We start from the raw sequence: 60,525 nt of genomic DNA, 5'->3' as shown, positions 1-60,525 counted from the left end.
GCACTGGCCAGATAGGGACGGGATGATTTAATGAGATGCACTGGCCAGATATGGACGAGATTATTTAATGATATGCACTGGCCAGATATGGACAGGATGATTTAATGAGATGCACTGACCTGATATGGACAGGATGATTTAATGATATGCACTGGCCAGATATGGGCAGGATGATTTAATGAGATGCACTGGCTAGATATGGGCAGGATGATTTAATGAGATGCACTGGTCAGATATGGACAGGATGATTTAATGAGATGCACTGGCCAGACATGGGCAGGATGATTTAATGAGATGCACTGGCCAGATATAGACAGGATGATTTAATGAGATGCACTGGCCAGACATGGGCAGCATGATTTAATGAGATGCACTGGCCAGATATGGACAGGATGATTTAATGAGATGCACTGGCCAGACATGGGCAGCATGATTTAATGAGATGCACTGGCGAGAAACCCACAAGTCAAATGCAAGTGCAGGTGGCCAAGAAATCTTGGTTAGTGTGATGGTGATGCTGCCAAGAAATCTTGGCTAGTGTGATTCTTGCCAAGAAATCTTGGTTGATGTGATGCTTGCAAAGGTTTAAAGGTTGGTCTATTTTAAATAACAGCAGCCACATCTGATATTGAATCCTCATCACTTGTACAAATTTTAAAGACTTTCACAACAGGATTTTTACTTACTCTCTGGACCAAATTCTATTGAAAAAGTTTTGAGTTTTTTTTTTTTTAATGGAACACATTTGATAGCAATTTGCATCATTGGTACATATTTAAAAAGCCTTTATGCCATAATTGTCCTTCTCAAATTCTCTTAAGCAGTTTTTGTGAAGTTATTGTTTACAAATTTTCTATTTTTAGTGACTGCAACCATATTTGCCCATGGCATAAAATTTGTTCAAATCTTCAATACCTTCATGCCTTAATGCTTTCAAATTTGGTCAAAATCAATTGCCTCAAACACTATACAACTTTCCTGTGTTGCTGTGGCATAAAGCATCAAAGTGAACCAAACAATTAAATATTGTATTTTAAGCATTTTTTGAGAAGTCTTTTAAAGGCAGTTCTATTTTTAGCATGATCACCATATTTAAAAGGCAAAGTGGATTCATTTGCACAAATTTGATAGGGTTTCATGCCAGGATATTATTGGTTGTATTTAATTAAATTATATTCTGCATTTTTTGAGAAATCAGCTGGAAGGTTTTTCTATTTTTAGCAACAAGCTACATTTGATGGTCATTTGTCATCACTTACATAAAACTAAGAGTTATTCATTCTAGGATCATTTGAATTGTCCAAATTCTTGTTTATAGATTATGCTGGATCATATTAGCATTCTAAAGAGGTCTTTATATGGCATCATACATAACAGGTACCAACAAGATTACCTTCCAGCTGATTTCCCAAAAAATGCAGAATATAATTCGATCCTGGTTTATGATGTACATCTAATGATATTGCGTGGACCATTTCTCTTTTCAGTCAAAGTGATATATGCCTATGACCTTTTCACATGAAAATCTCTTAACTTCTTCTTTACCCCGAGGGCAACCCACTTAAATGCTTGTTCAACGACACAGAATTAAAGTCTGTATGGAAACTGCAAGCATCACATTAACCAAGATTTCTTGACAACTGACCTTTTGACCCATTTATAAGGTTCTTCCTTATCAGCAAGTGCAAGTCATCAAAGTTTGGTAACAGTGACCATGACCTTCAAGCTTTTGACCCCCAAATCAATAAGGTTATATTTTTATCCCAAGCAAAGACCATCCACAAAGTTTCGTTCTGCAGAAGCCTCATAAGAAATGCCTGTAGCATGCAGTCAACTCCGTCAATTCCTGTATTCATTCACATGTACAATACACAGTTAGCCCATCTTTGCTAGCCAAGGTTCTGATGAGATAATAGATGTTGCTAGGACAGAGCACCAATATACCTGTTCAATCTGCCACGGTGTAGATAGGATTATCGTATCAGAACCTTGGCTAGTGATGATAGAGTCAACCATGTTGTTGAAGCACAAAATATTGTTAATAGTGACCTACTATTGAAATGAGGGAGCATATGCATCCCCCATTTCCTGATTTTATATAGGATAGCATGGACTAACCTAACCTATGCCAGTGATATGTGACATATAGGTCACAGCAATCTTTTATAATATGGATGTGGTATTAAGAGAGAGATCCATAAAAACACATTATGTAGTACAGCAATAACTGTAGAAATGTCAAACTGAACCAAAGTCAATGAAATGTGATATGTGTAACAGTGACCTACTTTTAGGATATGAGTGCAGTACTTAATAAGATGACCCTCTCCTCATGTTTCATAACTCCAGGTATAGCTGCATTACAGTCATGGTCATGACCTAAACACCAAAACATAAGTTAGTAGTATACTAAATGTTGGTCACAATGAACTTTAGTATTTAGTAGTATATTAAATGTTGGTCACAATGAACTTTAGTATTTAGTAGTATACTAAATGTTGGTCACAATGAACTTTAGTATTTAGTAGTATACTAAATGTTGGTCACAATGAACTTTAGTATTTAGTAGTATACTAAATGTTGGTCACAATGAACTTTAGTATTTCGTAGTATACTAAATGTTGGTCACAATGAACTTTAGTATTTGGTAGTATACTAAATGTTGGTCACAATGAACTTTAGTATTTAGTAGTATACTAAATGTTGGTCACAATGAACTTTAGTATTTAGTAGTATACTAAATGTTGGTCACAATGAACTTTAGTATTTGGTAGTATACTAAATGTTGGTCACAATGAACTTCAGTATTTAGTAGTATACTAAATGTTGGTCACAATGAACTTTAGTATTTAGTAGTATACTAAATGTTGGTCACAATGAACTTTAGTATTTGGTAGTATACTAAATGTTGGTCACAATGAACTTTAGTATTTAGTAGTATACTAAATGTTGGTCACAATGAACTTTAGTATTTAGTAGTATACTAAATGTTGGTCACAATGAACTTCTGTTGTTGTGGTACTAGCAGGACTTCATTCAATCATCTAGTTTCATAATTCTGGTAGACTTAAACCAAGGCATTGAAGCATGAAGTATGGGTCCTAAGCTAAATAGAAAAAAGTAACCTATGAAAGTAAAATATGAAATATTGGTGTAACAACTAATGCAGATGCATACAATTATCTAATCTGACAATTCTAGCATGAACAGAGAAAAAAATCATTAAACTCAACATTTAACCAAAGTGAGTAAGTATGAAATATAGATCACAGTGTCCTACTTTTGTGATAAGAGTGTAGTACTCAACAACTTGCATTTCCCTTGTTTTACAAAACTAGGTATAACGGTCTATATGCTGGGTGCAAAATACCTAGTTAGTCACAAGCCAAATGCAAAACCTAAACCTAAGCCAGTAAAATGTAAAGTGTATGTCAGTGACCTTCCTTTTGAATACGCATGTGGAACTAATAAAGATATATACCATCATATTATCTAAAGATTCCATTTTAAAAGGTTCTTAAGAAATTGTTGTTGTTGTTGTTGTAGGGTTTAATGCCATTTTTCAGCACACGATAGGCTATACATGGCGGCCAGTATTAATGGTGGAGGAAGAACCTGGGAAAACCCTGGAAAGAACCACCGACCCACGAGAAGCTACTGGCAAGCTTTCTCACATACCCGCATTAGCTGAATCTGAGACTCGAACCCACACAGGCAGAGGTGAGATGGCAGTGATCCGTAACGGAGAGCTTCTTAAGAAATAACAGTAAATTTAATCCAAGTTAGTTAAGCATGAAATACAAGTCACAATACACTATATTTGCAATGCATCCCCTTATTAAGTTTCATGATTCCAGATATAGCAGTATTTGCACTGTATGAAAAAATACCAGAGATAAAAAAAATACTTTTAAGAGATTTTAATTTTACTAATTTAACCCCCTCCCCTGGTGCTATGTGTTATGAAGTCACTCAAAACTGTTGCCTAGGACTGAGGAAGAAATGACTCATTTAACAAAGGTGTGCCTATGAATATGCTTTTATCTGTATAGATTCAAATGCTGACACCAGGGGTAGTACAATTACTTACCTATTCTGCATACAGGTGAGCTAAAAATGACTCAGTTCAGTGACAACTCTTAAACCCAGCAACTTTCTGTGAAGGTATTCAAACTCAGAGAACTGCCCCCTGCAGATTTCCTGTTCATCTGCCTTGATATGGTATGTATGCAGTTAGTTCATTGAAATGATAGCTGTTCCATTCATGATTTAGAAAGATGGCAATTGATATCAGACTTTTGGTGTCAACAGCAACATCAATAAGGGGAAATCTATTCTTGTCTGCTTGAAATGGAACATAAAATAGGATGCCACATGTATATAATACATTTTAAAGAACTTATAGCAAGCTTTGTGCAACATATCATAAATATATGCAAAATTGAACATAAATAGGAATTTTAAACCATGTTTAAAGTTGTTTATTTTCTAATTCAAGAATGAAAATCAGATTCAACTTAAACAGTTTTGTGTAGCAGCTGATAATTAAACAAACAAGAAAATAACTAAAACATCCTGTATCTTCTATGCTTACTAAATTTGGGGTAAAATTAAAAATTTTATTTTGAGAAACAGTTCATCAACATTATTTAAAACTTGGGTGGTTGAAATTGAAACCAAAAGTTAAAAAAATTCAAAACTTTAAAATATAATTATTTTACATTTTTATGCTCAATTTATTTCCTGTTCCTACTGATCATGGTCAGAAAATAACATTTTAAAATTGTATTCTTTAATCAACTTAACTTGTGCTGTGCTTTAATTTTAAAACAATGCAAATTTTAAAATAAAATGATCATATGATGAACCTTCTGAAAATCCTGATGAGGCCCTGCACACTACTAAAACTCAAATTTTACCAGGATATTCTTAAGATTGCCTTTTATACCAAATTTGATCTTGATCCATGTATTGACATTGACGTTTATACCAATCTATCTATATCCATGTAATAATCTAAATATCCTCGTAGGAAATAATCAGCACTCTGTAGGCCTGCCACATGTTCACTAGCTCTATGTTGACAATAGCAGTGTATGCATATAGTGCTAAAAAAATCAGATAGCCCCAATGCCCGGGCATCTATAATTTTAGATCAGGCCCATCCTTTATTCTAAGTGAAGTGCCCATCAGGCTTGTCTAAAAAAATAAAAAATCCTGAGGAAACATGAAATGTGTACGCATATTTTCAAGATGTTGACAGACCTGCCATAACATGCCATAATCTAAATCAGAAATTGAGATCTGAAATTGAAGCATGGTGTGTCTTGCTAAAAATACAATTTTGTACTCCCAAACACCCAGACACAATCATGTTTCGAAAAAACACAATTTTCAGTAATCTTCAAACAAAAAAAGATTAAAAAAAGAAAAACACCACCACTTCAGTACATCCCACTTACATGTAGCATGTATAAACGGTAAACAGTCATGACTGGAACAGATGTAAAACTATCCCTTGGGCAGTTTAAATAACGGCAACTAAAGGCAATGGTGTCAGGTATAAACCACCATTTCACATATTACTTAACTGACTGACGATAGCGAGTGAGAATTGTTTTAAGGCTGCAGTGGGTGAGCCTATTTTGCTATTTACATAGGTTGGATCAGGAAGTGGAACAGCTCATTGTAGGTAATCAACAAGATCCTAGATACATGTACAAGAACAAAACTTATTACATATCATTACCTTGAATGACAATATTTAAGCCATATGTATAATATTTCTGACAAGTTCATGAACAGTAGCAACATTTCTTTTAGGTCATATTTTACTGCATATATGGAATACAAAGCATTATCATTTCAGTTGTCGGAATAGTGGTCAAGTGTAATTCATTTTTTAAGCTGATTTAGGAAGCAATCTGCTATCAGTAAATCACACAAAAATAAATTTCAGCTCTCTCGGTTGATGGAATTTTACACTGTGAAGCACGTAAGCAAAAGAATAAGAATAGGAGGGGAGTATTAATTCTTTACACATACTGCAAACTACACATCAACATACATCAACTCGGTTCTGACCAGGATTCACTCGACGTTTGAACACCAGGACCATCTAGTCCCCAGTGAGTGTAGTGATGAACACCAGGACCATCTAGTCCCCAGTGAGTGTAGTGATGAAGACTAGGACAATCCAGTCCCCAATAAGTGTAGTGATGAAGACTAGGACCATCCAGTCCCCAGTGAGTGTAGTGATGAACACCAGGACCATCTAGTCCCCAGTGAGTGTAGTGATGAACACCAGGACCATCTAGTCCCCAGTGAGTGTAGTGATGAAGACTAGGACCATCCAGTCCCCAGTGAGTGTAGTGATGAACACCAGGACCATCTAGTCCCCAGTGAGTGTAGTGATGAACACCAGGACCATCTAGTCCCCAGTGAGTGTAGTGATGAAGACTAGGACAATCCAGTCCCCAGTGAGTGTAGTGATGAAGACTAGGACCATCCAGTCCCCAGTGAGTGTAGTGATGAACACCAGGACCATCTAGTCCCCAGTGAGTGTAGTGATGAACACCAGGACCATCTAGTCCCCAGTGAGTGTAGTGATGAACACCAGGACCATGTAGTCCCCAGTGAGTATAGTGATGAAGACTAATGACACCTGCACTACTTTCAAACCACTTTGAACCCTACTGAATTTATATTCGAATTATAGCTATTGCAACGTTGTGTGACAATATTAAAAAAGGGGCAAGTTTAGGCATGTGGAAATTGGAGTCTGGGCTTGTGGAATTTCATTCAGGACTTGTGAGTTTATTCAAGTCACCAGCCCTGGGCCTGTGTCTAAAAAAAGTTTCTTGGAGCACTGACCTGCCACACGTTCACTAGTCCTCGGTGTAGACACTAGCCGTGTATGGCTGACTCTATTGATTACTGATGAACAAGTCTCAATGACCTTCACTGTGGTCAAACTATGTGGCCTTAAGCTAAACTTAATGTGCTAAAACATTATTTTCTTACCTAAATTACCATGATCATGACCTCTGACCTTTAGACTCTAACATGTTTATTACCGGAGTGCAAGCTATTGAAAAAATTTGGTCATGTTACTCAAGAAGCTATTTTGCAAAACCCATTTCTTTGATCCACAATGACCCTGACCTTTTGACCCGAAAATCAATAGGCTTCTTCCATACACTGAGTATAAACTCTTAACAGTTAAAACTTTGACCAAGGTAGATGGTCTAAAAGTTACTATGCAAGAACCATTTTTCTTCCTTCAATCTGAGTAAACTTCACCTTTGACCTCATGCTCCAAAACCAATATGCTTCTTTCTTACTTGCATTTAAGTCAAGCACAAACTTTTGTGATGGTACATAATCAAAGAGTTATATTTGTACAGAAACCATTTTTATTCTTCACGGACCTGGATCTTTTGATAGGTTTATTCCTTATACATAATTCAAACCATCCATAAGTTTGGTCCTGGTAAAATGTGATATACAGAACTGTGCAAAAGCCACTTTTATTCTTCATGGACCTGGACCCTTTGATCTCAATTTGATATGCTTACTCCTTATACATAGTCCAAGCCATCCATAAGTTTGGTCCTGGTAAAATTTGATACAGAACTGTGCAAAAGCCACTTTTATTCTTCATGGACCTGGACCCTTTGATCTCAAATTTGATAGGCTTATTCCTTATACATAGTTTGGTCCTGGTATGACGTTATATAGAACAGAAACCATTTTTCTTCTTTCTGGAAAAGTGACCTTGACAACAAACCTATCGACAACAAAATCAAAAGCCTTCATGCTTTTTCTCCAAGAAGAACTTTTCTGAAAGGTTTGGCAAAGTAGGTGCTATAGAACTGAAATTATCATGTTGAAAAGGAAAGGTTAATGGACTGATATGTGGACTGACAAACAGGCTCACATCATACAATCTTGGACTGACAAACAGGCTCATATACAATCTATCACCAAAAAGATGGGCATATAAAAAAAGGAATACAGATAAATTAAAGTAGTACTATTAATTTAATAGGCTGGACACAAACAAATACATAACATGCTATATGGCCCCATTCTACTCAATATAGTCATGGCATAAAAAACAAAGCTTGTATCCATTACTTTTATTTTTATCATATACAGAAAGAAAACATATGTTGTACCCAGCGCATTTCTCATTTCATTTCTTTTTATTGTTTATGAAACCTAAGAAGTCATAAATCATCCAACAGACTCAAGTCCTACTACTGTATATGGGATGTTACACCTGTTACAAATCATCCAAGTGACTTGAGCAATGTCACTATTAATGTGGGATGTCACACCTGTTAAAAATATCATTTTCTTGCACAAATATTACAACATGCAGTATACAGGCCAGGTAAACTTTTCCATGTAGTGACTCCATTTGATATTATGGTCATGCATCTAACATTTATTTGTTTCCAAAATGAGACAATTTCCACTTCAATACTTATCCATCAATAACTCTGTCATCACATTTATTCATGAAATTATATTCATCAAGTTCAAGAAGTTGAAACGCACAAAGGATGCAAGATTTTCAAGTGAAACAAAATGGGATTAGCTCAAATGATAGACCACAACAACACTACTGAACTGATGCTAGATAATCCTTCACTTCTGCTGGCATCAATCGGCGAAAACCATCCTTATTACAGATTCCAATTTCAATATTGTCCTCAGTCATCTGACCCTCAAAACTTTCCTTAAGAGTTAAGATGGCCGTGTGTACCGCATCTTCTAATTCCAGATTGTCACTATACCTGAATGAGAGAAGATTTGTGTGATAACATCTGACATGAAGAAAAAATTTGTTCTAAATCCATAAATAACTAATATCTGCACTCTGATGAAGAAAAATAATTACAAAGCAAGTTTGTTTCAGTTGGTTTATTACTGAAGGAAGAGGAAATAACTTGAGATGTGAACAGCACATATTTCTTCAGCAAATATTATATTAACTTCCTTGTCCGAAATGTTTCTATTTATTTATTCTAGCTCACAATCTACTCATTTTTAATGCTGCAGGTTTCTGTTGGAACACACAACCAAGCAGACCATGGTATGATGGGAAATCTTATGTTTTCCACATTTGAAAACATAAGGATTGAAATAATATGAAAATTATTTCACCAAGTAAAATTCTACATTTCACACTTAAGTATAAATTCTTTAATTTCAAGCAATGTATGTTTCTATATTCTTTAAAGACATGCTTCAATGAAGTTAAAATTTCATAATTTGCAAAATTAATAACCAAAAAAAATCTCTTCTTGAAAATCCTGGAAATTGAAAAACCCACTGCAATTATTTGCCCCATGCCTCCAAATCAGACCCCCTGTTCACCCCTTTGACATTCATCTTTGTTAATTATTTATACTGAAAACATTTATCCGTTTCAAATTTTGTGTTTTCTCCTGGAAGACTACATATCATGAAAGATAACTGTTTTGGAAGACTCTCTGCCATGAAAAATAACTGTTTTGGAAGACTGCCATGAAAGACAACTGTTTTGGAAGACCCTCTGCCATGAAAGATAACTGTTTTGGAAGACCACTTGTTATGAAAGACAACTGTTTTGGAAGGCCACTTGTTATGAAAGACAACTGTTTTGGGTCTGCGTGGGTTTGAGTCTCAGGTTGGGCCAATGTGGGTACATGAGAAAGATTGCCAGTAGCTTCTCATGGGTAGGTGGTTCTATCTGGGGTTTTCCCGGGTTCTTCCTCCACTATTTATACTGACCACCATGTATAGCCTATCTTGTGATGAAAAATGGCATTAAATCCTAAAACAACTGTTTTGGAAGGCCACGTGTCATGAATTACTGAGGTTCATGTCATGAAATGTAACTGTTTTGAAAACCCAACTGTAACAAATTAACACTGTTTTGGAAGAAGACATCTCACAAAAGACCATCTGGAAGACCACCCAACATGAAAGACCATTTGGAGGACCACTCAATATGAAAGACCATTTGGAGGACCACCCAACATGAAAGACCATCTGGAGGACCAACCAACATGAAAGACCATTTGGAGGACCACCCAACATGAAAGACCATTTGAAGGACCACCCAATATGAAAGGCCTCTTTAGGTATCAACACCAATCATGAAATATCACATTTTCATGCATGGATCAATGGTGTTATATACTGTGATGACATCTAATGAGACACCTTGCCTTTGGATGAGGTGATGGTCCTCCCAGGAAGACAGATTTCATGTAGAAATGTGCATATGCTCGCAAAATTTTGACAAATTAATCCACATCCAACATGTCGACTGAGATCAATGTCAATAATTGACAGGACAGTGCCAACAATTATTCCACATCCAACATGTCGACTGAGATCAATGCCAATAATTGACAGGACAATGCCAAATATTATTCCACATCCAACATGTTGACTGAGATAATGCCAATAACTGACAGGACAGTGCCAAAAATTATTCCACATCCAACATGTCGACTGAGATCAATGCAAATAATTGACAGGACAGTGCCAAAAATTATTCCACATCCAATATGTCGACTGTTTGCATTTTGACCATACATTTATATATTAGGCCAAGATGTGAACTCTAAAATAAATCTCAAATCTTAAGCATAGAACATTTTTATAACAGATTATCATGATCAGAATAATTACCTTTTTTCAAGAAATGTTTTCCCATTGACATAATTTTTTCCCATAGCTGTTGCCTTCCAGGCAAAGTAGGCACCCTAAATGAGAAACAGTAAATTAGCAATTTCTGAATTAATCATAAGTAATTCTATATAAAAAAAAGCATATACCCATCACCTAAAATAAAGTATATATTTCTACCTCAAGAAATGGTGAGAAAATTGCTTTAAATGGACATTAATCCTTTTAATTTACTAATATTGGCAATTGATCCTTGTAACTGACATTTATGATTGCTTCTATTGGCAATTGAACCTTGCAACTGACATTTATAATTGCTTCTATTGGCAATTCATCCTTATAACTGACATTTATGATTGCTTCTATTGGCAATTCATCCTTGTAACTGACATTTATGATTGCTTCTATTGGCAATTGATCCTTGCAACTGACATTTATAATTGCTTCTATTGGTAATTCATCCTTGTAACTTACATTTATGATTGCTTCTATTGGTAATTCATCCTTGTAACTGACATTTATGATTGCTTCTATCGGCAACTGATGCTTCTCAATGAATTTACATATACAATTACAATACTTAAATGAACTTAGTGTTGTCCTCTCTTTCTTCCATTACACTGATGATTTACATAATAATCAGTTTAATTACATCTAAGGTCAAAATATTTGTTTAGTTTCTTTATATCAAAATATAGTCAAAGTCTGTATATTTTCTGGCACTTACTTTTGACTTACCTTGAAGAGATAAGCCCAACAAAATTTCTAGATAAGACTGAAATCATGTAATAGGGTAAGGGCTATTCCATTTAAACATCCATGATACCCAGGGAAGACAATTTAAAAAAAAATATATGCCAGGGTACTAAGCTTACCCAATGAGTTCATCTGAAATCAACACAAAATTCTAAATTGTATATATGGGTCACTATTCTAATTCAAAATTGCCTTCCCTGGGTCCCATGTATATTTCACTGGAACAGTCCTAAATTAATACAATTATTTTTGACAAGGCTTTCATTATTTTAATTGTTTTTTTCAGAAGAAATGTAAGGTTGAAAAGGTTCATAACCCTGATAGTGGATAGTGTAAAACCTGAATCAACTCAACTGCATGCATTTAAATCAATAAATTATTATTTTCCCCAGAAATTATTTTATCTCATGGTAGTAGGCATGGACGACTTAGATAGCAATAACAGACTCCATACGTGATTGTGTGGGATCAGGAAAACCCACTCAAGGGGCAGAATTTGGGGACAAGAAAAAGGCTTTTCTGAGTACTGTATTCATGTGGGTCAGAATCTTTGGGTAGTAACAAGTTTTTGCTGTGCACTGTATTGGTGTGAAGGACGGAAATTCCATTCCAGGGTTAGAATGTGTGGGTAGTAACAAGTCTTTGCTGAACACTGTATTGGTGTGAAGGAAATAAATTTCATCCAAGGGTTAGATTTTGAGGGTAGGAACAAGTCCGTGCTGAGTAATGTTTTGGTGAGGAAAGAAATTCCATCCGAGTGTAAGAATTTGTGGGTAGTAACAAGTCTTTGCTGAGTACTAAATTGGTGTGTGAGAGGCATCCAAATGTTAAAGTTTTTGGACAGTGCCAAGGTTTTGCTGAGTACTATAGTGGTGTGAGATAGGAAAATCCCATTCATGGGTGATAATCTGTGGACAGTAACAAGGTTTTGCGAGTACTATTGTGGTGTGGGATAGGCAAATCCCATCCTAAAATCAAAATTTGTGGGCAGGAACACGTTTTGCTCAAGTTCCTAACACTTCTGTCTTGCACCAACAGATATCATGGATATTTTGCTCTCATTTATAACCAGAAAAGAAGTGGAAAACAGATCTTGAATCATCTGTAATTTTATGATTGCATTTAGATACTACCCCACTGCAGCACATAAATCGGGTGTTGTCTTTAAAATGGGGCTAGAATTAAAAATTGCTTTGCAAATTATCAACAAGTCTTGACATTTAAAGGGGTATATTTTTAATTCTAGGTCCAATACTGTGACAACACATCAGATTCCTGTCATTATAGTCACAAGTAAAATGTGGCATCTGGTGAGGGCAACCATTAGCAATACTTGATAGCTTATTAGATGTCATGTGTTCTGGTCCTGGTCATTTAGACTCTTAAACATGTTTTTTTTTTTACACAAAAGTAAAATGTCCTGATGACAAGAAACACAGCTGGTTATATCCTGTAATGTGAATCCGAATTTAGCTACAAATTAGGTTCTTCTTAGTTTTTTTGCCATGACTGGGCAGACCAGATTGTATTTATTTCTTTCTTGTGTTCATTTTGGTTCTTATGGACTAGTTACATTAAAAAATATAGAAGCTGCCCAACTGTTTACTATTCTGGTGACCAGGATGGCAAAAATTTGGAACTGGCACCTTGAATAATGGAGGAGGACTTGCACAGAATTAGAAATTAATGCACATATTAATGCATAGATGTGCAACATCATAGAACAGCTAGCTTTTCTTTGAGAAATGTAGGGATAATTAATGCATCAATAACGATAAGCAATGTGATGGACACAAGTAATGCTAAATGAAAGCAAGACCATATAAAGTCAATTCAAAATGAGGATGCGGTCATGTCTTACCGATGGGTCACACTGATAAAGATATGGTCTCTCTTCATCATCATCCCAACCAGCAATTAACAATGACACTCCAAAAGGTCTCACACCTCTACAATCAAGAAAAGGAGAAAGTAAGTATTTTTATGAACTGAACATTCATAGAATGGAACTGTACTAAACTGTCCTTCACTTACCCCTGGTTACAATTTGTACCTGTGAAATATATAATCTGTAGTTAACAAAAATACAATTCTCTGGCCCAACAAGCCAACTAAAAATCACTGTTAGGCAAGTAAACTGTTTTGATAAGTAGCTTAATTTTTACCTAGAAATGTGAACACTAATTCAAATTTTATGATCATTTTCCCAGCATCATCACACTGGGCTTTTAAGTGAAAATTGGAATTGATGATCCCTAAAGCATAAAATAAACCTGACCTCAAAATCTTAAAGGGTTACTCTTCTTCAAATCTTACTTGAAAATATCTGGAACAGTCATGAGGCTACAGCTGTCGATTCTGAGTACTATATCCAGGTCTGCTGTAGATTTGTTACATGAAAATTTGAATAATTTTTTTTATGATGGAGGGGGCTGGCCATTCTGCCATGAAGTTTTACTCAACATTTCCAATAACAAATGTTACTCAAGATTTGGAATTCTTACTTCAGATGTAAATAAATCCATCTTCCTGATTGGTAAAAAAATTTCTGAGCAAGTCTTGAAATCAAGTAATGCTTTATGATGGAGGGAACAGATCTAAAAGCCAAGTCAGAAGATGAAAGATGCTTTGATTTCACTCACTTTTGTCCCAAATTTATTGTGTATTAATTTAATTTCTCAAAGTAGATGTAAAAATGATCTAATATCAATGGCTTCATAATTTTATTAACATCTCAGGATCTGGTGACAGTACATGTGTTGATGTGTCATGTCATGGCAAGGGTTATTAACAACTGAGAAAATGTAGGAATGTGCTGTTTTGCTGTAAGTGCCATGTCAGAGGGATATTAGAAATGGAGAAAAGGTAGAAAGGTTCTGTCAGATGAATGATAACAGCACCTGAGAAAATGAAGGAATATTCTGCTTTGTTGCCATTGGCATGCAAGGATGAGATAAAATGTAGAAAAGAGCTGCTTTGAAAATTATTAACTGAGAAATGTAGGAATGTGCTCTTTGCTGCTTGTTGTGCCTGGGGAGGGACATAAACAACTGAGAAAATGTAAAAATGTAATGTTGTAAAAATGTAATGTTTTGCTGCCAGTGTTATGCCTGGGGGTGTGAGACATTCGCAACCCAAAATATCTAGGAATGTGTTACCTTGTTGCCTATGTCAGGGGGAGTGATATTTGCAACTGAGAAAGTGTAAGAATGTGCTGTCTCGCATGCGATTTCATGTCATGTGGATCGGAATATTAGCAACTGAGAAAATGTATGTTTTGTCTTTATGTGTCATGGGGGGTGGGGTGGAATAATAACAAACACGAAAATGGAGAAATGTGTTGCTTTGTTGCCTGTCTTATGTCTGGTAAGGGATGTTATCAGCTATGTGCTGCTTTGCTGCCGACCACTCTGGTGGCCTAAGTGGTTAGAGTGTCTGGCTTGGATGCAGGAGGTCGCAGGTTCAAACACCAGCAGAGTCATACAAAGACTTATAAAAATGGTACAAGCAGCTGCCTCACTTGGCGCTCTGCATCATGAATAGTTAGTGTTAGAACTGGTAGGTCTGGTGTCAGGATGTGACGGGGTGGGACATGATGCTACATGACTGCAGCATGATGCCCTAGTGCTTGACATCACTATAAACTACCACTGTAGACATCGTAGTGATATGACTGATTTTTAAAAAAAATCAATGTTAAAAGTCCGAATCACACACATACTTTGGTGTCTGTGTTATGGCAGGGAAGGGACATTAGCAACTATGAAAATGTATGTGTGGGTGGTTTATATTTGCCATGTTAGGGGAAGGATATTAACAACTGAAACAATATAGAAATATAATTTGCTTTGCTGCCTGTGTTATGTCAGGAGAAGGACTTTAGCAACTGAAAACATTTTATGCGTGTGCTGTCTATCTGTCTGTTGGTTGGGGAGGGACAGTAGCAAATGATAAAATATAGGAACATGATGCCTTGCTGTCTGCATCATGTCAGGGGAATGGATATTATTAACTGATAAAATCTACAAATCTGCTGCTCTGCTGTCTGTGATATGGCATGCTGTCAAAGAACAACTGTTTATTAAAATAATAAGTATGAAGCAACTGAATTTCTATCAGGATCTACCTGAATTACATCCTCAGGGTCCATACTGGGGTGTTATTCAGGCAAAAATCTGGCATTTCAAATAAACACTCCCGTAAACTTTTGCATTAAAAAAATCCCGAAAAAGCAAATGGTGGAAAATTATAAAAAGGTTTATGCTCTGTAGCCAATATTGTTGCTAAATGGATGATCATAAATCCCAGAAATTACACTGCTATCTATGGAAATCCCACCAAATATTCACAACAATCATGAAAGAAAAGAGTGAAGAATTTAAATTTTGAAGACCTAGCTCAAGTCGATTATGACAGTCAACATATCCAGCTCCATTAATAATACAATAATATCATCCAATACAAAATATAATTTTTTTATGAATATATGACTTAAACAATGGAAACAGTTCCCAATTTTTGACTGTAACCTATTTTTGAAATCGCTTCTTTATACTTTTCTATGTTATAAAACAAAATATGGTGTGGAATAACAAGTTTTGCAATATATATATATATACACACACACATACACACATAACTTAAATAGTATTTTATTGGTATTGGTGTAATCACCAGACAGGAAAATATGCATAAACAAAAGTTGAAGTGACCTTTAATATGGGTTTGTTCAATGTATCTAAAATATCAAACATGGAATTCAATTGTGTGGTCTCTTTTGACAGGTGGTTTCTTTAGAAAGGTTTGCTAGAAAAGGCTGAACTGCATGAATAATGTTGTGGTAACTTGTAAAGTCAAGAAACTAAAGCACAACGGATATAAGACTTTTTACCCAGACTGTGTAAATTCCTGCATTACGTTGGCTATCCTCTGAACAATTTGTGCTGTAGGTATCTGTTCCTGATATGACAGATAATACTGCTGTGATAGCTTCCTGGCATTTTTCACCAAAAGCCTGTGGAAATCAGAAAAAAATTCATGTATTGCTTGAAAAATGCTGTAAATTATGTTATATAATATACTAGTATACTTGATGACATCACTTTAACACAAAATCTTCATGTATCATACCTTCACTTCACAAAACCACTTTTACGGGTATATTATATTGTGATATAACACCAAAAAAAATTATCATACAGGGAGTTCCTTATCAGCTAGAAGCTCAGTGATTTACCTAGCTACATTTACTTTACACCCTATTACTTTTAAAAAAAACCTGTAGCCCCCCCCCCAGCACCTACTTTGGCAACTGACCCCCAACTTCAAATATAATGGCAGGCCCTGATATAACATCAAGTTGTAATGCAAAGACTTGCCATTACTTAATACATGTGTATCATTTTTGCTAGAACATAGGCTTGCATGAATACTGCTTAAATTTAATGAATCTCCCCATAATAATGGGCAATCATGTGAAAGTAATGCACAATCCATTTGCTGTGAGCATAATGAGACCCTGAACATTCACCAATATTAACAGAGCTCAAACTTATCACATAAGCATAATGTATCATTGCTGTAACATGCAGTTCTAATGCATATGGTTTAATACCACTGTCACACCATACAATCACAGTCGCTGTAATGTCTCTGTTGTAACATGAAGTTTTAATACATATGACATAGTGACACTATCGTAACACACAATCACAGTCGCTGTAATGTCTGTTGTAACATGCAGTTTTAATACATATGACATAGTGACACTGTTGTAACACACAATCACAGTCGCTGTAATGTTTGTTGTAACATGCAGTTTTAATACATATGGCATAGTGACACTGTTTGTAACACACAATCACAGTTGCTCTAATGTCTCTGCAGCAAAATGCAGTTTTAATACATATGGCATAGTGACACTGTCATAATACACTCTCACACTCACTGTAATGTCTCTTTTGTAACATGTTGTTTTAATACATAGGACATAGTGACACTATCATAACACACAATCGCAGTCACTGTAATATGTATATAGCAACATGCAGTTCTAATAAACAAGGCATAGTACTACTGTCATACCACACAACTGCTGCCACTGTAATGTATCTGCAGCAACATGCGGTTCTAATAAACATGGCATAGTACTACTGTCATACCACATGACTGCTGCCACTGTAACATCATTACAGCAACATGCAGTTCTAATAAACATGGCATAGTACTACTGTCATACTACATAACTGCTGTCACTGTAATGTATCTGCAGCAACATGCAGTTCTAATAAACATGGCATAGTACTACTGTTATACCACATGACTGCTGCCACTGTAATGTCTCTACTGTATATCTACTGTACAGAACTTTTTAAAAAAACATTTTATTTTTGTGTGCATAATTAAAGCAATCAAAAATGATGTATCTAAATATATGTTGATAGATATGTATGGTAAAAAAGGAAGAGATAGAATACAGATATAGTTAGAACAGCAAAGTGAGACAGACATACATATGTAGGCAGATAAATGGATAGGTAGTTAATTGTTCTGGAAATGGTTAAGACTTTTAGGAGAGTGAGAGAGACTGACTTTTAGATCAAAGAGAACATAAACTGAAAAATTAAACAGCCAAAACATAACTGTGCTAATTTAATTTTAATCATGTTTCAGTATATCATAATACTTGTTGTCTCTGTTTCTGCTTTAAGATCAACTGATCAAGCCGAGTTAAGTAAAACATCCAGTAAGAAAATAAGGTGAAACTAAGCTTGCCAATGAAATTTTCCAATGAATGCATTCTTTATGGGTTTTTTTCTGAGGAGTATTGTGTCCACTACATGTCTGCTTCTGCTTCCTTGTCGTCCAATTATCATCTTGAAACTGGTGACATGCATCAAAACAATCTTTGACATGCCCAATTTTGAGATTTTCTGTTAAGATTTATTCATTTAATATTTGCCAAACAGTAAATATTTATTGGTCTCATGCAATATTCGCATAAACAATAGATGATAAACACAACCTGTGGGTACCTACACCTGACTTTTAGGTGGCTAATAATTTCCAAACAGATCTGTCAAAGAAATCTCATGAGTTATATTATTAACAATTAACACCCAGTCACCTTGAAATTAGAAATAGGCATCAAAACAATCTTCTAAAAGTTAACTGTTTAGTATAAAAAAATCTTGCTGATTCTTGGCAACATTCTTTGTGATCATTACCTGTAATCAGGGCCCATACCACTGTACACCACACCAACATAATTCGTGATTATTAACTGTAATCAGGGCCCATACCACTGTACACCATACCAACATTCTTTGTGATTATTACCTGTAATCAGGGCCCATACCACTGTACACCATACCAACATTCTTCGTGATCATCTCAATCTTGTGAATGCTATTCTCATCATACAAGATGGATTTCTGTTTCTTCTCTGTGGCCAATACCACTCCATTTGTGGCTGGGAAAACAAGATTAATACCATATTACAGTGCCACAATATATGTTAAAAATAACTTCATTAAGTTTAAGTGATATCAAGGTATTTTCTAATAATAATTTAGGAAAAAAATTTCTTTCAAAGTTTCTTCAAGCAGAGATTTCTATTTCTATTTATATTTCAAAAATGCACCAAGGTTAGCTATCTAAAACATGTTGTTTACAAATGACCATTAGCTAAAAGTACAAGCTATAATCATGGATAAAAGTTAAGCACACAATACAGCTATCCACAAAACAAAGTACCAGATTTCTCCAAAAACATTTCATTAATGATTAAGATTAAACTGTGGAGTCTCATTTCATGTGCAATAAGAAGGGGAGCTATTATATATTCTTTTTTGTCAAGAAAAAACAACAGAGGAAGCAAGCATGAAAAAGAATGGTTCAGCTTGTCTGAGAAATGGCCAAGCGCTTTCAAAATCTATGAATCCTTTTTTCACGTGAGACAACACAAGCAACAATAAACACAAAAATCCAAACAAAATATTTACACTACTGCATTACTGAATCCAAAAATAGAGAATATATTCCTAATAAATCCTTATAAAAAGCTTAAAACTTCTAACTTAGTATTAGTTACAATTCTGGAAAATCAGGTACTTTATTTTTGATAAGAAAACTCTATAATTAAATTGTTAACATCACACTTGCTGCAATGTTCTCTCTCTCTCCCCCCCTCTCTCTCCCTCTCTCTCTCTCTCTCTCTATATATATATATATATATGAAAGTAAATCAGAGATCACAGTAATGTCAACGACCATTTGATCCATCTAAAGTAGCTGATGTGAATCCTACATCACTTTATTTTTGAAAGTTAACACTACTGTACATCCATATTTTGTCTTTTATTCCAGTTTTTAAGTTATTATATAGCTATGGAGTTACAAATGTACTTTAAATCAGATACAATACAAATATTTCTTCAAATACAATCAGAAATACAGATGTCAGCTTCACACCACTCAACTGTCCATGGGTTTATATTGTAATGATAAGATAGGCTGCATGTAGTGTAGACAGACACTGACCTTGCAAAATGAAATATTTCAGTTGTAAAGGTGTACTGGTTTACTATTACAGTTAAACTGACCACTGTTTTTATTGTACATAACTTAACTATTCTTTGTGTATCTGACCACTCCTGGGCTTAAGTGGTTACAACATCCACCTCAGATGATGTAGGTCACGGGTTCAAACCCCAGCAGAGTCATACCAAAGACTTATAAAAATGGTACTAGCCGTTGCCTCATTTGGCTTGGCACTCAGCATTAAGAGATTAGTGTTAAGAATGGTTGTCCTGGTGTCAGGATATTATGACTAGTTGGGATATGATGTTACATGTCTGTGGCATGATGCCAAAGTGCTGGACATCACTATAAACTGCTACACTGCAGACATCGTAGCAATAAGACTGATAAAGTGTCATAACTACATTAAAAATCCAAATCACGCCACACACATTCTTTTTATATTTCATAAGAGTAATTTATTATCTTCAACTGCTGCAGCTATTTATGGACTCCTGGTGACCCAGCTATAATTGATGGAGATGTGGTGACATTCAGCAATAATCAGCTATTAGTTATGGAATGCTGGTGACTTTTGGACCATAGGTGACCATTCAGCTTTAATTACAGATGTTTAGTGACCATTCAGCTATTATTATTACTGATAGACAGTTGGTGACCAACTCTTTCCATAATAATACTTTTGTGAGGATCAATACTCAACGAAGTGTAGTGCAAGAAAATGCAAACCAACCAATACATTTTAAGCTATGTCAGTATATCAGTTTTTCAAAAAGTTAAATACTCCTAACATTTAAAAAAGGACCATGTTAAACTATACACGTACCTTTTATCCCCACTGAGGGTGATCCTGCTGCCACTGCAGCCAATGCATACTCTATCTGTACTAACTTTCCTGATGGGCTGAAAGCAAAGTACGAATATGCCATTAACTTTAACAAGGTAAAATTCTATTCATCTCTCCATCTGTCTGAATGGAACTTCATCTTATCCTAAATGACTGGGTGAAAATTCACCAAACCTGATACTGTAGTTGCCTGTTTGATAATCATCTGCACATATGGTATAATTTGGGGGAAACTTAACTGGCAGTCCTCAAGAGTTTCTGTTTGTGTGTGTCAAGATGAAACACAAAAGTAGTGTGATAAATCCTTGTGAATATATTGGGTAGCATCAGGACCAAGAATAAAACTGCTGCATCAGTGTTGGTTGGCAATGTTCTTGAACTATATAGATAGCAACCAACTATGTGCACATCTGCAAAAATAAAGTTACTGCAAAGATATGTTCTTGAAAGACAGGAAAGGGTGAATCACAGTCAAGTGACTAAAACTTTGAAATCCACAGCAAGAGTCATCTTTCTTTCCGAAATATCTGGAATCTCGATGTTGCTTTTAGGTAGAGAAATACAAAAGCTCTTTTACACACACACACACACACACACAAACACACACACATCATGGATTTCGTGTGTATGTAAACCATCCACCCACCCCACCCGTATAAGTGTGACAATGCACATTTTCTGCACATGAAACAACTTAGATTTCATCGAATTATCCGCACTGAAAATGTAATAGTATCTAAGATAATGTAAAACAAATATTTATGACCGCGCAACAAACTTAATACTGTTATTTTCATCTCTTTTCATAGGTACCTGAAAGTTGTTAGTGAAAAGCTGTATCTTTCCGACATTTTGATTGCAATGTACCGGCTGCTAACTTAAGATGTACGACAACTTAGAATATCGCTACAATTTGGATTCCATACTGGTTACCATCTTTCTCGAGAAATTGCAAGAAATTGTACAGCAATATAAATACAAAGAATGCACGTGTGTGTAATAACACTGCTATTTAATCTATTACATGGAATAGTGTGTGAATATTTTATTTTATTGACTTGATGCAAAATAAGCAAATAACGTTTTATCTGTAGGTGCAAGTTTGTATTAAGTTTAGTTACGATATAAGACAGAATCAACATCTCCTGTCCAGACTGTGAAAAACAGGTGTCGATCGACAGAGAATGCATGCCGAATGTCACTGGATGCACATCACGGGATAACCCTCCGCTTGACCCCGGATGGGACACGAAAAAGAGGTCGGCCCAAAGGGTACTGGAGGAGGATTATACAAAAGGAGATGAAGGAATACGGCCTGACATGGAATACAATCACTCAGTAGTACTGCAGGTCGTCAGACGTATCCTTAGAGGTTGCACCTCTCAGGCCAGGCACCATGGGCCCAACATCGTTCCTCCCAGTTTCTTTTCAATTCTTCTTCCAAATTGTTTTTGTAGAGACCACGAACTTAAAACTAGGTTTGTCGGCCTCCCTCCCATTCTTCTTTCTTCTCTTGCATCCGATCTGGATGACTCATTTGGATCTCGATCCAGTTCTCTCTTCTCCCGTTCCTTTACCTTTCTTTCCTACGCTCGCGTTGTTTTAATTTTCTTCCCTTCCTCCTCTATCACATCTCTGAACTGCTGAAAAATTGTCACAAAGATGATTTCTCGCTTCAGGTATCTAGCGTACAGGTAGCATACTCCAGTTCTTCCACGGACCCAGGAGGTCTGAACTCTTTCCATCATTCTGATAGTGTTATCAGGTTGCTGATTTTGCAATGGTTTGCCATTGTTCTTTCTTGTCTGGCCAACGATGCTACAACTGACTGACCGAGTTTAAATTTAGGTCTTGTTCGCCCATTTAGACATGTACGAGTTAGGTGTGCGCACGGCACACTAGATAATTAAATGCGAGGTTGTTACAATGTCTGCATGTGACCAAGTTTGAGAAAAAGCGAATCTGAGGCAATCTGATTAAAATCAGATCTCCACTGTCCAAAGTGAATATCTGACAGCGACCGCTTAGGAGTCATGTTCTGGTGACCTGTGTTATTACCATAATAGCTATAAAAAAATTTATCAGCGAATCAGATGAAGTCCTCTAACTTCTCGTTTGGGGGACCGAGCTGCATGGTTAAGGAGCATCAGTGTGTACCAAACGATTTGATTCACTTTTAAGTTTGTGAAAGCTGCATTTCCATTTTCTAATTCAAAGCTCACCAGGACATGACCCACACGCGGTCACTCTCAGTTCTTCACGTAGGACAGCGGAGATCAGATTTTATTCAGATTGTATCCAAGGTGCATACCAGCAGAATATATAAATTGCAACGCTAGTAAGATCCTTGTAATCAAATTCTTCCCAGTTGCCTAAGTCGCGCTGTCCTTAACGGTTAATTCAGTGATAACAACATAATATAATTGTAATTATTCTATTACGTTTCTAATTTAGAATTTGGTGTATTAAGGGTACTGTTTGTTTTCTAAACTTAGTCCCTACAAAGTGTAAGTTATCCATGGTTAGCCTTAGGCTGTCTGGACCGATTTGGCCCGCGCTCACAGCGGCCTCGCGCGCTAGTAATTTTTGAACATTTATCTATCGAGAGAAAGTAATTTTAAAGCGATGGAAGAACATTTTAAGTTCAATATCATATAAAACGTGTTTAAATGTTTTCGAATGCCTTGCTTACAAGGGGTCCTGCGCGTAAATACAGGGGACCCCGCCAAATTGATTCAATTCTGTCCCCGAGTTTGCTAAAGCCGTTCCTGATTTTATTCATTTTATTTTAGTGAACTGATGTCGTTTTACTCGAGATCAGAAAAGTTGGGCAAATGATCAAATTTGGAGTTATTTAAATTGTGTCAAAACGGATTTTCGGAACCAAAATGAAAACCAGCAGGCAACTGAGTTTCGTTTAGCCTTTAAATGCGATGTTTGGTTGTAACTGCCGATGAGGCATGAGAAAGCATTTTATGCTGTCTGCTGGCTCGAACTTCTGTCTGGTGCATTCTCGTGATCCTTCCGGGTCGATGAGGACACCAACTATGTAGTGGGCTTTTGGTTGCTAAATTAAGGGGTTGATTTGCACGTATAAGCTGTGATGCTCTATGAAACAGGCAGCGTTGCCAGCACTTGCTGTAATGTTCCCCTAGATGGCATATATTATTTGCCCCCTTTTTCCTTCGGGCTTGGGATACGTTAGTGTGCCCTTTGGCGGACACTATCACCAGTCGGTGGTCTTCAGTGTGTTGTCATGCTTCCCGGTTTCGGTTTCGGTCTACAATAGCCATTTCACAGACCTGGTCACAGACATCTTACCAAGCTTCTAAGTGAGCAGTACCCACTCTTCGACGCGTTACTGCATGCAAGGCGTGCTATTTAATTTACAAGTCTGGAGGAGGGAATGGAAGAGAAGTTCGGCCTGAGTCCCAAGGTGGCAGCTGAATCTCTCTAAAACGCCATGGATGTAATAACGATAAAATTTTGCCCAGTTATCTAATTTCGGGCTGTTCCCTACAACCGTGTGCAAGCCACATACTGTACTTAAGATCTCCTACTTTGTACCGTTTTAGAATTGAGTGTACCAAGCATATTTGATATCTGTCTCATCCTTACATCATGTATCAAGTCCCTTAACTTGTTGTCTCGTTAGTTGATTGTGTTTTGTGTTTACATGTCAGTATCTGAAATTGCATAGAGGATATGTGCTGCTAAACACCTAAAATAACGACACATACTAGAGGATATGTGCTGCTAAACACCTAAAATAACGACACATTCTAGAGGATATGTGCTGCTAAACACCTAAAAAAAACGACACATACTAGAGGATATGTGCTGCTAAACACCTAAAATAACGACACATACTTTAATCCTATCAGCAGAATCTTATTCAGTATCGCAAAATGAATGTCTTCTTTGAATTTTTATTATCATGATACACAAATCGCATGTAAAAAAATACGAAACCAGATACAAAGATTAAATATTTTTCCAAAAAGTTATCGGAAAATTACATTATTTCCAACTAAAATCTGTTGCACTATGTTTACCGCGTTTTTTGTTTGTTTGTAGAGTATTATATATTTGCTCAATTTTGAATTTTCATTTAAGAGTCTTTTAATAGCGATAGGAGAATATCCATTTCCTAAAATTCATTTAAAAAAATATTTAATACAATTCTCAAACCATATACCCTATACTATAATTAATATTAAATTATGAAGGTTATGAATTACAGGTAGACAACCAATGATACAATATTGTATAAACAATATGATTAAAGTGCGTTTTGGTGTATTCACTGTGTCTAGTGTTTCGGTGTATTTATATGTTTCTATGCACCCCCAGAACCACCCGACCTCCCCCCCACCCCCCCCCCAAAAAAACCTGTTTCTCGAGAAAGATCGAAGCAATCTGGAATTCGTATTTGTTGAATTGACATTTACAAGAAAGTCTTGTTCCAAATATTTTCCAAACTAAACTGATTTCATCTGATCCAATCAAATCGTTCGTTATTCGGCAAGGTCGGCTAGCGGTGCAGCATGGCTGTGACACTAATGACTCGACTTTGGAATGTATTACAGAAATTGGAGACTTTAGTCCATCGTATTCGAGTGCAAGATTCACTTAACAGAGGTTGATTGTTGTTTCTTTATTAAATGCATTATTGTTGTCGATACAAGTGTCATGTTGTAGGATCAAAAATTGCTATAAATGGGGTGGGGTATTACACAAAGTCGTTTTTATAGACCTAATACTTCTTACCCGTTACTTTTATTATTATTATTATTTTTTTAAAAATACTTTTTCTTCGCTAGATATTGCTGGCCGTGGCAGAAAACAACATTATAAGCTGCAGTTCCGATGTGGACTATCTGCATGCTTGAGTTTGCATGAAGTGCTGTAATGACTTAAAGGTAGTCCTACACGTAAGACCTTGAGGCTGATATTTGTTTTGGGCGTCAGGGTCTTACTGCCCAAATAACGGCCTGTGTAGCGCGTTTTGATGTCAACTAACATCATAACGAAAGAAAAATTTTCTGGAATATCTCACACAACTGGCAACTAAAATAACGACACTTTTCTACAAAGTAAAGTCATAATCTTTTAGTCAGATTTTACTTATTCTGATGTCTTTTCTCAAATAAATTCAATTCTCACAAAAGAAATTGACCTGTTTTCCAGTTTCACTGGCCTACATTTCGGTTGGCTGGAAAGGGATGAAAGCCGGTAATGCCAAAATCGGGTTAAGTTGAAATATTCTCTAAAGAAACGAATAAAATAAAAAAAAACCAAATTAAATTATTTAACGAAATGAATAAAAATATATTTTGTAAAGAAACATATATATCCCCCACATGAACATACTTCGGCATACTTCGACTACTGTCGCATTTCAACAAATTCAAATGTATGTCAACGGAACATTAAAATGAACCCATTTGCTAGTGTCAGATTTTGATTCCACCAGGATAAAAACAGCACAGTAAATTTATTAATTTCATATCAGTTCGTGGAGGAGTGTTGATGTGGGCTGCCAAGAAACTTTGACTACTCATTATGATGTCAACAGACATCAGAAAACGCGATACTAACCACGTTATTTGGGTAATAAGACATAGCACTCATACAAAAATAACGTGCTATGCCTTACATTGTAGGACTAGACCCAAGGAAGCCTCTAACCCTAGGCCAGTTATGGCATAAATCTGTATAGAGTAGGGCCAGTTACGGCATAAATCTGTATTGAGTAGGGCCAGTTATGGCATAAATCTATTAAGTAGGGCCAGTTATGGCATAAATCTGTATTGAGTAGGGCCAGTTACGGCATAAATCTATTGAGTAGGGCCAATTACAGAATAAATCTATATTGAGTAGGGCCAGTTATGGCATAAATCTGTATTGAGTAGGGCCAGTTATGGCATAAATCTGTGTTGATTTTTATGATTGGACTCGGCATATTATCTCCTCCCTGCCAAAGGCTGAGTGAGAGGTTAATTCCTTATCAGAGAGCACCACTAATTTATTATTGGGAAAGGAATGCTAGTTTTAATTGTATCAACCAGTTACAACTCGAAGTAAGAGAAATGTGTACCTGTACATGAGAGGGCACATATTCGTAGACTTGGAACAAAGTGGATTAATGGCCCTTGGCTAGCAAAGATAGTTAAGGTGGAAATGAACTAGCTTTTTATAAAAACATGGCCACCATATGACAATACACAATAAAGTTTATTATTGTTGTTATTAGCACTGGTATTTCTTGATGCATTGTTATCAGAAGTGGAAAATTTTAATCCAACTTTACTGTATTTATTTGAAGCAAAATTTGTATATTCCCTTCAAGCTTTTGTTGCTATATTTAAAACTTGTTGATAATTAACCTGTGTAGTATAAGAAAGTTACAGTTTTCATTTTCATTTTAAGTTCTTGTTTTTTACCATTATCTCATTGAATGAATAAGATCAACATTTTGAAGCTCTTTGACTGAGAAGTCCATTCTGTTGTTTTGCATGTACATTCTCAGAGGTCTCAAACACTTAATCATGCATAATTGAATGCAAATTTGTTATCTGCGACACAGAAAATTATTTATGTGGGAGTTCTCTGGGCGGCAAATTCAAAGGCTGATCAATTAATCATTTTAGCTGAGCTGATATTTACAATGACAGAATTAAATGGCTGAAAGACCCCTAGATGTGCATGTTGTGATCGTAAGAATGCATCAAAAGAACATGATATAGTAGCTGGGCGGCAAGTTCAAAGATTCATACTTGTTGCTGAGTGGTGGGAAAATGTGCTGATATTTACAATAATTGACTTCTGAGGCAGAAAGACCTGGAGATCTACATGTGGTTATTTATAATAGTACATCAGATGAATGACTTTAGCTTTAATTATTGTTTTTCCATGTATCAAAATTTAGGCAAGTATAGCAACATGAATTCTATATTACATTGCATGATGGCAGATAATAATGGATAATCTAGTTTGAACACATTTTGCATCAAATCAAAAACTGATTATTGACACTCTCCATAAAAATGACTTTGGATGACTTCAGAACTAAAGACCGACCTTTACCTTTCAGCTGTATTAAACTGCAATGACACAGCAAGCTAGTGGTATGTGTACTTAATCTCCCCCGTCCCCTTCAATTCCCAAGTTATGACTGCTGGTTTTAACCCTAATTTGTTACATATACAGTACTATGTATTCACCCGAAAGAAATGCATGTCTATGGCATGATAAACAATATTACAAAATTTCCCTATAATTTATTTTGTTATAGTTGACTTTGAACCCTTTACTTGAACTAGAGAAGAGGTAAGAAAGCATAACCTTTTTGTAAATGGTTATCACATAGGCAGAATGTGTACCAAGTATGGTGAACTTCCACCCAGCTGCTTGAATGTCACATGGGCAAAGTGTGTACAAGTTTAATGAATTTCACATTAGCTTGAGAGGAGATACAGACAGATGGATGGTGTCATAATATTCCTCGCTAAAGTAAGGGGAAAATTATGATCAGATTGGACAAGGATAATTATGGACAGATTGGACAAGGATAAAATAATAGACAAATTAGACAAGGATAATTATGGACAGATTGGACAAGGATAATTATGGACAGATTGGACAAGGATAACTATGGACAAATTGGACAGGGATAAGTATGGACATATTGGACAAGGATAATTATGGACAGATTAGACAAGGATAACTATGGACAGATTGGACAAAGATAACTATGGACAGATTGGACAAGGATAACTATGGACAGATTGGACAAAGATAAGATAATTATGGACAGATTGGACAAGGATAATTATAGACAGACTGGACAAGGATAATTATGGACAGATTGGACAAGGATAATGATAGACAAATTGGAAAAGGATAAATTGATTGTATCTTGATAATTCACTGAAACTTTGAAGATGACTGCTCAGATTTTAAGATGCCAAGATCCAGTTTGGGAGTCTGTATGCCTGACCATTTGCATTTGTTAGAACAAATAAAATCAGGTAGCAAAACTTGGATCCAGTTACAACTAAATTTACAGCCAGTTTCTGGAAATTGCATTGGATGGTTTATCTCATGAAGTTCGCATTTTTAGATACTATTTCCATGCATTCCATTCCCCCACCCCCAAAGAAAAAATTGGCTGGAGATGGTTGCATTTTTGTCAAAACAGTCGACATCTGCCAATTGCTGCGATATGTGATAGGTTGTATCATTCCAATGCTGCAACACTATCTTCAAACAATTGTATCATTTTTATTTAATGACAGGGCTTCCCACCCTTGGTGTTCCAAACTTTGACTTGGGTCTGGATGGAGTAAACAGTGATTCAGAATCCAGATTTAAGCAGCAAAAGAATTCAGAATCGAGTTCATCCAGATCTGTCATTGACTCAATATTTGGCAGCATCTTGTGGGGAGTTCCAAAAAGTCGTAGAACGCTGGAAAGAAGACTGACTCGGAAGTTTCAAGGAAAAGAATTCAAGGAAGTGACAGCTATTAAGAAGAACATAGTGGCCTGTTTAGAATGTGGAACATATCATGAGATGCACACAATATGTCGTAAGTATTCAAGTGAGATTCACTGAATATGTTGAAAGTATATTTTTGACATGTTCACACAATATGTCATAAGTATTCAAGTGAGATTCACAGAATATGTCAAAACCCTATTTTTGACATATTCACACAATATGTCGTAAGTATTCAAGTGAGATTCACAGAATATGTCGAAAGTATATTTTCGACATATTCACACAGTATGCCATAAGTATTCAAGTGAGATTCACACTTCATGTTATATTCAAGTGAGATTCATACAATTTGTCGTATTTATTAAAATGAGATGCACACAGTATGTTGCAAGTATTTACGATGCACACAGTATGTTACCGTGTTCTCAATAGACACATACTTTCAGGGAATTTAATTTTACCCATGTCTTATACATGGAAATTCCAGGCTGTGTATTTTTATGACCCACATTTGAATATCAGTTTTAATTACCTTAGATTTGCCCTCTAGTCTAGTTTCCTACTGGGCATAGGCCGTCCAAAATAAATTAACATTATGAGCCAGTGATAAACTTTTGCTGTTTGCACCTTATTGTCCCTTGTGCAAAATCGATATGAACTGGGCAGAGCCAACAGGTCACTGATGTCACACTCAGGTGGGCACAACTGAATCGAGGTTAGAATGTTTTGAGATATCTGTGTATACATGCCAACCATTGTACTTTTGGCGTAATTATTATGCTTTTTTCACCAAATTACATCTGATGCTTACCTATACATGGATTTACGCTTGTTTTTTGGTACAGTAAGAAATAAAATTAAAATAAGGCAATAAGAAGCTGTTTTCATCACTTTTATTATCATCTCTTTAATTCTACTTGTGTAAATTTGAGAATATTCTAAAAACAATCACTGCTGCATAGAATAAGAGTACTTTTCTTATTTGTTATTTATGACAACTGCATATGACCCATTTCCAAGAAAACACATGGGTTTCTTAAAAAATCTGAGCTTTTCCTCACAGATTCATTAAATTGATAAGATAGTTTGTGGACTAGTCTATACTTATAAAGAAAATGGTGCCACATGTTAAGTGAAACACTATACTGCTCGAGTTGTGTATGCGATATAATTTTTTAAAATAATTTTGTTGCACGATAGCTTGCTTACTTCGATGCTATTGAAAGTTCTTGCAGAAATGACTAAGTGTGACTGTTCTCCATGTACATATGAAGATTTATGGTTCTCCATGTATGTAAATAACAATAATGTTCTTTGTGTCTCCTTAAACATACACAGCGATTATACTGTGTCATAAGATTTAAAATTCGAGATGCACACAGTAAGTAATTGAGATTTCCACACTCAAGTTTTATTAGTGAGATATAGGATCACATTTCCCACTGCAGCATGTTTGCCATAGGTGTTAACACACAGTTTTTGCATTTAGTTAATTTTCTCTGACACTGTTGTATATGCAGTCACAAAACTTTAGTCTGTGTTCATCAGAGGGAATCACTTAGTACAACAAAAGGAGCTCACTGTAGCTTACTTTTCTTGCTTCTGTGACGTTGAATGTTTTTTTTTTTTTAAATGTATTATGTCTTGGCAGGATAGGTGTAAAATTTATATTGTTGGTATTTAAGTGAGCATACACTTTATTGTAAGTATGTGCATTTGAGTGATGTGTTCAATTATACTAGCATCGGAAGTACAGATTCACATGTGATGTACACATATATCAGCATTGTAAGTAAATTCATTTGAGTGAGATGCACAGGTATTTAAAATAGATGATGGGATTTTCTGGAAAAACAGATTCTACTGTTAATTTAGTAGCTGTTTACAGTAAGAACTTTTTTACATTTTGGTCAATATTGTCTTTATTGATCTTTCTGAATATGTAAGTATATGCAAATGAAATGCAGTTTATCTCCCTCCCCCAGCTATCTTTCTTCTATCACCCCTCTTTCTGTGTGTGTGTGTGTTCAGCACTGCAATATTTATATTTACATTATTGCACTGAGCCAGTGTTGTACCTCTGAATTACGTGACTACTTTCATCCAGTTAATAAAAGGTGTACATCAAAGTATCACTCTCTCAATTTACTTATTTATTTTTGTTTCTCCACACATATACACATGTATGCCTTTATTTTTCTCAGCAAAATGCTATGGGAAAGTCAGGGAGGAAACAGAGGCCATGAAAACGGCAATGGGCGAAGATTTTCAATATAACCAGCCAAGGTCAGAGGTTGTTTACTTGTACGAGGATGATCAAGAAGATCGAGCAAAGTACAAGGGAAAATATATTGTAGAGATGAAGAAACCAAGACCTCTGTGGTTCGCCAAAAATCTGTTAACCAAAGGACACGGATCGTGATGCTGATATTGTACTTGTATTTGTTTTTAGCGATGTGGAATTTAAGATTCTTTTGTGTAAATAAACATGTCCAAGGATCTTACATTGTTTTAATTCCATAACAAGCATCTCATACCTCTTTAACCACTTCCTCATCAAAATAAAATTTAAATTAATATTGGATTTTGTTGTGTCAGCTGTTACGGGACGTGGGGTGGGGACATCATAATTTTTATATTGTTTAGTATATGTTGACTTCAAAAAATGATTGAAACATTTGAGAATGAAATAATAGTTTCCTCTTGTAATGTGATTTAGACTAGTTTGATTAAGGCCCATCATCTCTCTCTAAATAAAATATTTGTTTAGAAAATAATTTCTTGAATAGACCCTTATAAGCGATATCACCAAAGGTTAGATTTGAGGCACGTGATAGTTTTAGCTGTCGTTTAGTAAGTACAAGATATATTGTGCTATATCATCTGGAATATCGGTAGCATTCATAGTAAGGTTAACAGTAATTAGTTCTTATGGAACATTCTGGACCACGAAAGAGAAATTTAGAGTAACTGACTTTCTCGTACACGATTGACTATTATTATACACCAACTCAAGTGTCGGTGTTTTATTTTCCATGATAATTTCGAACTATAGACTTTCTATGTCCATCGTACCCAATAAAAAGTTAACATTAGAAAATTGCCTCAAATTCAGCTCTTTTTAAAATATGAACAAAATGGTACAACATATCATGTAGACAAAGGTAAGTAACTTTTATATTAACTCCTCTTGTTCTCACAATGTGGCCCGCCTTTAGTTCGAATGTTTAATAGTTTAAACTTTTGTTTGTTACTGTGAACAGTAATTCGGAAGAATCTGTTGCATTTTATAATCCATTTTGACCATTTTGTTTCAATAGTACGGTAAGTCATCAGCTTGATGCACCTGGCACATGTACAACATTTATATTTTCCCCAGTGAATTCAAATTTATGCTTTTTTAAAACTGATTGGTGTTGACCTTGTGATATAGATCTATAATACAGATCTTTGTTCAGTGTCAATAAATTGCTGTAAAATGCTAGTATTTATATTATTTTGCATGTGCATTTTTTGTCTTCAGAATTCACCAACATGAGATAGTCAGGCAAATAAAAAATTTGCAAGTTGATTCAAGTTTACCTGGAGACATACTATAGTGAACACTACTTACAGTACTTTTTGTCAGCTATATCCTTGTTTGTAACTTTACAAAAAATTAAATGTAGATTTTGCTGTATTCGTCATTCTTCCAGATCACATTTTAGCGTTACATCCATTGCTGTTTTATTTACTTTGTCTCACAAACCCAAAAGTTACTCTTTTCAGTGTTATAAGTGATCCTCTAAAGAGATGTAATCTATATAAAAAAAAACATGTTTGTTGAAAATGTTATAAATATATTGGGAACCACTCTTGTGGCCTAGTGGACTGAGCATCTGCCTCGAGTGTGAGAGGTCATGGGTCAGAACCCCAGAAGAACCATATCAGAGACTCATAAAAATGGTACTAACGTCTGCCTTACTAGGTGCTCAGCATTAAGAGGTTAGTGTTAGGACTGGTTGGCCTTGTGTCAGGATAATGTGACTGGGTGGGACATCATACTACATGTCTGTGGCATGATGCTTCAGTGCTAGACATCACTATAGACTGACACATTGAAGATATGTTGTGATATGACTGCAAAAATTGTTCAAGCTATGTTAAAAATCCAAATCACACTCACACACATATTGGGAACATAACCAGCATATATTCAATAACTGTCATATATTCTCAGTAAAAAATGACTATTATAAAGGTAAAAATTCTGAATATAGGTTGACTGGATATCGTTGATCCTTTTTAGTTTTGTGGTTTAGCAGAACATAAAATTGTAATTTTCCACATTTATTCCACATATAATTTAGGATGTGTATTAGGATCTCCTTTCATTGGTCGCATTGTCTTTTGTTTTCCAACAGTTAATTGTTTAAACGATGAAAGTGGCTTGGGTAAAGAGTTTATTTTTTCCAAAGGTGATGCTGGCACCCCTTTGTTCTGCCAATGACTTGAATCCAAGAGATGTACTTAAATTTTTACATGCTGACCTTGCTGTAAACAAGGTCACTATAAATGAAAGCAATGTACCTAACATTATTTTCAATGTTTAATAATAGTACAACATTTTCATGAGTTCAGTATTTACATTTTCAGGGCCAAGAATGTAATTTTGACAATTTTAATACATTAATGCATACCGTATTTACCGCATATGTTGGGACACCGTATTTGTTTGGACACCATAAATTAATTTTAAAAGTAATTTTTTTGTGCATGTATGTTCTGGGACACATCGTTTTTTTCGAGTCGTAAGTTGTGGGACACCTTTTAAATCATTCGAAAATTACATGTCGGAAATTGCAATCCAACTGAAATTTTATTTTTTAAATATAAAACTGTACTTGAGATAAAACTCTTTAATCCACTGCAGCAGCATCTCATCAACACAACCCTTCTCCTGCACACGTACGGTCTATTATTTTGGTACATGAATACTTTGTTAACTTTCTCATACCGTGAAAAATTGTTGGAGGCAACACCATCTGAAGTGGAAACTGCAAGAACAAAAGGAATATTTTTTTTCAAATCTGCACTAGTCTTGCTAATTCTCACACTTTTGATGCCCATCTTATCGTCAGTCCATCCAGGAATGCGATCAAAGTACACTAGAGTTTCATCCATGTTAATGATTATATTGTTGGCGAAATGATCTGTTTCTCTTCTGGCCATCACGAATTCATCACGTGATTTTATTTTCTCCAAATCTTCTGGATGATGCTGGGTCATCGATGTTCGTGCACGAAGCAATATATTGTGCAACTTTAAAAACTGTTCCATTGTTTTACTTTATTGTCAAACTTTTTGTGAATACTGTTGAAAAGGAACCAAAGTTAGCTTCCATATCTTGGTCATCTTTGTATATTCAAAGCTAAAAAAATAAATCGGCACACTTAAAAGAATCCAGTAGTCGGCATCTGAGGTCAGCTTGCTTTGCAATAAAATAACCATTGTATTGATATCCTTTAAAAAAAAAAATCGGCTTCCGAGTCCAAAGTCGGCTTCCAATGTCTGCTTGCTTTGTAATAAAAATAACCTTTGTCTTTGATGTCCTGTCGGCAAGTTCAAAGAAGTTTACTGCTAGCAGCAGAGGGGGCGAACAGACCGAAACTATTTTCACAATAAACCCCTCCAGGAAACTATTCCTCGATAGAGGGCTTATTTCGACGAAATAACCCTTCTATTCAGAATACAGGACAAAAAAAAATGTCCCCGAAAATGCTTTGTATTTCCGCTGGCGCGCGAGTTACTTCAATAAATCCGACTCGTATCCGACATAATTTCCACGGTGAGGTATCATCGAAAAATCAGGTGTAGTTTGCGCCCCCTCTGCTGCTACGAGAAAACACTTTTATGTTAACGGAATTAAATCATTGATAAATAAATAATGGCAAATATTGGAGAAGCACTCACAACTAGATTGGCACGACAACGACTAGCCGCGATTAAAAAATTTATTCCGGTCCGTGATTCCGTCAGAGAAAAATTAAAAGCAAGACAAGAAGCGCAAGTTGAGTTTGCAACATCTGCGGAGGAATTATTTAAGCCTATTACAGCAGCTACTGGTGAAGTTAAAACTGCAATTGTAGGAAAACCTGATCCTGCTGACCCTACCAAAACAAAACGAGGGTTACTTCAAGCAATAGAAGAACTTAAACAGCAACAGGCAGATGAAGGTGCTGTAGTTGATCCAGGTGCCGCCGGAGTAGTGACAGTTGCTAAGGAAACATTTATTAATAAATTTACCGAAGATGGTATTACTGATATAAAAAATATTCCACTTACTAGCGTGGATGAACTTAAGGAGTTTTCTGCTTGGATTGTCTTAAATTATCCTAACCGGCAAGAATTTCTAAAACCAGGAGCTGCCTCGGGCATAACCCTGGCTGATTGGAGGGATTATGTTTACAAAATAAACCGAGGTATTTCTCGAATATCTAAAATTGATGATACCTATAATTTCATAAAAACTGGCGTAATTGGGGTTAGTAAGGAACTAAGAGACCAACAAATGAGGGCAAAGGAAAGGGAAAGGCAGGCAAAAATACAGGAAATGGAAATGAAAAGGCAGGAAAGGGAGGAAGAAAAGAAGAAAAAAATACAGGAAAAGGAAATGAAAAAACAGTCGAGACTACAGGAGAAGAGACCACCAGCTCTAAAAATAGACCCCGCAATGACACTGCCTGATCCAGTGCCTGAAATTTCATCACCTGAACAAATGGGGGCTAGCGCTCCTGATGATGATTTTACCACTCCTGTTTCGTCGCCCATCCCCCCCGATATATCAGAAGAGGAAATACTGAAAGAGCGAATAGAAGAATTAAAAAATGAATTAAGAGATTTAAGGGATGAAAGAGAAAAATTACAAAAAGGAATACCGAAAAAGAATACCCACTATAAGATAGAAAAGATAGAAAAAAAGGAAAGATCTGTATTTGATGAAATTGTTAAAGTATCAGCAAAACTAAAGAAAACAGGAAAAGGTTACACTGGTCGCGGATATAACAACCACATATGTCCTGACAATATCGTCAATGACGTATCACGGTTGGAAGTTCTCATCGGAGGAAGACGCGCCGGAAACAACTCTCCGGAAATTATAAATGAAGCCGCAGATATCTGTCAGAGACTATTTCAGCGTGGCATCATGGATATCGGCGTTTACCGGGGACTCATTGATGAACTCGCGGATGGTTACCACAGCGACTAGCAAATTTAGTTAGAGAAACAATAATTAAATAAAATGATCGTGCACAATTCTCAACCTAGACACACTAGCGTGTTACCAGTCCGCGTAGTAAACTCGCGATTACCAGTCTACAGAGCAACCTACGGAGATGGTCTCGGTGATACAATTACTGGTTTGTTTTCAAGAATAGCCCCTAAGGCATTACCGATTGCAAAACAATTGTCGATGAAAGCTATTGATGTTATCAAGGATAAAGCCCTTGGATCTGTTGGTGATCTCGCCGGGAAAGCATTCGCGTCAATCAAGGACAGACTGTCACGGTTAATTCGCAGATCAAAAAAACCACCACCGGTGAAACTGGCCAGTACTGAACTTATGCCCGCGGACGTCAGTAAAGTAATAAATCAGGCTGCCAATCAAAAACTTGCAGAGCTTGTAACCCAAACACCCGAACAAATAAATACAAGCCTGATATCAGGAAGCGGAATTTCCCGAAGTGGTCTTCGTTTTAGACGACAATAATTTTATATAAAATGTTTAAACGCGTATCTGATCCAGCATTTGACATGGAAGCACCAATACTCAAAGATGAATCTGTTCGCGATTATCAGTATTATTCTTACGAAGCAAGAAATCCTAATCAGCGAGGACGAATTGAATTACAAGTTCAGGACACAAGTAGATATTTCTTGCCCGCGGAAGCATTTCTTGAAGTCACGGGGGAACTTGTAACAGATGTTCCTGCTGATACACCATACGACGCTAATATTCAAGTTGGGTTTGTTAACAACGGTATCATGGCACTATTCAGAAGTGCCTCATACAGCATTGATGGAAAAGAAATTGAAACGATTCAGGATAATGTTGACGTTGCTACAACAATCGTCGGATTAGCACGATACTCAGATGATTACACCAGATCGGCTGGTCCGACTATGATGTTCGCTAAAGATAATTATGATGAACCAGATGGTAGACCTAGCATTATTAGACAACCATTCGACCGTGCTGCTCCTGCTGTTGCTAGTAATGCTATTGAAGATTTATATTTTCCCAATCCGAATTATAATTTAGGATTTAGGTCACGTCAATTAATGTTGGCAGATCCACAGAGAAAATTCTCATGTATAATTCCACTGTCTCACATCTTTGGTTTTTGTAGAAATGTTCGCAAAGTTATTTTTGGTGCCAAACATTCGGTTATACTCGTACGAAAAGGCGACGACAACGACGCTGTTTGGCGAGACGATGATCCCGCTGTCGCTGCCGGTAAAGTAATATTATTAAAGCTTGCATTGTGGATGCCAGTAATGTCTCCATCACTCGCTGAAGAGCAACGGTTACTCTCTTTTATGGACACAGGCGGTAAATCACTGATATCATGGTTGACAACAACAACAGATTCTATTCAAGGTGCCGGTGCTGGACAGTTTACTTGGCATATCTCATCACAGCAGGGTGTGTCAGCACCGCGACATATTTTTATAGCACTTCAAGGTAACGCACGAGTAAATAGTCAAGCACGATCGCATATGATATTTGATAAACTCGCTGTTTCTGGGGTTTCGCTGCGAATAAACGGGCATCAAGAACCATCCGAGGATATATTAATAGATTACGCAAATAATCAGGTCGCGCGTGCGTATCATCGTCTAATGACATTTATGGGACGCGATCAAAATATTGACACGGGTTTGCAGATATCACAGTTGGATTTTACAACGCTGTATCCGATTTATTACTTTTCGTTGGAACATCTTGATCTAACAAAACAATCTGTCGTTGATATACACTTCAAGGCTAACGTTGGTGAGTTTCCCGCTGCAGTTGTTGGTCCACCTGCAATTCCTGGTGGTTTTAGAGCTGTCGCGGTTATACTCTCCGATAAAGCAATGCTGCTTGAAGGTGTTGGCGGACGAATGAGAGTTATTGACGCTCCAGTAGAAAACATGTAACAATTAGATTAGTTTCTGAAATATAATGTCATACAGTCATGTTAATGTCACCTTGACTTCCGGTCAAACGAAGAAATTGCAATCAAAACACGCAAGCACGTGCGGGACATCAATAACACTAAAACGAGATCAGATTACTGGTGGTCCAAACAAGCTGTCGTTGACTAATACTCAGATTAAACATTTTAATAAGGCACTAACAGCAAAAACCGGTATCCGCCTTGATTTCTCTGCTGCAGCTATCAAGGACATGACTAAAACCGGTGGAATATTTCCCCTCATCCCAATACTAGCTGCTGCAATTCCAGGATTACTTGGCGCAGCGGCAAAAGCTGCAGCACTCGGTGCAGTTGGAACTGCAGCTGGAATGGCACTAAAGAAGGCAACGGGAAAAGGATACAAGAAAAAAAAGGGGAGATCCACTCGCGGATCAGGTCTAAGACTACCAGGAACTCCACCATCATGGTATCCAAAAAAATTCTAACGCCGTTGAGCAATTTTGATTTACTCGATGCTGTTAAAAAATTGCGTATAAAACATTTCAGAGGAGTATTTATGCGAGATCAATTACCGACGCGGCCGAATAATCCAGAAACTGGCATTATCAATCTCGACAACAAAGACGGTCCTGGAACTCACTGGGTTGCTTACGCGATCGATCCACGTGGAATTATCTATTTTGATTCGTACGGTTTAGCACCGCCAACTGAGTTTCTCAAGTATGTCAGCAGATTTTCTAATGTTCCAGTGTGGCAGTCGACGCTACCAACACAAACATTAATTGATCCGCCCATTTGTGGAAACGAGGTTTTAAATGTTCTTGATGCAATCTCAAAAAATCTGGCAACGTCTCCGCATCGAGTAGTGTATGAATATACCGCATCGAGAAATGCTTAGCATTTTCATGCTCGCATTTGAAAAACAGCAATAAGAATAATGGTGGATATTTACGGAAGACCTTTCACAAGAAAAGTCAAACCTGGCACAGATGTTGATCTCTCAAAATATGCGACCCGAGATGAAGTCGATAATCTTTTGAATATAGCTGGAGTTGACCCAGATGAAGTTGCTATTTTTCAGGACAAGCAGGGAAAACTAAGAACGAGCAACATTAAGTGGAATGATATAATTCGCAGAGTTCTTGGAGCTACCAAGGATAACTTCGCCGCATTTAGTGATGGCGGCCGGATCAAGGACTCGAACATATCAATCGCAAGCATCAAAGACAGTATTGATAAAGGTGTTGATAAATGTGTGAAAAAAGCCGGTGACACGATGACAGGCGAACTCAGCATGAATGGAAACAAAATAACCGTACTCAGAGATCCAGCCTCGAACGACGATGCAGCAAACAAACAATACGTCGACGCGCAGTACCAACACGTTGCTGGCCTAATCAGCGATAAAGTAACAAAAGCCGGCGACGTAATGACCGGTGAACTCAGCATGAGCGGCAACAAAATAACCGCGTTAGCAAATCCCGAATCCGACCAGGATGCGTCAAACAAACAATACGTGGACATCGTCAACGGTAAACTAAATACGCTGCGTGCAGAGTATGATGTTCACGTGGGCGCGTTTACAAGACTTCGAAGAAACTTCTCAAAAACTGATGAGACCGTGGATAAGTTCTTTGGGGATCCTCCAGTCGTCGACACGAAACTTTCTGAAATCATACCAAATCTTACTAATAACGCCAACGATATCAATAAGATTAATACCCGGTTAGGTGTAGTCAGAACGGAAAAAAGTTTTTCAGATCAAATTCAGATAATAGAAAATAACATTAACACGATCAAACAAACACAGCAGAATATAGTATCGGGTATTCCTGAGATCGTTAACAAAACCAGTTTGATTAAAGTTCCCACTGGAGTTACTTCCGGGCATATCACCAACATCGTATTCACGGTATCATCGGGATTCGCAACATGGTCACAACAAAACAACACTATCAAATACACAGCAACGGTCACTGGCGTGTACAGGTTGTCTGTGTTTTCAGCCGCTAAATTTGAAATCTTCACAACATATCCTTGGAGACATTCCACCGATAAGTATTCCGGGGTTGTAACTATAATACTAAACAGCAACGCCGAAGAAATATTTATACTTGAAGCCGAAGACAAGAAATTAACCGCAACATCTTACTGGTTTTGTTTGGAATTCGTCGCTGCAACGCCTGAGTTGATGACCGCGTAATTGAAAATCGCCAGCGATTTTAAATAATATGTCAACGTTGAAATCCGAAACATTTCCAGATGCTCAACAATATCGATATAATCAAGTCCGTGAGTGGCAATCTGAGTTAAAAACTGTCATCGAAGTAACCAGTCAAAAAGTAAAAAAATACCGCAGACGCATAACAGTGTTAGACGTTATGGTTTATTCAGTATCTGCCGTTGTTGCATCCGCGGGAGTAATACTATCAGCGGTCACTCCAGTGACTGCAGTAGTCGCTGCCACGATCTCTGTTTCCGCTGCTACAGCAACAGCAGGAGTTTTCGGCATCATAGCAAAAAAAATATCCTCGTGCGCGGTCACAAAATTACACGATTACACGACAAAATTAAATACAGCCACGACCGCATATCAGAAATTATCATCGCTGATATCATCATCGTTAGACGCACAATCCAGCGACGCCGCGTTGATATCAGATTCTGAATTCAAACTAATGTCAGATGTGTACAATGACTATTTGAAAACTAAACAAATAAATAATGTCACTGATGGCAACGCCACAGGAACTGCTTCAGCAAATAGTCACAAACACAACGCCGGTAAGGACCACAATGATCTCAGTGTCCTCGACGACACCAGAATTCAGCATTAATTTTCGAACTCCAATTGCCGTGAACGAAATCGCGTTGTCGAAGCTCAGTGCGTATCACAGCTGGCCCAATATCAGGTCAGCATCATTTTCCGGTCAGCAGCCAAATAATTCGTTTGTGTTTTCGTGGAAAACCAAAGCCGACTCTGACGAATTCGACTGGGATACAATTACGCTACCCACTGGGAGTTATCAGATCGAAGAAATCAACGCGGAGATACAACGCCAAATAAAACGAATCACCGGCAAGGAAGCCAAAATATCTATAGCCGCGCACGAACCAACGCTGTCTGCGGTCATTGAAATCTCAACACCGGGATACGCCGTGGATATTTATAGCAGCTCAATCCGAACAGTATTAGGATGGCCACGAGAACGACCCGAGGTCGGACCGGGTCCACCGCCACCATCGAAGTCGGATTTTGAGACCACGAAGGAAGAACTACACGACCTCGTGTACGGCGAGTATTTATTATTTTCAGATCGATTACGATCAGGCCAAGCCTGGTTTTCAACATCAGATAAAGTTCCCTTGGATATAATAGGGGCAGCTTTTTTTGAGGGGTATGGAGGCCGGAATTACCGGGCAGAAGACATAGAAGCTCATTTTTTTAATCCGATCAAACAAGCACATAAACAACAGCTAGACCTGTTGCGGGGACATTTCCAAGATTATATCTCTGATATAACAAAACCTGGAACTGGAAACGCTAGCGTTTCTGCAAGCAGTTCTCGGAATGCTTTGCATTCTCGCACGAACATTATCACCACCATAGAAAAACTAAACAAACTCGTATCCACGATGGAATTTATGAATCAAAAAGTAATTCAACATCTACTGGATCTCAAGGGCGATTATGGAAACCGAAAAAGATCGAATTTTGCAACCCTATTTGGTATTCCCGTGAAGGATATTTCAGATTTTAAACTTCCTGGATATAACGTACACACACTAAGAAAATCAGTCTCTGATCTTATCGCGGAATCTTTCAAAGATATTCTTGCCGCGTATGCGAAAATAAAACCACAACCTGTTATTTTAAGACACGACAACAGTACAGCATCCGATGGCAGACACGTATCTCCGGGGATCGTAAATATCACAGATGTTATTGCGGTCAATCTTGTATGTGACGTCATCGATGGCAGTTACAGCGCATCAGATACTACGACGGCGACGCAGGGGTTTATCCTGTATACGTTTACACCAAAAGACCCCCCTGGTTTTCTGATTGTGCAAGAACCAATCAATGTGGTCTATCTGCGGTGTAATAATCCGTGGTTGTCAACGATAAATTTTAAACTCACCGACCAACGGGGGGGGTTGTTGGACCTGCGTGGCGAGACTGTCTCCGTGAACTTACTGGTGAAGTCCTGAAACTCTTCGAGTTTCCACGCTCACGCATTTAAAAAAAAACAGTTGTATATAATGTGTGAATACATTCACGCACGAGTTCATATTCATGATAAGCAAATTCTTCACGAGGCAATAAAAACCGCATTTCAAATACAGACATTCCCAGAACAGTATTTCCCCGTTAAAATAATCGTTGACGTGTACGGCGACGAAGACTTCTTGTTAACGTCGTCACAATTAACACAGCTACAGCAAAATCATATGATCACAGCTTGGTGTCAACGAGAACAGATTATGAACTATTCTCATTGTTGTATTGATGTTGAAACGCTTAAGCAAATCCTGGAAGTCTAAGGACTTCTCTGGAAATGCAAAGCATTTCTCATGTAAAACTCGAAGAGTTTCCACGCTCGGGCAAAAAAAATAATACACTTTTTTTTTACCGTGGAAATGTGCTTTACACTCGAGAAACTCTTTGAGTTTCCGGGGGGGGCTAGCGTTTCTCAGGTTCTACTTTCACTTTGTGCTGTGAGTCACACGCGGCGGTTTATACTTCCTTGTCGGCCTCGTAGTCACAAATACTAGTATTTTCGTCAGAAATGCAAGGCATTTCCGTGTCTAGATTCTTTATATAACCTTTTAACCGTCTCACCCTGGTGCTAATTAATTTTCGAGTCTCATACTCGCTTGACAATACAAGACGAATCTTCTCAACTGCACGGCACAGTGGAATAAATTCAGATACCTGATTTTCAGTTATCCCGGCAAGTGATCTGTAAATGCGATCTTGCAAACCCTTAATGAACCTATAACACGCGGGGAGATTGTTCTTCCCCGATTGTGATAGCTCATTCAAGGATTCAAAATCTGACATAATTGTTTCAGTGTCTAGTAAAATATTAAAACCTCGCTGTTGTAATTCTTTAATTTCAACAAGTATGGTATTTATATTTTCGTGATTCATATTATTATATATTTTTATATTTTTAAATGCATGAAAAATGCTTTGCATTTCTCGTCCAAGGGACTTCTCGTGCTAGCATCACCAAAAACAAAAATAAACAGATAGATGATGAGCGGTTATCACTTACTGGGTACTCTTCACCGGCCTACGGTTCTTTCATGAGTCCTTTGTTAGGATTTTTTTTTCTTTGTCTTATATTAGACCTTCGTGTTGTGATTTTTCCCTTAGGCACCTCATGTTACCGTTTATTTTTGGCCAACACTCTTTCTGAATGTTTCTATTGGTGGGCACCCAGGTGACGTAGAGCTTTATGCATCCATCTATCTGTTTATTTTTGGGGGTCACTCACCCCCATGAGGAACTTCTAGATCGTCAAATAACGGTCTAGAAGCTCGGGAGGGACGATACAACACAGAACAACCTTTACCTCTGATTCGAGTATGACAGCAAGTAAAGGCACAATGAACATGTAATCTTATCCTAACTTATCCTATGACGACACAAACATGCAGGTGGGTCATTTTCTACGATCAGCAGCAGAGCAAAACCATCCATTGAATCGACCATTGGATGGTGCACAAAAGACACCCGCCATTGGCGGATTTAATTTATGGTTTTGCTTGCGCGTGCTGACTTTCGATCGACCCAAAGGTCTTAGGGAGCGATTTCGTATATAACCCAACTGTTACTTGCGAGTTGGAAATTCGCTCTAGCAGTGGGCGGGACTTGTTTAAAATATTTTAATTGTATGTTTTCTCGAGCGCGGTCATATAACAAGCACAGAAGAGCAAAACAGTCGGATATATTCAGTAAAACGAGGATATTGTTTGTAAAAAGATATATATTCTACGGTAAATAAATGATTACATGTTATGAACTCGATAAAATATTTTATCAAGGTGGCTTTCTCAGGGGAAGTAAATCCTCTGACGACGACAACTCTGCAAAGCGTTACACACTCGTGGAGGAGTTATCGTCGTTTGTGTCAGCGATAAGAGTTATATAACAGAATGAAATCTTCTGTTTCAGCTTCTTTGAAAATGCTGTTTTGCGGATCCCAGCTGCGACACGCTGTACAGCAGATGGACAAATACCGAAATACCTACCGGCGGAGTATATTGACTGGAATACAATTTCTTTACCTGCGTTTATAGATTTAATAGCTCTTCTTGCAACTGTTTTACAACACCCTGTGTTACCCAGTAGGCAGTTTTTGCTCTGAGTGACCACGCGAAGATTGTTTATAGAGTTATCAAGTATGTTACCGTTAATGTGATCAACAACAAGACCTTTAGGGATCACTCCAAAGAAACATTCGTAAATAAAACGATGACATAAATACCTCTTTGAGCACGTGGCAGTAAATCTTAAATAACCAGCATTATCAACTGTACCAACTGGTCGTCTTCGCGTGCAGTGTCGCACCGTGCCATCTCGGTTTGCCTCATAATTTGGAATAGTTGGATGTGCAACAAATTCTTGTTCGGGAACAAATTCTTGTTCGGGGACGAATTCTTGATTCATTATACTATAAGCAAATCATTTGTCTAATTCATAATTTGTCTGAAAACTTATTTATGTAATCACGCTCCGAGAACGTGTTCGAGTCTGGATTTTTTTTATCATAATACCGTTTTAGTTCTCGATAGCGTTTCCCCCCACACGCTGAACATAATTGCGTTTTTCCTCGTACTCCAATGCCGCATCTGATACACGGTATCGGTCCTAGACTCCCACCGCGGACCTGTTGAGCATGTTGTCCACAGTATTCGTGTCTGCATGGTTTGCTACACGGCGCTGATGAATTTAGTTTAATCCACTTGCATTGGTGCATATAATATATTTGTCTATTTAAATACTTGTCTTAATTATAATAATGAGTTTTGAAAGACTATCCAGAATAAAACCTGGAAATCTCCAATTTCCCCGAGGTCGATTCGATCTTGACCGGTTAACTTTTGATCGACGACGACGAGAACTCACACTCGTAATTGGTGTTATCAAGAACGCCAAAGAAGAGTTTCGTCGTGATGGTGCTGCACATGTGTGGTCTTCGTATAAAATCATTTCTGAAAATGCCATCATTGATGGTACCATCAACGATACAATCGCGTCGAACATAATTGGGTATCTCGATGATAAAAAATATTTCATTCAGATAAAATTTATCGTTGGCGTCGACGACACGGAAACAGGTGAAACAACATGGATTATCAGAGACAAACTAGACCCTATTCTTGATGCCCGACGGGGAAAAACCGTCGTCGTAACCAAAGACTCAAACCCGGGAGTACTTGTTGGGATTGATATACCATATTATGCCAGAGCGTATCCTGTGACCGCAGTCATTTATGGAATTTATCCGATGAAGAAACCACGCGTTGATAAACTCGCCCCGATGAAGATGTCAGAGTCATTGATAAAATCCACAGGGTTGAATTGTGTAGCCGAGCGAGTAATGGAACATTTTAAAAATGCCGCGCGAGGAAACGGCCTAACACCGCTAAGACAGACTAAAATAACAGCGTGGGCGGCAAAAGTAGTGGATGAAGGAGCGTCAATAAATGATGTTGCCGAGCTCGAACGATTACTAAAATTTCCTATAACGGTTTCATCGTTGACCGGTGAGGTATTGTACAAGAGTAAATATGATTCCCGTGGAGCATCAATAACTATTATCGATCATAACAGTCACGCCTGGACTGACTCGGTTAGGATATTTCCTCGAGACCGTGTTGTAAAGTATTATCCGGAATTGGAAAATGCTAGCATGGGAACCACTAGTGGTGAAACTCGAAGAGTTTCTGGAAATGCAAGCATTTCTATGTTTGATTTTATTTATCAGATAAGTAAAACCGATCCAGTGTCGGTGTGGTTATTCCGAAGTGACCTCGAGGGAGAGTTTGATCAGTTTGTGAAACCCAACGGGGAGGTATACAGAACGGCGGCATTACATCACGAAATGAAAAAACTCGCAGAAAAATATCATGCGACGAACACTGATACGTTACTGACGCAGTGTTTTACTGTCCCGGGTGTTGTCACGCATATAGCCCGAGAACGAAATTCATGGAGACCAACCCCGAAGAGTTTTCTCGAGGATATTCAACAGAGCTGTATCGAATACGGGCACGGTGGTTTGTGGAATACCCAGTATGATCACCGCGATATGATATCCGTGGATATGACGGCGTGTTATCCAGGAAGTTTTCTTGGGCGGGGAGAATGTAGTGAGTATTTTAAACGGTTTGGTCATATTACAAGCTCGATGACAAGAGTTGCCATAAACGGACCATTGCCTGATTTTGACCTGACCGGGGTTGCTTGTGTGTCGTCGTTTAAATTCGCTACGGGTTTACATCCTGTGTGTTATGCTTGGTTTGGTAAACATTTCGTTGAGAAGCAATGGGCCCCAATAGTGTTATTGCGATACATGCTTGACAGTCGAATACTGCTGTCGCTGACGGTCAGTACCGCGATTATATGCTACTGTCGTCAAACCGAAGTTTGGTTGCCAACTCCGCAAGTCATCGAAGAAACTAATAATTTCCAGGAGTATCCAGAATCTTTTATCGACACTATCATCGAAAGAACTCCTAAAATTTCCCAAACTGATGAAAGCGCCGCAAAAGATCTAGGACGAAGAATAATAGGAAAATTTACTCAAGGTGGAGCGTATGATCATAAACTACATCATAGTCGATTAATCATGGACGAGGCCGAATTGGATCTTATTGTCGCTGATGCCGCCACGAATAATACGTTTTGTACCCGCGAAGATGTGTTTCTGTCAAACGGGGAAAAATTAGGAACTGTTTTTAGTTATATCGACGGAGAATCATCTCAGTACACACATTTGAGATCTTCGATGCTAGCTTATGTATCAATAAACCTATTGTCGATGATTAATAGGTTTCCCGTTGACGCAGTGAGAGTTGCAACGGATTCATTCTATATCGATAAAAAACACTTAGCGGCGTTGAATAAGGTTATACCGAATGATCCATCGTGGGGTTCATGGAGAATAAAAAATGAAATGTTGCACGGATATTGTGAATCAGCTGATGTTGAAATCGAGGATGAATATCGCGGCGCAGAAATATCTGGGAAATTTTCAATTTCTACGACAACTTCGCTGCCGCCGGTGCACGATCCTGTTGTGAGACATAGAACAGTTTATCTCAACGGGGCTGGTGGTTCCGGTAAGACAACTCGCGCGATAGAATTATTTAGAAACTCTGACATGATTGTGCTAACACCCACACATAGACTTGCCAGGGAGATGAGACAACGGGATGTTAACGCGTGTACGTATCACAGTTTTTTTAAATACAGCGGCGGCACATGGACTCCTACGCGAATGGGAACGAAATATATCCCTGGAATAATCATCTGGGATGAGATAGACACTGTGCCGTTGGATACATTAAAACAGTTTCTGGATTGGTTGCTAAAGAAAAATACCGCAGTGGTGATGTGCGGCGATCATGGTCAACCACCGCCATTTACAGGTGAATCTCCACACACGTGGCTGAAAACTTTTGTAGATTATTATGAGGAAATAACTAACGATGTTAGAGCACTCGATGAAACGCTGAAAGAGTTTAAGGCGTTGATCAGGCTACAAACCAATAAAGTCCAGTGTGAGATAATGCGTGAAATAATTCCAGAGACTTCGCTGAGCGACTTTTGGGAAACGTGGAAACCAGGTGATCTCATAGTGGCAAGTAGAAAGATAGTCAGGGACACACTTCAGCAGCGGTTATTTCAGTTACATCAGAAGAAATTTCCAATGCTGGTAGTGCCATTGTGTTATAGACCAGCTGATACGCGATTGCAGAATACCGACGTTGATATACCTGGGAGATCGGAAAAACAGAATTTAGTATTAAATGATATTGTCACAGTTGATATTGATGCTGTTGAACAGGCACTGAAAATGAGCAAATCCCCGTGGACGCTAGGATACGCTATGACCATCCACAGTTCGCAGGGACTAACTATTTCAGATACAACAGTTTGGATTGTTGATGATCGCATCGAGTGGTCAAATTTAGTTTATTTAGCCGTGTCAAGAGTAAGAAGGATAGGTCAGTTACGAAGAATTGTATTAGATGATGTTATCAACGACAGCATCAACAGATCAATCGCTGATGATACAATAAGAAAGAAATTAGCCGGTTACAAACAGAGCGACAAAAAAAATGGCAACGAGTTTGATCTCGACGAAACATTTATTATACAATTACAACAGCAGCAGAATAATCACTGCGCGAGTTGTAATTGTTTATTGCTGTGGCAGTATTCGAAAAATAATCCAAGGCAATTTACCGTAGATAGAATAGATAGTAATCGCGGTCATACGCGTGAAAATGTGATGTTGACCTGTCTTGAGTGTAATCGACGCAGAGGTGCTGCTGCAGTTATTTAAGTGATCGAGGTGGTAATTGTGTATCCGCGGGGATCACCTGAAGTTGCTCGCGTGTGAACCCACGCTGAGGAGCAGTTGAATCTAATCTGTAGATTGCGTTTCTCCCAGTTGATCTGGTTATGCTGGATATCTTGTGTGTGGTAACACTCCATATAGGATCAGTTGCCCTTTTTTTTCCTCCTTCGAGTTCGCCGGGTTCGTATAAATACCTAACGGTGACATTACCCAGCAACGGGGACGCTAGCGTCGTTGGCTGCGTTGAAACACGTTCACTGACGCGGGGTATATATTTTTTTGTGATTGCATTTACAGGCCTCATGTTTGTTGTTCTGGTAATTTCATTATTCAGTGCGTGGATCACGTTTGGCAGTCTTGCAACCCATTCACGAGATCGTGTATCATAAAGAAATTCCTTCGCGTACTGGTATCCGAATAATCTCTCAGCGAGTGTTCTATTAAATCGCTCAACAATTGCCTGATCCCGATGAATTTCAGTATGTCCTCGTCGTATGGTAACGTTATGCTGCTTTGTCAGTGATGACACCGCGCCCTGAAATTCCTTGCCAGGATCAACTTGTAATAATCGTGGCCAGTTTAGAGGTCCTCGTTGATAAATTCGTTTAAACGCAGAGGCAACTTCGGACGCTGTTTTAGTCGCTAACGGTTCTGCTTCTTTGTATCTACTGGCAACATCAACTACTGTTAGCGCGTATTTGTATATTTTTCTACGGACAGTATCATGAGGCAGGAATAGTATGTCAGCCTGATGAACTTCATTGGGCACACTAACATCAAAATGTGCAAAGTTGATTTGTCGAGGTGGTGGTAGGTAGATTTGCCATATTGCTTGTTTTGATAGCCATTTTTTGGCAGCCTCGCGTGGTACTGATGCCGCGTTGGCGAGTTTATTAATTGCTGCATTACCTCTCCAGTATCCGGCCGGGGAATAATAAATCGCTTCCATTGTTATTAATTATCCAGCCCCGATTACTAATTTAGATTTCATCGCTGATCTTATTAACCAATTAGCGAGTGACTCCTTAAATGATTTATTTTTTATGGCGCTTAGTGCATGAATTAATTTCACATCCGCGATATGCCTGTCTTGCAGATCTTTACTTCGATAAGCAACATCATGCATGTGACACGCTGCGTCGATAGCGTTTATCGGATACTCTCCCGGTTTTGGTTTAGATTGTTCATCAAGTCTGATATCTAGTCGTGTCCCTGGACCGCAGTAATTGTATCCTGGGAGATGTTTTTCTCCGGGATATTTTCCCCAAGGGGTACCTGGAAGTCGTCCGAGGGTTGCTGCGATGTCACCTCCGCTAACTTTGTCAGGCTTTTTTTTTGAAATCTAAATTTTTTTGTGCCACATCGCGCACACTTACCAGAAAGTGCTTGTCTGTTATTTTTTGTTGTAATGGTTGTTAGATCATTCGTAGGGGTTTGTGCCTTACACTTCACACAATATAGATCCATAATTATTATTCTTTGTATACAAATGGAAATTACAGACTTTTCTGCGACGCGGCGAAGGGAGCCAATCAAGCATAATTCGGTGTTGCCAAATTCTATCAGAATGATTATCATTGGACCGTCAGGATCGGGTAAAACGCAGTTGTTGCTGAACCTGATTATGAAGTGGATGAAGTGGGATAAGCTGTATTTGGTAGCACCATCTGTAGACGATCAGCGATGCTATAATGTTATAAAAGATTTTAATGAGAGTGCAAAAGCGCTGAGTGAAGACGGTGAGGAAGTAGTTGAATTTATCACTGATATCGAAGAAGCTCCCAGCGTTGAGGACCTCGACGGGGAAAAAAATAACCTAGTAGTGTATGATGATGTGATGCTGGATAAACAAAAAAATCCTGCAAGGATATTCTCCCGGGGTCGTCATAAAAACACCGATGTCATTTATGTTACTCAGCGTTATACACAAATTCCAAAAGTAATCAGGGATAACTGTAATCTTCTTGCTGTGTTTAATGGAGTTGATGTTCACACGCTGAGAAATATTCATCAAACCTGGTGTAGCGGCGATATGGATATTAATAAGTTTAAGAATTTCTTTAGTCACGCTCAAAGAAACCAGCATGGATTTGTGACAATAAATTTACACGACCCGCGTACACGATACCGCGTCGGCCTTGATACACTATTTGCGACATAAAAATGTTTTCTTAGGAATCGAAGATTCCCATGGAAATCTTCGTCTTCGTAGAGCAGCAGAGGGGGCGCAAACTACACCTGATTTTTCGATGATACCTCACCGTGGAAATTATGTCGGATACGAGTCGGATTTATTGAAGTAACTCGCGCGCCAGCGGAAATACAAAGCATTTTCGGGGACATTTTTTTTTGTCCTGTATTCTGAATAGAAGGGTTATTTCGTCGAAATAAGCCCTCTATCGAGGAATAGTTTCCTGGAGGGGTTTATTGTGAAAATAGTTTCGGTCTGTTCGCCCCCTCTGCTGCTCTGCTGGCTGCCTGTTGTGTTTATTTACCACCAGGGCTTATATGTGCTTGGCATCTTTAGTAATAATTAATACAAAGGTGCACTGATGTCTGCGGGTAAATATTAATGATAATGGTAACCCACGCTGGCGAAAAGATTGTCATTTGCACTCAAGTGAATGTGTTTTAAAATAATGATTTTTATTTACAAGATACTGGCATACAGTATAGTTCTCTTCTGGCCTTAACGAATTCATCACATGATTTTACTTTCTCCAAATATTCTGGGTGATGCTGGGTCATCGACATCTGTGCACAAAGCACTATATTGTGTCACTTTGAAATTTGTTCCATTGTTTCAATTTATGCTTCCATATCTCGGCCGTCTTTGTATATTCAAAAAGAAAAATCGGCTCACTTCACAGAATCCATAGTCAACTTCCGATGTCGGCTTGCTTTGCAATAAAATAATCTTTGTATTGATATCCTTTACAAAATAAAGTAAACGGGGTCGGCTTCTGAGATCGCCGCTTTGTAATAAAAATAAACTTTTGTCTCTGATGTCCTGTCGGTAGGTTCAAAGGAGTTAACTGCTTGCTGCCAGTCGTGTTTATTCACCACCAGGGCTTATATGTGCTTGGTATAGTAAGGATAATTATGTAACCCTAGCTGGTGAAAAGACTGTCACTTGTACTCAAGTGAATGTGTTTTCAAATGATTTTTTTTTTTTTTGCGAGATATTGTCATACAGTAGACCTGGATATAATTCAATCTTGATTATTTTGCAACCAACACCGTGTCATGCGTGAATGGCGTCTTCAAGATATCAGTTGACTATTTCCCTCTTGTATGCGATTTTGTTGGCTCCAGTTTTCAGTCGGATAACATGTTCAAACCTTTGAGTACAACCACACACAATTGTTGCTCATTGTTGATGTCAGTGAACAACATGGTGTGTGGTATCGGACATAATTGATACACGCTACAGTATGGATACCTACGCTACTTATACGGATTTCGTGAAAATGTTTTATTCTTGAATGCTCATGTTGAAAAAAAGGAATAAATGAAAACAACACAAGGTTAGTTTCTTTCTTTTTATAATCAGTTTGGGGGGGGGGAGCACAAATGCAATATCAATTTATTTCGTTCTTAAGTCTTGGGACATATGACCAAAGTGAAAAAATGTTTCACCATAAGTTCTGGGACAGAAAAAAAATAATTATTTTACCGTGTCCCAACATATGCGGTAAATACGGTAAACTGATAATCATAAACTGAGAAGAGTCACTGTTAATATGGGCACATCATTAGTGCTAATGCTCAGTGCTTCATGTTGTTTGAAATTGTACATATTTGAAATAGGTGGAAATATTACAAGAAAATTAAATACATTTATTGATTTTTGAAAGATAATAATTCATAACATTTCCATCTGATAATTCATATTGACAGTACAAAACTAGTATTTTTAAATAATTATGTTGCTGTTGATAAACTATGCACAGTGATCAGTAAAAGAAAAGTCTAATGAGTCTGAAGACTTGTAGTACATCAGACAATTGTCATAATCTCGGGTCTGAACCTTTATCGGTCATAAAAACTGTTTTTGAAAATAATTACAGGTGTCTGCAGACTTGTAATGTTCCAAGACTTACCATCATTACAATATTAAACAGTCATCAGAATTTAGAATCATTGACCTTGGAGGTGGGTTAGAGATGTGAACCTACCCCTCACAAAAATACCTAAAACCACGTCTATGGCAATGATCTCTTTAGATCTAGTCAAAGTCTTTTCACATAGTTGGGCTATTTTTAGAATCACACAGGATACATGTACTACATCTAGGTCACTGAGTGAGTTGGACAAAACTAGGACCATTTTTAACGTTATTTGGCAGCCCACTGGATACAAGTCGTCCTCCCACTAATGCATGGTCTTTGGAACATGAAAGCCAGATTATCGTCTGACTTTGTAGGCTTGACCAGTTTACACATTTTATCCAATTCACCTTGCGCCATCCCTGCTGCCAGCCATCTGGACAATCAAAGTATGGTTTCAGTGGTCATGAGTATGTTATTTCAGACTGGCAAACAGCTGTCACTCAACATTTCTCATGGTATGGTATCCAGTGCCAAGCAGATCATCCTTGACAGCAAGCCAACAAGCAGGACTGACTCGCCATCACTAAATTGCAGTACAAATGGTGCCATGCAGCCAGGCCCATCCAATTCTAGACTTGTGTTCCCTGGCTGCACTACATCTCATTCTGCAACATGTCTCTGCCAGCCTTACTAGAATATCTGACATTCATTCATCACTCCTGCTATGGACTGCTGTACCCTTGAACACAGTGCATGGGACAGCCCTAGATTGATGAAGGGTTGACCTGTTTCACCATTCCAATACAACCATGAAAAGGATGAAATTCAGTTTTTAGTTGGCATTCAGAGACGTACACACTGGCAATCATTACTACACAAGATGTACACACTGGCAGTCATTACTACACAAGACATATACACTGGCAGTCATTACTACACAAGACGTACACACTGGTAATCATTACTACACAAAAGGCCAAGGCTTCCGTGGACGTTGAAGATGATGAATATCTCTCTTCAAAATTCTAGCACAACTATCAATGATTGCAGAAATTAACCGGCCTCTCTGATAAATTTTGCAACTCCAGTATTTCAAGGGCCTTCTTTTTGGCAAGTTTGCCTGCAACTTTCTCACTTCACTGGTACATATCAAATTCTGCCATTTATCATTCAGATGTACCTTGCCAACACAAAGCCATTACGGCAGTCTTCTCCACACTGTTATAAAGTTTAACACCATGTCTAAGTTGGTCTGGAATATTGTTTACTTTTTTCTCAGCCTGGCCTCTTGCTTAATCTTTTGTATAGCCATGAAGGCTGGAAGTAACCATGCCTAGGAATCAGTATTCCCAAGGTAGTCATTATGGCTGCTGCCCCAATGCCCTCTTCTAACACTCTCTTTTAGACCCATTATCTTGCAATCTGTCCCTGATAATTAATGTCATGTTGAGGAGGTGAGAAAGCAGGCAGCAGCTAGTTGCCTGATCTGCTTTTCATGCAAAACCCCATCTCTGCAACCTCGTTGGAGGTGAGTGGGACTTTTAGAATGATGATAATCAACAGAATGGTTACAGGTGTTCTTCTCTGCTAGCCACTGAGTTAAGACTCAATGAACTAAAACTATGTAACAGAAAGAAGCAAAAGCAGTAAGTTTTGTAAAATTTAACAATTTACTTCTCTAGAATACCAAGTGAAAATTTAAAAAGAACCTCTAGTATTGTGAATTAAATCCCATATAATCCTGAAAGTTATATCACTAGTCTAAAAGAAGAGCATTCCAAATAAAATCCCGTATTGAATGAGCTGATGTACCAAAACTAGGGTGATGCACCAACAGTCTTGATGTGTCGCAGTGATATAATCCAAAATGTCTTTGAATGATTTCATAATAATTCAAAATAGTATTTTAGTTAGTCAAGAAGCAATTTGTAATTCCAAGAAATAATTTAAAAGATTCCACTCAGATTATTTCTAAAGAAAACTAAACATGATTTCTCAGACTGATATTAAAATTGGGTATCCATCTTATTCAGAGCACTAATAAACTGAGTGGGAGTAGTTAGGGGAAGGAATTGGGGTCAGTAGGGGACCTTGAAAACTGAATTTGTCCTTCAAGTCTTGAAAACACATCGAAAATTCAAAATTTTATCTGGATGACTTGAGAAGCATTGATGTTTCTGAAACCTAAAGGAATTAATAGTTTCGTTTTGCAGATATATATATATATATATATATATATATATATATATATATATATATATATATATATATATATATATAAACGATCTCTCACTAAATTTGTTCCGGAACGGAAATTTCCACAACTGGCCACTGCGCATTCGTACGTTTTGAACTTCCGGATGTATCTGCGGTTTAAATTTGAATCATTTGTAAGCTTCGAAATGGCTGGCTGTCGATTCCAACTTCAGTCGATAGACAAGGAAAATATAAAGTTTGGATTATGAGATATTTCGAAGACAGCTGGGCAAAATGCAAATTATGCCAGATGGCTATTGATTTGCGTGCAGTGGGAGAGAGTGCTTTACGGTCACATGCAGCTTGGAAATGCAGCTGGGAAGAAGAAAATAAACCTAGCTCTCGTAAATTACGTAATTTTGACGAAAGAGGTACGTCTGCTAACACGGATCTTCAAATTTTAAAAATGAAACTGTATGTAGTCTTAATTATGAAATTTGTTCGATCCGGATTTTGTTGTTGTTGTTGGGGACTGAATAGGAATAGGGCAGACAATAATTGCAATGAGCAAGATAAATCTAAAAATATAGAATACTGCTAAGCTGAGAGAAATATTAATATATCTAATATGAAATTGTTTAACTTATCGATATGCTGTTTTTAAATAAGTGACAATAGAAAAAACAAATAATTTTTAAAACTTTTTTTTTTTGTTTTGGGGTGGTGGTGTTGGGGTATAAATAACGAGGCCTCGGCACAGGAGCCCACATTAATTTAGATTCTTTCCCATGAATTTAATATTTATAGGTGTGTTTACAGCAGGGTTTTACTTTGAAAGATATATTGTTAATCGGATCTCATTTTCATATTTGGAATTATTGAAAGGGGGTCCTGTAAAGTCTTTCCATGACGGGCTACCGTTGAAGGTTTTCTTTCTTTTTTCTTCTATCAATAAAGAATGAGAAGATGTAAATATGAAGGGAAGGACTGGTTGCAAAGAGAGTGATTATTGACAGTGTAAGAAATGCTGGTGGAATTCGCCAAATTAGTATAACACCAAAAATGCTTATAAATGCAGGCAGTGCTTACAATAGGTACAACATGTATTTGGATGAACAGAGGAAAAACCTTGAGCAAGAGAGAAGAAGACAAAAAAGAAAGCACTGGACGAGGACGTAGCAGAGAGAAGAAAGGCAGGCACTGAAAAAGACATTGAGACAATGGCTGCTGATGCTGATTAATATGCTTCAAAAGCAGGGACCCATAGGAAAATTTCAATCATCATGACATCAGATAGTTTGAGGAAAAGTGTTTAGGACAAAATCACTTAACTTGGAGCTCATGAAACACAGTTTGATGACAGTCTACAAGAACTGAAATATTCACTCTAAAATATTTTGGACTTTATAAACAGTGTAGTGTTATTAGAGTCAAATGAACATTGTTAGGTGACTGTACATTATTCTAATGCCCAGATATAGAATGTGTAGTTGAATTCGCCATTGATGGGAATGAGATCAGTGATAATACTCTTGACTCCATCTCTTTTTTTATATAAAACAAATTGCAAGAAATGTTCCTCGTATGAAGTAATAGTAAATAGTAACTTGTCTTTACTTCCAGTTTAATTTATGAATCCTTTAAAATTAATGTGTTAATGCACCTTAAAAAACATGATTTTGAACCCTGAAAAAAGCTGGATTTTTAAAAAAAGAAATATACTACTAACCCTGAGGAATACAATTAGAAGCCCCACAACTGGAAATCATAATCTGTATAGAGCTCATTTGAGTCGGAGGGTGGGGGCTGACTTGTTACTGGATTTTGTGACGATCAGCAACAAGTGAACACTAGCATAGAAGGCTCTTCACACCAGTCTCCTGGAAATGAAGGTCATTCTCGTGGCCTCCCACACAAAGGAATATTGTTTTGTTAATGTCAGACAACTAAGTCACAGTGAACAACCTCTTAAGGAAAACCATAACAACCCTCATGATAATCAAACTGCCAAGGTTACCATTATTCCATCATTTTCAGAAAAAAAGAAACTCCTTCCTCATGCCTGACTCTTGTTAAGGATGCCCTGCGCAAAAGGAAGTTCTGCTCTTAGATTGCGGAAAAGATCATGACAGCTTGGTGACCCTACACTTGGAAGGTATATGAGGGGTAGAGGCATGTTTTCAACGACTGGTGCCTCGCTAACAACAGCACACAACCTTCGGACACCATCAGCCAACTGGCTAACTTTTTATTTCTTTGAAGACAAGAAGTCAGTCCCTATCATAATCGAGGGATGCTTCTTCATGAATCTGACATGTTCAGGAATCATGAAAGAGACTATATTGGCCGCAGCAAGGACCCTTCTCATTTGTGTCGTCGAATTTCAACATATACATACCATCTTCATGAGCCTATTTTCCAGAATTGACCCTCTCCTGGTTCTTGGCCTGGCTCAAATCTTACAGGTTCAAGCCCTCGTCTTCTGCCTTGACGAAACAGTTGTCTTAGAAGACTTCCTTCCTGTTAGCACTAGTTACAGCTTGCCAGATGAGTGAACGCTGTGGATTCAAACAACGTGCAATTTCATGTCAATTGCCCAGTCACACGAAGGCGCACCCTAGGTTTTTCTTAGAACCTGTTACTGTCAATAGGAAACTGACAAAAAAGCTATAGCCTCTCGCTTCAAATGCGGGAGGTTGTCGGTTCAACCCAGGCCAAGCCATATCAAAGACGTATAAAAATGGCACTAGCAGCTGCCTCGCTCAGCATTTAGGGGTTAGTGCTAGGACTGGTCGGCCTGGTGTCGGGATAATGTGACTGGGTGGGACATGATGCTACATGTCTGCGGCATGATGCCCCAGTGCTAGACATCACTATAAATTGTCACACTGCAGACATCGTAGCGATATGACTGAAAAATTAAAACTACGCTAAAAATAAAAAAAAAATTCTTATTTTCTGTGCTCTCACACGAGCTAGCCAAACAAAAGTCATATCAACAAAACTGGCCTTTGAGCATAATATTTTAGTTCAGGACAGTAGTGTCGGTTGGCTGGCATGCTTAGTCTACTTTCTTTAGTTTTTATTTGCACGATATGGCCATGTAAAGGAGAGACTTTGTCGGATCTGGAGAGACTATGTCCTTTGACCTCTAGTAGCTGCCCAGATAGATAACATGCCCCATTCATGACAGTACAATGCAATCATCCCCGGTAATGATCATGCAACTTTCACTGGATTTGCCGGGGAAAATTTTGACTATTATCCAGGTGCGGAATCCCACAGAGTGTAGAAATGCTGAATCTTCGGTTTTTCTAACTTCGCATTTGGAGAAGTTCATCCTTTCTGTAAAACAGTCATCATGCTCTTTCTGGGTGACGTGGGAGATGTTGGATGCTCAGTCTATCCTGGTTATGCAAATCAGATTTTAAATATCATAGATATTGTTAAATAAATACTTTTCCCTGCACTGTGGTGTATTATTGATGTGTGTAGTTAGGGCTATAGAGTAAACGGTTTGGCCTTATCTCGGATGTGTACATCTCAAAAGAGTGATAGCTCTGCTTGGTCATTTTCACTAACTGGACTTCCAATGTAAATCGGGGAAGAAAAAAAATGAGCCAATAAATGTATTTCACTCTTTCTACATTTTATGATTCATTCATTGCTCTTTCAGAAGCTGGTATTGTTTGATCTGACATAATTAATTTTTCTTGTTTTAATAAATGCAAATCTGGTGTACTCGGACAAGTTTAGATGGTACATGGTTTTATAATGACTTCATGTAAATAAATTTAAGCCACAGTACAGCAGCATATACGTATGGCAACATATTTTCCCAATTTGTATATTGCCAATGCAAACAACTTCACTTTATACCGGTCCCTTTCTCAGAAGTATCTACTGACTGTAGACTAGTGTCACCCATAAACATTGACAAGGGAGGTAAGTTAGTAGAGAGATAATTCATAAACATGTATAGTTACTTCCCTTAGATTGAATAACTCTGCTTCCTGGGAAAGGAACAATCGACTGATCCCATAACCCTTTTAAACTGAGGCCATCAATGATCTTACTACGGTTAAAAATATCCATCAATCCAATTTTTTAAATTTAAATTATTGAATTTTGTCGCCTCCGTATTAGGGAGACCCGAAAGTTACAAAATTGCTTCCTACAAAAGTCAACTTTCCTACATTCAGCCCCAGTCCAGAAGTTTAATCACACATAATAGTGCAGTTTAACCGTATTTATCCCTTGATAATCACATTCTTAATGATAATCCCATTGCCCGCGTTTAGGACATTGATAAAATCTTGTTGCAAGAAAGCCTTGTCTTGCGATAAAACAATCCCGCTCCTTTCAACTAATTCAGGAACTTGGCCCTTGGGATGACGATGGGTTACCCTCAGTATGTTGAAGCACACAGTACGTTCATACAGAGTTTGTGTCGATACTTAATTATTTTAATTGAACTATAAAAGCAACAATATAAAACTAATAATATTCATGTCGAAGGGTAATGCAGGAAAAAGGGTGTTCGTTTCTTAATGGGGAGAAGTAAACTGAATTTGTTGTAGGCATGAAAAGTCGAATATCTCGAGCTATAACATCAGTGCTAAATTTATTATGCTGTGCAAATTGTAACTTGAGATATATCGACTTTTAGCTAGCTAGTAGGAAAAAGTAGAAAAGCATCCTCGATTGTAATTTTCTTGTTACATGTAGATTTGTATGTAAAATGAGCAGCGATATAAATCCTTTTGATCAACGTATGATACCACACATTTTTTGTACTATTTATTATGTCACCAAGTCCACCTTACAGATGTGCCTGAGCGTCTGTGAAACGATTGCCTTTTTCCGTTGGCGAAGTTAATCAAGGCTTTTGTCCGGAGCTATATAAAGATCGGATGGCCAATTTCCCGAGGTTCAGTCATGTGAAAATTTTATATCCCGGATATATGATGTATAATTTTAACATAACTCTGCTTTTGACAGTCTGAGAGGAAAACGGGGTTTGTTCACATAATTTTCTTCTTCACAAAACAGGTGCCTGTTTGGACGTTAAAAGTGTCCATGCTTTAAAATAAGCAAGTGTTGTATTGTTTGGTCCCTGTTGACAAAATGAATAGTTTTACAATAAAATCTTATTTGC

General features: G+C 37.6%; 2 protein-coding genes across 2 annotated transcripts; one reads left to right on the top strand and one right to left on the bottom strand.

The window, feature by feature from the left end:
* Positions 1-8,024: 8,024 nt before the first annotated feature.
* Positions 8,025-21,732, bottom strand: LOC149792057 (proteasome subunit alpha type-2). The gene is made up of 7 exons (XM_089970554.1): positions 21,647-21,732; positions 20,813-20,889; positions 18,784-18,916; positions 16,337-16,459; positions 13,307-13,394; positions 10,693-10,766; positions 8,025-8,804 (listed from the first exon to the last, which is right to left on the bottom strand). Exons 1-7 carry the CDS (start codon positions 21,682-21,684, stop codon positions 8,630-8,632), a joined length of 708 nt encoding a protein of 235 aa, XP_089826680.1. The 5' UTR covers positions 21,685-21,732; the 3' UTR covers positions 8,025-8,629.
* Positions 21,733-25,345: 3,613 nt separating this feature from the next.
* Positions 25,346-31,918, top strand: LOC149792056 (large ribosomal subunit protein bL32m-like). The gene is made up of 3 exons (XM_089970553.1): positions 25,346-25,474; positions 29,134-29,424; positions 31,541-31,918. Exons 1-3 carry the CDS (start codon positions 25,381-25,383, stop codon positions 31,756-31,758), a joined length of 603 nt encoding a protein of 200 aa, XP_089826679.1. The 5' UTR covers positions 25,346-25,380; the 3' UTR covers positions 31,759-31,918.
* The last annotated feature ends 28,607 nt before the right edge of the window (positions 31,919-60,525 follow it).

This window comes from Sinohyriopsis cumingii, chromosome 9 (assembly GCF_028554795.1).
Source record: "Sinohyriopsis cumingii isolate HCF-2022 chromosome 9, ASM2855479v2, whole genome shotgun sequence".
NCBI lineage: Eukaryota > Metazoa > Mollusca > Bivalvia > Unionida > Unionidae > Sinohyriopsis > Sinohyriopsis cumingii.
This window is presented reverse-complemented; position numbering and strand designations above follow the sequence as displayed.

What these genes read in the sequence shown, in the direction of transcription:
- LOC149792056 (XM_089970553.1), top strand. Translation starts at nt 25,381, where the DNA reads ATGGCTGTGACACTAATGACTCGACTTTGGAATGTATTACAGAAATTG. An exon ending in GCAAGATTCACTTAACAGAG is followed by an intron (nt 25,475 to 29,133) that starts GTTGATTGTTGT and finishes ATTTAATGACAG; the next exon opens with GGCTTCCCACCCTTGGTGTT. An exon ending in TGAGATGCACACAATATGTC is followed by an intron (nt 29,425 to 31,540) that starts GTAAGTATTCAA and finishes TATTTTTCTCAG; the next exon opens with CAAAATGCTATGGGAAAGTC.
- LOC149792057 (XM_089970554.1), bottom strand. Translation starts at nt 21,684, where the DNA reads ATGTCGGAAAGATACAGCTTTTCACTAACAACTTTCAG. An exon ending in ACCCTCAGTGGGGATAAAAG is followed by an intron (nt 18,917 to 20,812) that starts GTACGTGTATAG and finishes TTGTTTTCCCAG; the next exon opens with CCACAAATGGAGTGGTATTG. An exon ending in AAAACATTTCTTGAAAAAAG is followed by an intron (nt 8,805 to 10,692) that starts GTAATTATTCTG and finishes TCTCTCATTCAG; the next exon opens with GTATAGTGACAATCTGGAAT.